The following is a 72,089-nucleotide window of genomic DNA, read 5'->3' as shown; positions in this document are numbered from 1 at the left end:
TTTTTTTCCTTGTAAATTTTTATTTCAAAAACAAAAAACAAAAAAAAAATTTGGCATCATTCTAGCATGATATGTTTGAAACCTTCTTTGCACTTGCCATTTGTTTCATAATTTTCCATTTAAAGGATTTGCATGACCCAAAGAATTGTATCAAGCATAAATTAGACTTATATAACCATATAATGTGAGCTTTTGAGCCTTGTGCTTCATTTCATGAGTGTTATACACATACTCTTATTTTCTTGTCATCAAAGTTGTTGTTTGATCTCATTATTCATTGATTTGGTTGAACACTTAAAAGTCATTCATTCTTATGCAATTTGATTTCATGACATTTAAGAAGTGATATTAAGGCCCTCTTTGGATCGTTTGTGCCTTTCAAGCTAACCTTATGCATGCTTAAGCATGATTTTCCATTGTTAACCATTTTGAGCCTACAAGTAAACCTTTTCTTTGATTTTACCAATTATATTTCCTCGCCTTAGCCCGAAAAACAAATATTTACCTTTCTGAGGAACTCATGAGCTCTAATTCAGATGTGTTTTTCATGCTAAGTTTGGGAAGGGATATTACATAAATAAAAAAAATAAAAAAAAAGAAGAGAACTTCACTCAATTGTTGAAAGAAAAAAAAAAAAGTTGTGATTAAGTGGTGGTTGATTAAAAATTCATTTTTGGGCCTTCAAAATAAATTGGCGTTTGGAAAGGAGTATGAGTCAATGTAAATGAAGGTATAAGGAGTTTTGATCATGTAAAAGAAAAAAAATCTAATCGTGATGATTCGAAGTCTTTTGTAAACAATTATTTTATGCTCTTACATTGCGAGTTCCTTGGACTTTGTATTATCCATACATTTCATTTCTCACTCACCTTACACCCTTGGCCCCATTACAACCTATAATAAAGACCTAAATTGATCTTAAATGTCATATGGTTGAATTGCATGCATTTTCTTACTTTTAAGTGTTTGGCATCCTTCTTGAGATCATATTAATGCAAGTTCTTCATCTTCCTATTTTGAGTTAACTCCTTTACGGTTTAACTCTAATCTCATGTTTATAACTAAGTGATGCATTGTAGCCCTCTTCTGAGTGATTCATTTGTGAGAGGACAATTTTGGTGAGATTTGAAGTTGCATTTGTGTTTGGTATGATTTTTGAAATTGTGTGGAAACTAAGAGTGGAGAATTTGTTGCATTTGGCTATCACACTATACACTTTGAGCATGTTGTGCTTTGAACTTTGCCGCCTTGTAAATAATGTCTAAAATTGAGTTTTAACTTTTGAGTCATGTGCATGAGTCATTTCTCTTCAGAAAATGTTCGGAAAGATTGTTTTGAGTTTGATTTTTCTTTCTTTTATTTTTGTTTTTGTTTTTGTAATTATTTTTGTTTTGGTTTTTGTTTTTGTTTTTGCTTAAGGACTAACAAATCTAATAAGTTTTCTAACTACTTTGTTTTGTAGAGTTAGTAAAACGTTTGTGGGTATCGTATCTGTTAAACCCCCAGGAGACACAACTCCTCCTACTAGGGATGCCTAGAGGTTTAAAGGCTTGTTGCATACGCTCAATGCAATCGAGTTACCTACGGAAGTGGTTTAGTTAACTTCTTGTTTTGTTTTTATCTTTGTTTTCCTTTTGTTTTGCTCGAGGACTAGCAAAATCTAGGTTTGGGGGTATTTGATCGGTTCATAATTGTATATCATTTTGTACCCTTCTAGCTTATGATTTGGTTATGTTTGTGAGTTAAACTTGTGCTTTTAATCCTTTTTGTATTTATCTTTCAGTTAATTGACATTTAGGTAACAATGATGACTTTGGATAGGAAATGATGCAATCCATGCATGTTAAGGCTTGATTTGGGTGAATGGAAGAAGGGCTTAAAGACAAACACATTTTGGCTACAACTCCTTTCCAGCCCAATTTCGTAGGTCAGCTTCTTGGCCTTGGATCAGCATGCTATGGGGCTTGGATGAGGTGAAGATCTTCATGAAACTTGTAATAGGTGTCTAGTACAACATATCCAAATTTCAGCCCGATTGGACATTTGTGGAGTGCTCAGCCCGCCCAACACTCAACCTTGCTCAGCAGGATTTGCAGCTGCCAGCTTGGAGCCTTGTCTCCTCCTTTTAGCCATGTGCCTCACCCTAGCTATAACTGACTTTGCACCCAACATAATGAGTGAAGTTGGGAGGCATTCCAGCTATGAAAATCTAAAGGAGCAAGTTGGTACATGCTGGAGCTATTATAGAGAAAGCATGTGCATGCATGTGAAGCAAAGAGAAAGGAGAGAGATGAAGAATGAGGAATGATGAGAGGCATTTTGCTTCAGCCTTTGAACATGGGAATTGAATTGGCAGATCACTTTGGAGCTGGAGATCAGATTTTGAGCTACTAAAGAGAAGCATGTGCATGCATGTGAAGCAAAAGAAAGAAAAGAAATGAAATGAAGTCAATTCCAGTCCCTGTTTCGGCAGCCAACTTTCAGTGGCCAAAACGTACATTTCTACTGCTCCGATGGGAATATTTTCTTCATAGAAGTTGTTCCAATGGGTGTCTAGTATAACATATCCAAATTTCAACCCCATTGGATACGGTTTGAAACCTGTGGCCTTCCTACACCAAGTCTGGTTCAGAAAACTCATTTTTTCAGCAACCAAAAGGCAATCACATGGGTTGGCAGCAAAAGAAGACCACATGGGTTGGCAGCAAAAGCAGCCACAGCTGATCACCTTTGAACCCATGTGAAGAAAGCTTGAGGTGCAGCAAATGATGAAGGATGGTGTGGGAATTCATCATGATGTTCCTCCTTTTTAGCACTATAAATAGAGAAGCCTTCAAGCTTCAAAACATACCCCAAGGGGGGGAGCTCTCAAACACTTCTCTAGAGCTCCCTTCCCTTCTCTCCCTCAAATTCTCTTAGTTTCCTTTCAAGTTGTCAATTGTTGTAACAAAATTAGTTTCCAAGTTTCAATTATGGTTTTTGTTCTTATTCATTATGCTTATAAGTTAATATGCTAGTTTGAATGATTGATCACCATTTAGGCTTGCATGTTAGCTATCTTGGTTTGAATTAAGAGTAGACACCATGCTTTAATTCGAATTGAACTATGAATAGGAAGAGTATGTATGGACATTCGACAACAGGGATTAGATACATGCTTGGTTGTTTAAATTGTTCTTCTATGCTTAATGGGTTCCTAATGCTTAGTTTTAGGTTAGACAACAAATGATCAAATTAGGGAATTAGGAACACAAGGTTATGACCAAACACCATGGCTTAATCATACTTTAGCTAGAATCAATCCATTAATCTAAATTGAACTTGGGAACTTATCTACTTGAGTTATTTTCTTTTCTTTCTTTCTTGTTTTATTTATTTTCTTTCCTGTTCTTCTGTTTTGTGTAGGAAAACTGAATTGGATTATTCAATCACCAATCCCTGTGGAATCGACCTCGCATTTACATATGTTATACTACCGAACGGCTCGTGCACTTGCGAGTATCACAAGTTGAAGATGCAGCTGAATCCATTTTGGTGCAGCTGAATCGAAGCAACAGATTTCACTCAAAACTCACCAAATGACTCCTCCCACCATATTATGATGTTGCCCAAGTTTTGGGCTCGATCCGACATCAATAGGTGTTCCAAATTGGACAATTCAAGTTCAACGGCAGTTCGTTCCAAATTGGAGTGGTTGGTGTATTCCAAACTTTTAAAGATTGGATTTCAATCAAAACTCACCAAATGACTCCTCCCACCATATTATGATGTTGCCCAAGTTTTGGGCTCGATCCGAAATCTATAGGTGTTCCAAATTGGACAATTCAAGTTAAACGGCAGTTCGTTCCTAATTGGAGTGGTTGGTGTATTCCACACTTCTAGCGATTGGATTTCACTCGAAACTCACCAAATGACTCCTCAAACCATATTATGATGTTGCCCAAGTTTTGGGCTCGATCCGAAATCAATAGGTGTTCCAAATTGGACAATTCAAGTTCAACGGTAGTTCGTTCCTAATTGGAGTGGTTGGTGTATTCCATACTTCTACCGATTGGATTTCACTCAAAACTCCCCAAATGACTCTTCCCACCATATTATGTTGTTGCCCAAGTTTTGGGCTCGATCCGAAATCAATAGGTGTGAGAAAGTGGACAATTCAAGTTCAACGGCGGTTCGTTCCTAATTGGAGTGGTTGGTGTATTCCATACTTGTAGCGATTGGATTTCACTCAAAACTCACCAAATGAGTCCTCCCACCATATTATGATGTTGCCCGTGTTTTGGGCTCAATCCGAAATCAATAGGTGTGAGAAATTGGTCAATTCAATTTCAATGACAGTTCGTTCCTAATTGGAGTGGTTGGTGTATTCCATACGTCTAGCGATTGGATTTCACTCAAAACTAACCAAATTACTCCTCCCACCATATTATGATGTTGCCCAAGTTTTGGGCTCGATCCGACATCAATAGGTGTTCCAAATTGGACAATTCAAGTTCAACGGCAGTTCGTTCCTAATTGGAGTGGTTGGTGTATTCCATACTTCTAGCGATTGGATTTCACTGAAAACATACCAATGACACCTCAAACAATATTATGATGTTGCCCAAGTTTTGGGCTCGATCCGAAATCAATAGGTGTTCCAAATTGCACAATTCAAGTTCAACGGCAGTTCGTTCCTAATTAGAGTGGTTGGTGTATTCCACACTTCTAGCGATTGGATTTCACTCAAAACTCACCAAATGACTCTTCCCACCATATTATGATGTTGCCCAAGTTTGGGGCTCGATCCGAAATCAATAGGTGTTCCAAATTGGAGAATTCAAGTTCAACGGCAGTTCCTTCCTAACTGGAGTGCTTGGTGTATTCCATACTTCGAGCGATTGGATTTCCCTCAAAACTCACCAAATGACTCCTCCCACTATATTATGATGTTGCCCATGTTTTGGGCTCGATCCGAAATCAATAGGTGTGAGAAATTGGTCAATTCAATTTCAACAACAGTTCGTTCCTAATTGGAGTGGTTGGTGTATTCCATACGTCTAGCGATTGGATTTAACTCAAAACTCACTAAATGACTCCTCCCACCATATAATGATGTTGCCCAAGTTTTGGGCTCGATCCGAAATCAATAGGTGTTCCAAATTGGACAATTCAAGTTCAACGGCAGTTCGTTCCTAACTGGAGTGGTTGGTGTATTCCATACTTCTAGCGATTGGATTTCACTCAAAACTCACCAATTGACTCCTCCCACCATATTATGATGTTTCCCAAGTTTTGGGCTCGATCCGAAATGAATAGGTGTGAGAAATTGGACAATTCAAGTTCAACGGCAGTTCGTTCCTAATGGGAGTGGTTGGTGTATTCCATACTTCTAGCAATTGGATTTCACTCAAACCTCACCAAATGACTCCTCCCACCATATTTTGTTGTTGCCCAGGTTTTGGGCTCGATCCGAAATCAATAGGTGTGAGAAATTGGACAATTCAAGTTCAACGACAGTTCGTTCCTAATTGGAGTGGTTGGTGTATTCCACACTTCTAGCGATTGGATTTCACTCAAAACTCTCGAAATGACTCCTCCCACCATATTATGATGTTGCCCAAGTTTGGGGTTCGATCCGAAATCAATAGGTGTGAGAAATTGGACAATTCAAGTTCAACGGCAGTTCGTTCCTAATTGGAGTGGTTGGTGTATTCCATACTTCTAGCGATTGGATTTCACTCAAAACTCACCAAATGACTCCTCCCACCATATTATGATGTTACCCAAGTTTGGGGTTCGATCCGAAATCAATAGGTGTGAGAAATTGGACAATTCAAGTTCAACGGCAGTTCGTTCCTAATTGGAGTGGTTGGTGTATTCCATACTTCTAGCGATTGGATTTCACTCAAAACTCACCAAATGACTCCTCCCACCATATTATGATGTTGCCCAAGTTTTGGGCTCGATCCGAAATCAATTGGTGTGAGAAATTGGACAATTCAAGTTCAACGGCAGTTCGTTCCTAATTGGAGTGGTTGGTGTATTCCATACTTCTAGCGATTGGATTTCACTCAAAAATAACGAAATGACTCTTCCCACCATATTATGATGTTGCCTAAGTTTTGGGCTCGATCCGAAATCAATAGGTGTTCCAAATTGGACAATTCAAGTTCAACGGCAGTTCGTTCCTAGTTGGAGTGGTTGGTGTATTGCACACTTCTAGCAATTGGATTTCATTCAAAACTCACCAAATGACTCCTCCCACCATATTATGAAGTTGCCCAAGTTTTGGGCTCGATCCGAAATCTATAGGTGTTCCAAATTGGACAATTCAAGTTCAACGGCAGTTCGTTCCTAATTGGAGTGGTTTGTGTATTCCATACTTCTAGCAATTGGATTTCACTCAAAACTCACCAAATGACTCCTCCCACCATATTATGATGTTGCCCAAGTTTTGGGCTCGATCCGAAATCAATAGGTGTTCCAAATTGGACAATTCAAGTTCAACGGCAGTTCGTTCCTAGTTGGAGTGGTTGGTGTATTCCATACTTCTAGCAATTGGATTTCACTCAAAACTCACCAAATGACTCCTCCCACCATATTATGATGTTGCCCAAGTTTTGGGCTCGATCCGAAATCAATAGGTGTTCCAAACTGGACAATTCAAGTTCAACGGCAGTTCGTTCCTAATTGGAGTGGTTGGTGTATTCCATACTTCTAGCGATTGGATTTCACTCAAAACTCACCAAATGACTCCTCCCACCATATTTTGTTGTTGCCCAAGTTTTGGGCTCGATCCGAAATCAATAGGTGTTCCAAATCGGACAATTCAAGTTCAACGGCTGTTCGTTCCAAATTGGAGTGGTTGGTGTATTCCACACCTCTAGCGATTGGATTTCACTCAAAACTCACCAAATGACTCCTCCCACCATATTTTGTTGTTGCCCAAGTTTTGGGCTCAATCCGAAATCAATAGGTGTGAAAAATTGGACAATTCAAGTTCAACGGTAGTTCGTTCCTAATTGGAGTGGTTGGTGTATTCCATACTTCTACCGTTTGGATTTCACTCAAAACTCACCAAATGACTTCTCCCACCGTATTATGATGTTGCCCAAGTTTTGGGCTCAATCCGAAATCAATAGGTGTGAGAAATTGGACAATTCAAGTTCAACGGAAGTTCGTTAGTAATTGGAGTGGTCGGTGTATTCCATACTTCTAGGGATTGGATTTCACTCAAAACTAACCGAACGACTCCTCCCACCATATTATGATGTTGCCCAAGTTTTGGGCTCGATCCGAAATCAATAGGTGTTCCAAATTGGACAATTCAAGTTCAACGGCAGTTCGTTCCTAATTGGAGTGGTTGGTGTATTCCATACTTCTAGCAATTGGATTTCATTCAAAACTCACCAAATGACTCCTCCGACCATATTATGATGTTGGCCAAGTTTTGGGCTCGATCCGAAATCAATAGGTGTTCCAAATTGGACAATTCAAGTTCAACGGCAGTTATTTCCTAACTGGAGTGGTTGGTGTATTCCATACTTCTAGCGTTTGGATTTCCCTCAAAACTCACCAAATGACTTCTCCCACCATATTATGATGTTGCCCAAGTTTTGGGCTCAATCCGAAATCAATAGGTGTTCCAAATTGGACAATTCAAGTTCAACGGCAGTTCGTTCTTAATTGGAGTGGTTGGTGTATTCCATACTTCTAGCGATTGGATTTCACTCAAAACTCACCGAATGACTCCTCCCACCATATTATGATGTTGCCCAAGTTTTGGGCTCGATCCGAAATCAATAGGTGTGAGAAATTGGACAATTCAAGTTCAACGGCAGTTCGTTCCTAATTGATGTGGTTGGTGTATTCCATACTTCTAGCGATTGGATTTCACTCAAAACTCACCAAATGACTTCTCCCACCATATTATGATGTTGCTGTTGTGTCGATACAGCTGCACCAAAATGGATTCAGCTGCATCCTCAACTTGTGATACTCGCAAGTGCACGAGCCGTTTGGTAGTATAGCATATGTAAGTGCGAGGTCGATCCCACGAGGATTGGTGATTGAATGATCCAATTCATTTTCCCTACACAAAATAGAAATGAAAAAGAAAGGAAATAAATAAAACAAGGAAGAAAGAAAATAACTAACTCAAGTAGATAAGTTCCCAAGTTCAATTAGATTAACGGATTGATTCTAGCTAATGTATGATTAAGCCATGGTGTGTGGTCATAACCTTGTGTTCCTAATTCCCTAATTTGATCATTTGTTGTCTAACCTAAAATTAAGCATTAGGAACCCATTAAGCATAGAAGAACAATTTAAACAACCAAGCATGTATCTAATCCCTGTTGTCGAATGTCCATACATACTCTTCCTATTCATAGTTCAATTCGAATTAAAGTATGGTGTCTACTCTTAATTCAAACCAAGATAGCTAACATGCAAGCCTAAATGGTGATCAATCATTCAAACTAGCATATTAACTTATAAGCATAATGAATAAGAACAAAAATCATAATTGAAACTTGGAAACTAATAAAACTTGAAACTAAAGAAAAGAATTTACATAACAATGAAAATTAAGTAGAACTTGGAAAACTTAAGGAGAATTTCAGCACAAATATTTCATTACTACAATTGAAAACTAGAAAATGAAACTAAGAGAATTTGAGGGAGAGAAGGGAAGGGAGCTCTAGAGAAGTGTTTGAGAGCTCCCCCCCTTGGGGTGTGTTTACAAGCTTAGAGAACTTCCCTATTTATAGGCATAGGGGAAGTGAAAATCTGAATTCAATATGGCTAATGCATACAACACTTGTTTTATAAAATCTGAAATGGTTGATGCACTTGTATTAGAAAATCTAAATTGGGTGATGCACTTGTATTAGAAAATCTTGAATTGGTTGATGCACTTCACCAATAGATCCCACCAGCAGCCCTAGCTCATCTTCATGTCACCATGACCAAGCTTCCAACCAGAAATGATAGCTCATACCTAGCTCACCATGACCAAGCATCCAACCAGCACATGCTGAGGTCAGCATGACCAGCAACTTCAAGGGCTTACAACTTGGGCTTCTCTTAATCAAATTAGGACTTTAAGCACTCGAAATTGAAGTTCAGAATGTCTTCTTTCCAGCCATATGTTATTTGGGCCAATCCAAGGTCGGAGGAAGAAGTTAAGGCCGAAACAAATTGCTAACTCATTTTCCGCGCTGATAAGATCCATCCTGAGCATGGTTCTGTGTTTGCTAGGTAACAGACTCCAGATTTATCCAATGGGGCTGAATTTTGGATATGTTATAGGACACACCAATTGGAACAACTTTCATGAAGAATGTGGCCTCATTAGAGCTATGTAGGTTGTTGAAACAAAGCTTGCAATATGACCTACGGAACTGGACTGGCAGGGGGCTGTAGCCAAAATGAGTTTGTCTTTAAGCTCTTCATCCATTCATCCAAATTAGGCCTTAACATGCTTGAATTGCATGAATTATGCTCTCTAAAGCCATCATTATTACCTAAAGCTCAATGAACTGAAAGATAAACACAAAAAGGATTAAAAGCACAAGTTTAACTCAAAAACATAACCAAATCATAAGCTAGAAGGGTACAAAATGATATACAATTATGAACCGATCAAATACCCCCAAACCTAGATTTTGCTAGTCCTCAAGCAAAACAAAAGGAAAACGAAGAAAAATAAAACAAAATAAGAAGTTAACTAGACCACTTTCGTAGGTAACTCGATTGCATTGAGCGTATGCAATAAGCCTTTAAACCTCTAGGCATCCCTAGTAGGAGGAGTTGTGTCTCCTGAGGGTTTAACAGATACGATACCCACAAACGTTTTACTGACTCTACAAAACAAAGTGGTTAGAAAACTTAATAGATTTGTTAGTCCTTAAGAAAAACAAAAAACAAAAACAAAACAAAAACAAAAACGTTAACCTTCCAACCGAACAGAAATTTTAAACTTCATAGACATGGCTCAACAAGGAACAAAACAAGCACTAAGGAAGTTCCAAACATTATTCAAGTGCTACCACAATCTCACAAAAAATCATGCTCAAGGTGTGTGTGTGAAATAGCCATGAAGATACAACTCATGCTTCTCAAACAACGATATGAATTCCTGCAAGAATGAACACAAGTTTGCCAAGCTAAACCAAAATCAATAGGACTTTACTCATGGATGTAATGTAATGGTTAGAAAAGGAATGGATATTGAAATACAAAGTCTAAGGAACAAAGTAGAGCATGTCATATAAACAAGACCATTGACATTTGAAATGTAAGGCACATAAATTGAAAAGCTCACAACACCAGATTTTGCAATTGAATCACTTCACAATTTGATTTTGACATTTACACACTTTGTATAATATTTGGCCCAATTTTGCGGCTCTTTACCCTAGATCACCTTGATTTCTCCTTATATCACCCTAGGGTCGTGACTACATTGGCCACACTTCTTTTCTCTTTTTCTTTTGATTTTTATAGCTCATTTATTGCCTTGAATACATTACAATCTCAAATACAATCATACCCTACATGTCCCCTAGATGATAGGATGTTTAATGGATGATAAGGTGATAGAAAGAAATGGCTAAGTGTTTGGGCACAAAAGGGTTTACAATGGAATATGTATTGTATGGGTTGATGGAGGAAAAAGAAAGAGGCTTAACAAAGATGGCCTAAATCATATCTTAGTTATAACTTAACATTCCAGTGAATCACACAAGCAAAAAAAATGCATACAATTGGGTAAGACATGCAAGAGGTGTATAGTCATGGCTTAGGTGCATAGAAAGCTCAAGAATAATTATGTGAGACTTAGCTAGCAAAAGAATAAGATTCAGACCTAACATAATGCTTATCAAATTCCTGAGAGCCATATTAGAAGTTAGACTCAAGATTTATCATTGGTGTGGGAAGGAAAACTGAAAATGACTCAAAGAAAAGAAACATAAAAGAAAAACGTGAGGTTTCAAATTGCTGTTCTGCTCAATTTCAACATATAATCTGTTTTGACATGTAACTTTCAAACCACTTGGTCAAATTTAACGTTCTTTACGTCGTTGGATTCAGCATGAAAAAATGAAGAACACAACGTGGACCAAACTTTCAAAACAGTAGCAGAAAAAAAAAATTGTAGCAATGAAGAAGCCTACGTTTTCAGACACAAACACAAAAGCTAAAAACTTTCCAGCACCCCCAAACTTAAATAAAGCATTGTCCTCAATGTTAAAGCAAAGTAAAGATGATTGAGAACATGTAAATGATAAGGGGAAAAGTTAAGAAGAAGGTTTAGAAAGAAAAAAAAAATGAATATATAAGCAACTCACGGATGACCAGTTAAGGGCCTCAGAAAACACAGCCAGGGGATCCGGGAAGGTTGGAGGGGTCACAATGGTCCCGCTTAAAACCCAAACTTCTTAGACACCGAAGGTGTCGCCTAAAAAACTCCTAGACACTGTATTGACGGAAGTGCTCACTGGAGTTAACATAAGTCAGCTTATATGAAAAATCTTTTTAAATTTAAAATTTTTTTTTTAAATTTAAAAAAAAAAAAAACAGAAATTTAAAATAATAACAAGTAAAGAGAAAGGATTGAAATGCTCCCCCTTGAAGCGATTAGGTCGAGCGTGATGCATTTGGAGGTCGCGACTTCTCCCACTACTCCACACTTCCTATCTTTGAAGTTGCCATCTCTCTCCATTTTTATTGAGCTATTTACATTGCTAAAACAAACACACACAAAAACTTGAAACGGAATTAAAGGATTACGAAATATAAAAATAAAAATAAAATAAAAACTAAAAATGAAAAGGAAAAATCAACACAAGTCCAATTCCATGCTTCAAAGCAACAAGCACCAATGGGTTGTGTAAGCTGGGACTTAAACCCAGTTCTCTTGCTTGTTGGGCAATTGTCCTTTTCTGTTGGACTACAAACACAACTTGTCCATTAACGTCATTAACTTTAAAACTTGAAATTGTCCAGTTACGAAAAAAATAAGGTAGGAAAGCCAAATAGAATCAAACAATGTTACCGATCCCCGGCAACGGCGCCAAAAACTTGTTGCGTCGATACAGCTGCACCAAAATGGATTCAGCTACATCCTCAACTTGTGATACTCGCAAGTGCACGAGCCGTTTGGTAGTATAGCATATGTAAGTGCGAGGTCGATCCCACGAGGATTGGTGATTGAATGATCCAATTCATTTTCCCTACACAAAATAGAAATGAAAAAGAAAGGAAATAAATAAAACAAGGAAGAAAGAAAATAACTAACTCAAGTAGATAAGTTCCCAAGTTCAATTAGATTAACGGATTGATTCTAGCTAATGTATGATTAAGCCATGGTGTGTGGTCATAACCTTGTGTTCCTAATTCCCTAATTTGATCATTTGTTGTCTAACCTAAAATTAAGCATTAGGAACCCATTAAGCATAGAAGAACAATTTAAACAACCAAGCATGTATCTAATCCCTGTTGTCGAATGTCCATACATACTCTTCCTATTCATAGTTCAATTCGAATTAAAGTATGGTGTCTACTCTTAATTCAAACCAAGATAGCTAACATGCAAGCCTAAATGGTGATCAATCATTCAAACTAGCATATTAACTTATAAGCATAATGAATAAGAACAAAAATCATAATTGAAACTTGGAAACTAATAAAACTTGAAACTAAAGAAAAGAATTTACATAACAATGAAAATTAAGTAGAACTTGGAAAACTTAAGGAGAATTTCAGCACAAATATTTCATTACTACAATTGAAAACTAGAAAATGAAACTAAGAGAATTTGAGGGAGAGAAGGGAAGGGAGCTCTAGAGAAGTGTTTGAGAGCTCCCCCCCTTGGGGTGTGTTTACAAGCTTAGAGAACTTCCCTATTTATAGGCATAGGGGAAGTGAAAATCTGAATTCAATATGGCTAATGCATACAACACTTGTTTTATAAAATCTGAAATGGTTGATGCACTTGTATTAGAAAATCTAAATTGGGTGATGCACTTGTATTAGAAAATCTTGAATTGGTTGATGCACTTCACCAATAGATCCCACCAGCAGCCCTAGCTCATCTTCATGTCACCATGACCAAGCTTCCAACCAGAAATGATAGCTCATAGCTAGCTCACCATGACCAAGCATCCAACCAGCACATGCTGAGGTCAGCATGACCAGCAACTTCAAGGGCTTACAACTTGGGCTTCTCTTAATCAAATTAGGACTTTAAGCACTCGAAATTGAAGTTCAGAATGTCTTCTTTCCAGCCATATGTTATTTGGGCCAATCCAAGGTCGGAGGAAGAAGTTAAGGCCGAAACAAATTGCTAACTCATTTTCCGCGCTGATAAGATCCATCCTGAGCATGGTTCTGTGTTTGCTAGGTAACGGACTCCAGATTTATCCAATGGGGCCGAATTTTGGATATGTTATAGGACACACCAATTGGAACAACTTTAATGAAGAATGTGGCCTCATTCGAGCTATGTAGGTTGTTGAAACAAAGCTTGCAATATGACCTACGGAACTGGACTGGCAGGGGGCTGTAGCCAAAATGAGTTTGTCTTTAAGCTCTTCATCCATTCATCCAAATTAGGCCTTAACATGCTTGAATTGCATGAATTATGCTCTCTAAAGCCATCATTATTACCTAAAGCTCAATGAACTGAAAGATAAACACAAAAAGGATTAAAAGCACAAGTTTAACTCAAAAACATAACCAAATCATAAGCTAGAAGGGTACAAAATGATATACAATTATGAACCGATCAGTTGCCCAAGTTTAGGTCTCGATCCGAAATCAATAGGTGTTCCAAATTGGAAAATTCAAGTTCAACGGCAGTTCGTTCCTAATTGGAGTGGTTGGTGTATTCCATACTTCTAGCGATTGGATTTCACTCAAAACTAACCAAATGACTCCTCCCACCATATTATGATGTTCCCTCAACACTCACTAAATGACTCCTCGCACCATATTATGACGTTGCCCATGTTTTGGGCTCGATCCGAAATCAATAGGTGTGAGAAATTGGTCCATTCAATTTCAACGATAGTTCGTTCCAAATTGGAGTGGTTGGTGTATTCCGTACGTCTAGTGATTGGATTTCACTCAAAACTCATCAAATGACTCCTCCCACCATATTATGATGTTGCCCAAGTTTTGGGCTCGATCCGAAATCAATAGGTGTTCCAAATTGGACAATTCAAGTTCAACGGCAGTTCGTTCTTAATTGGAGTGGTTGGTGTATTCCATACTTCTAGCGATTGGATTTCACTCAAAACTCACCGAATGACTCCTCCCACCATATTATGATGTTGCCCAAGTTTTGGGCTCGATCCGAAATCAATAGGTGTGAGAAATTGGACAATTCAAGTTCAACGGCAGTTCGTTCCTAATTGATGTGGTTGGTGTATTCCATACTTCTAGCGATTGGATTTCACTCAAAACTCACCAAATGACTTCTCCCACCATATTATGATGTTGCCCAAGTTTAGGTCTCGATCCGAAATCAATAGGTGTTCCAAATTGGAAAATTCAAGTTCAACGGCAGTTCGTTCCTAATTGGAGTGGTTGGTGTATTCCATACTTCTAGCGATTGGATTTCACTCAAAACTAACCAAATGACTCCTCCCACCATATTATGTTGTTGCCCAAGTTTTGGGCTCGATCCGAAATCAATAGGTGTTCCAAATTGGACAATTCAAGTTCAACGGCAGTTCCTTCCTAACTGGAGTGGTTGGTGTATTCCACACTTCTAGCGATTGGATTTCACTCAAAACTCACCAAATGACTCCTCCCACCATATTATGATGTTGCCCAAGTTTTGGGCTCGATCTGTAATCAATATGTGTGGGAAATTGGACAATTCAAGTTCAACGGCAGTTCGTTCCTAATTGGAGTGGTTGGTGTATTCCATACATCTAGCGATTGGATTTCCCTCAACACTCACCAAATGACTCCTCCCACCATATTAACATGTTGCCCAAGTTTTGGGCTCAATCCGAAATCAATAGTTGTAAGAAATTGAACAATTCAAGTTCGAAGGAAGTTCGTTCCAAATTGGAGGGTTTGGGGTAATTCATAGTTCTAGCGATTGGATTTCACTCAAAACACACCAAATATCTCCTCCCACCATATTATGATGTTGCCCGACTTTTGGGTTCGATCCGAAATCAATAGGTGTAAGAAATTGGACAATCCAAGTTCAACGGCAGTTTGTTCCTAATTTGAGTGGTTGGTTTACTCCATACTTCTAGAGATTGGATTTCACTCAAATCATACCAAATGACTCCTACCACCATATTATGATGTTGCCCAAGTTTTGCGCTCGATCCGAAATCAATAGGTGTTCCAAATTGGACAATTCAAGTTCAACGGCAGTTCGTTCCTAATTGCAGTGGTTGGTGTATTCCATACTTCTAGCGATTGGATTTCACTGAAAACTCACCAAATGACTCCTCCCACCATATTATGATGTTGCCCAAGTTTGGGGCTCGATCCGAAATTAATAGGTGTTCCAAATTGGACAATTCAAGTTCAACAGCAGTTCGTTCCTAATTGGAGTGGTTGGTGTATTCCATACTTCTAGCGATTGGATTTCACTCAAAACTCACCAAATGACTCCTCCCACCATATTATGATGTTGCCCAAGTTTTGGGCTCGATCCGTAATCAATAGGTGTGAGAAATTGGACAATTCAAGTTCAATGGCAGTTCGTTCCTAATTGGAGTGGTTGGTGTATTCCATACATCTAGCAATTGGATTTCACTCAAAACTCACCAAATGACTCCTCCTACCATATTATCATGTTGCCCAAGTTTGGGGCTCGATCCGAAATCAATAGGTGTGAGAAATTGGACAATTCAAGTACAACGGCAGTTCGTTCCTAATTGGAGTGGTTGGTGCATTCCATACTTCTAGCGATAGGATTTCACTCAAAACTCACCAAATCACTCCTCCCACCATATTATTAAATTGCCCTAGTTTGGGGCTCGATCCGAAATCAATAGGTGTTAGAAATTGGACAATTCAAGTTCAACGGCAGTTCATTCCTAATTGGAGTGGTTGGTGTATTCTGTACTTCTATCAATTGGATTTCACTCAAAACTCACTCAATGACTCCTCCCACCATATTATGATGTTGCCCAAGTTTTGGGCCCGATCCGTAATCAATAGGTATGAGAAATTGGACAATTCAAGTTCAACGGCAGTTCGTTCCTAATTGGAGTGGTTGGTGTATTCTATACTTCTAGCGATTGGATTTTATTCAAAACTCACCAAATGACTCCTCCCCCCCTATTATCATGTTGCCCAAGTTTTGGGCTCGATTCGAAATGAATAGGTGACAGAAATTGGACAATTCAAGTTCAACGGCAGTTCGTTCCTAATTGGAATGGTTGGTGTATTCCATACTTATAGCGATTGGATTTCACTCAAAACTCACCAAATGACTCCTCCCACCATATTTTGTTGTTGCCCAAGTTTTGGGCTCGATCCGAAATCAATAGGTGTGAGAAATTGGACAATTCAAGTTCAACGGCAGTTCGTCCCTAATTGGAGTGGTTGGTGTATTCTGTACTTCTAGCTAGGAGTGGTTGGTGTATTCTGTACTTCTAGCGATTGGATATCACTAAAAAATCACCAAATGACATCTCCCACCACATTATGATGTTGCCCAAGCTTTGGCCTCGATCCGAAATCAATAGGTGCCAGAAATTGGACAATTCTAGTTCAACGACAGTTCGTTCCTAGTTGGAGTGGTTGGTGCATTCCCTATTTCTAGCGATTGGATTTCACTCAAAACTCACCAAATGACTCCTCCCACCATATTATGATGTTGCCCAAGTTTTGGGCTCGATCCGAAATCAATAGGTGTGAGAAATTGGACAATTCAAGTTCAACGGCAGTTCGTTCCTAATTGGAGTTGTTGATGTATTCGATACTTCTAGCGATTGCATTTCACTCAAAACTCACCGAATGACTCCTCCCACCATATTATCATGTTGCCGAAGTTTTGGGCTCGATCCGAAATCAATACGTGTGAGAAATTGGACAATTCAAGTTCAACGGCAGTTCGTTCCAAATTGGAGTGTATTCTATACTTCTAGCGATTGGATTTCAGTCAAAACTCACCAAATGACTCCTATCACCATATTATCATGTTGCCCAAGTTTTGGGCTCGATCCAAAATCAATAGGTGTGAGAAATTGGACAATTCAAGTTCAACGGCAGTTCGTTCCTAATTGGAGTGGTTGGTGTATTCCATACTTCTAGCGATTGGATTTCACTCAAAACTCACCAAATGACTCCTAACACCATATTATCATGTTGACTAAGTTTTGGGCTCGATCCGAAATCAATAGGTGTTCCGAATTGGACAGTTCCAGTTCAACGGCAGTTCGTTCCTAATTGGAGTGGTTGGTGTATTCCATACTTCTAGCAATTGGATTTCGCTCAAAACTCACCAAATGACTCCTCCCACCAGATTATCATGTTGCCCAAGTTTTGGGCTCAATCCGAAATCAATAGGTGACAGAAATTGGACAATTCAAGTTCAACGGCAGTTCATTCCTAATTGGAGTGGTTGGTGTATTCCATACTTCTAGCGATTGGATTTCACTCAAAACTCACCAAATGACTCCTCCCACCATATTATGATGTTGCCCAAGTTTTGGGCTCAATCCGAAATCAATAGGAGAAAGAAATTGGACAATTCAAGTTCAACGGCAGTTCGTTCCAAATTGGAGTGGTTGTTGTATTCCATACTTCTAGCGATTGGATTTCACTCAAAACTCACCAAATGACTCCTCCCACCATATTATCGTGTTGCATAAAGTTTGGGCTCGATCCGAAATCAATAGGTGTGAGAAATTGGACAATTCAAGTTCAACGGCAGTTCGTTCTAAATTGGAGTGTATTCTATACATCTAGCGAATGGATTTCACTCAAAACTCACCAAATGACTCCTGACACCATATTATCATGTCGCCCAAGTTTTGGGCTCGATCCGAAATCAATAGGTGTGAGAAATTGGACAATTCAAGTTCAACGGCAGTTCGTTCCTAATTGGAGTGGTTGGTGTATTCCATACTTCTAGCGAGTGGATTTCACTCAAAAATCACCAAATGACTCCTCCCCCCATATTATGATGTTGCCCAAGTTTTGGGCTCGATCCGTAACCAATAGGTGTGAGAAATTGGACAATTCAAGTTCAACGGCAGTTCGTTCCTAATTGGAGTGGTTGGTGTATTCCATACTTCTAGCGATTGGATTTCACTCAAAACTCACCAAATGACTCCTGACACCATATTATGATGTTGCCCAAGTTTTGGGCTCGATCCGAAATCAATAGGTGTGAGAAATTGGACAATTCAAGTTCAACGGCAGTTCGTTCCTTATTGGAGTGGTTGGTGTATTCGGTGCTTCTAGCGATTGGATTTCACTCAAAACTCACCAAATGACTCCTCCCAACATATTATGATGTTGCCCAAGTTTTGGACTCGATCCGTAACCAATAGGTGTGAGAAATTGGACAATTCAAGTTCAACGGCAGTTCGTTCCTAATTGGAGTGGTTGGTGTATTCCATACTTCTAGCGATTGGATTTCACTCAAAACTCTCCAAATGACTCCGCCCACCATATTATGATGTTGCCCAAGTTTGGGGCTCTATCCGAAACCAATAGGTGAAAGAAATTGGACAATTCAAGTTCAACGACAGTTCGTTCCTAATTGGAGTGGTTGGTGTATTCCATACTTCTAGCGATTGGATTTCTCTCAAAACTCACCAAATGATTCCTGGCACCATATTATGATGTTGCCCAAGTTTGGGGCTCGATCCAAAATCAATAGGTGTGAGAAATTGGAATATTCAAGTTCAACGGCAGTTCGTTCCTAATTGGAGTGGTAGGTGTATTCCATACTTCTAGCGATTGGATTTCACTCAAAACTCACCAAATGACTCCTGACACCATATTATGATGTTGCCCAAGTTTGGGGATCGATCCGAAATCAATAGTTGTGAGAAATTGGACAACTCAAGTTCAACGGCAGTTCGTTCCTAATTCGAGTGGTTGGTGTATTCCATACTTCTAGCGATTGGATTTCTCTCAAAACTCACCAAATGACTCCTCCCACCATATTATGATGTTGCCCAAGTTTGGGTCTCGATCCGAAGTCAATAGATGTGAGAAATTGGACAATTCAAGTTCAACGGCAGTTCGTTCCTAATTCGAGTGGTTGGTGTATTCCATACTTCTAGCCATTGGATTTCACTCAAAACTCACCAAATGACTCCTCCCACCATATTATGATGTTGCCCAAGTTTGGGGATCGATCCGATATCAATAGGTGTGAGAATTTGGACAATTCAAGTTCAACGGCGGTTCGTTCCTAATTGGAGTGGTTGGTGTATTCCGTACTTCTAGGGATTGGATTTCACTCAAAACTCACAGAATGACTCCTCCCACAATGTTATGATGTTGCCCAACTTTTGGGTTCGATCCGAAATCAATAGTTGTGAGAAATTGGACAATTCAAGTTCAACGGCAGTTCGTTCCTAATTGGAGTGGTTGGTGTATTCCATACTTCTAGCGATTGGATTTCACTCAAAACTCACCAAATGACTCCTCACACCATATTATGATGTTGCCCAAGTTTGGGGCCCGATCCAAAATCAATAGGTATGAGAAATTGGACAATTCAAGTTGAACGGCAGTTCGTTCCTAATTGGATTGGTTGGTGTATTCCATACTTCTAGCGCTTTGATTTCACTCAAAACTCACCAAATGACTCCTCCCACCATATTATGATGTTGCCCAAGTTTGGGGCTCGATCCGAAATCAATAGGTGTGAGAAATTGGACAATTCATGTTCAACGGCAGTTCGTTCCTAATTGGAGTGGTTGGTGTATTCCACACTTCTAGCGATTGGATTTCACTCAAAACTCACCAAATGACTCCTCCCACCATATTATGATGTTGCCCAAGTTTTGGGCTCGATCAAAAATCAATAGTTGTGAGAAATTGGACAATTCAAGTTCAACGGCGGTTCGTTACTAATTGGAGTGGTTGGTGTCTTCCATACTTCTAGCGATTGGATTTCACTCAAAACTAACCAAATGACTCCTGACACCATATTATGATGATGCCCAAGGTTGGGGCTCGATCCGAAATCAATAGGTGTGAGAAATTGGACAATTCAAGTTCAACGGCAGTTCGTTCCTAAATGGAGTGGTTGGTGTATTCCATACTTCTAGCCATTGGATTTCACTCAACAACACTCACCAAATGACTCCTCCCACCATATTATGATGTTGCCCAAGTTTTGGGCTCGATCCGAAATCAATAGGTGCGAGAAATTGGACAATTCAAATTCAACGGCAGTTCGTTCCTAATTGGAGTGGTTGGTGTATTCCATACTTCTAGCCATTGGATTTCACTCAACACTCACCAAATGACTCCTCCCACCATATTATGACTTTGCCCAAGTTTTGGGCTTGATCCGATATCAATAGGTGTGAGAAATTGGGCAATTCAAGTTGAACGGCAGTTCGTTCCTAATTGGAGTGGTTGGTGTATTCCATACCTCTAGCGATTTGATTTCTCTCAAAACTCACCAAATGACTCCTCCCACCATATTATGATGTTACCCAAGTTTGGAGCTCGATCCGAAATCAATTGGTGTGAGAAATTGGACAATTCAAGTTCAACGACAGTTCGTTCCTAATTGGAGTGGTTGGTGTATTCCATACTTCTAGTGATTGGATTTCACTTAAAACTCACCAAATGACTCCTGACACCATATTATGATGATGCCCAAGGTTGGGGCTCTATCCGAAATCAATAGGTGTGAGAAATTGGACAATTCAACTTCAACGGCAGTTCGTTCCTAAATGGAGTGGTTGGTGTATTCCATACTTCTAGCGAGTGGATTTCACTCAAAACTCACCAAATGACTCCTCCCACCATATTATGATGTTGCCCAAGTTTTGGGCTCTATCCGAAACCAATAGGTGAAAGAAATTGGACAATTCAAGTTCAATGGCAGTTCGTTCCTAATTGGAGTGGTTGGTGTATTCCATACTTCTAGCGATTGGATTTCACTCAAAACAAACCAAATGATTCCTGGCACCATATTATGATGTTGCCCAAGTTTGGGGCTCGATCCAAAATCAATAGGTGTGAGAAATTGGAATATTCAAGTTCAACGGCAGTTCGTTCCTAATTGGAGTGGTAGGTGTATTCCATACTTCTAGCGATTGGATTTCACTCAAAACTCACCAAATGACTCCTGACACCATATTATGATGTTGCCCAAGTTTGGGGATCGATCCGAAATCAATAGTTGTGAGAAATTGGACAACTCAAGTTCAACGGCAGTTCGTTCCTAATTCGAGTAGTTGGTGTATTCCATACTTCTAGCGATTGGATTTCTCTCAAAACTCACCAAATGACTCCTCCCACCATATTATGATGTTGCCCAAGTTTGGGTCTCGATCCGAAGTCAATAGATGTGAGAAATTGGACAATTCAAGTTCAACGGCAGTTCGTTCCTAATTCGAGTGGTTGGTGTATTCCATACTTCTAGCCATTGGATTTCACTCAAAACTCACCAAATGACTCCTCCCACCATATTATGATGTTGCCCAAGTTTGGGGATCGATCCGATATCAATAGGTGTGAGAATTTGGACAATTCAAGTTCAACGGCGGTTCGTTCCTAATTGGAGTGGTTGGTGTATTCCGTACTTCTAGCGATTGGATTTCACTCAAAACTCACAGAATGACTCCTCCCACAATGTTATGATGTTGCCCAACTTTTGGGTTCGATCCGAAATCAATAGTTGTGAGAAATTGGACAATTCAAGTTCAACGGCAGTTCGTTCCTAATTGGAGTGGTTGGTGTATTCCATACTTCTAGCGATTGGATTTCACTCAAAACTCACCAAATGACTCCTCACACCATATTATGATGTTGCCCAAGTTTGGGGCCCGATCCAAAATCAATAGGTATGAGAAATTGGACAATTCAAGTTCAACGGCAGTTCGTTCCTAATTGGATTGGTTGGTGTATTCCATACTTCTAGCGATTGGATTTCACTCAAAACTCACCAAATGACTCCTCCTTCCATATTATGATGTTGCCCAAGTTTTGGGCTCGATCCGAAATCAATAGGTGTGAGAAATTGGACAATTCAAGTTCAACGACAGTTCGTTCCTAATTGGAGTGGTTGGTGTATTCCATACTTCTAGCGATTGGATTTGACGCAAAAGTCCCCAAATGTCTTCTCCCACCATATTATGATGTTTCCAAAGTTTGGGGCTCGATCCGATATCAATAGGTGTGAGAAATTGGACAATTCAAGTTCAACGGCAGTTCGTTCCTAATTGGAGTGGTTGGTGTATTCCATACTTCTAGCGCTTGGATTTGACGCAAAAGTCCCCAAATGACTCCGCCCACCATATTATGATGTTGCCAAAATTTGGGGCTCGATCCGATATCAATAGGTGTGAGAAAGTGGACAATTCAAGTTCAACGGCAGTTCGTTCCTAATTGGAGTGGTTCATTTATTGCATACTTCTAGCGATTGGATTTCACTCAAAACTCACCAAATGACTCCTCCCACCATATTATGATGTTGCCCAAGTTTGGGTCTCGATCCGAAATCAATAGGTGTGAGAAATTGGACAATTCAAGTTCAGCGGCAGTTCATTCCTAATTGGTGTGGTTGGTGTATTCCGTACTTCCAGCGATTGGATTTCACTCAAAACTCACCAAATGACTCCTCCCACCATATTATGATGTTGCCCAGGTTTTGGGCTCGATCCGAAATCAATAGGTGTGAGAAATTGGACAATTCAAGTTCAACGGCAGTTTGTTCCTAATTGGAGTGGTTGGTGTATTCCATACTTCTAGCGATTGGATTTTACTCAAAACTCACCAAATGACTTCTCTCACCATATTATGATGTTGCCCAAGTTTGGGGCTCGATCCGAAATCAGTAGGTGTGAGAAATTGGACAATACAAGTTCAACGGCAGTTCGTTCCAAATTTGAGTGGTTGGTGTATTCCATAATTCTAGCGATTGGATTTCACTCAAAACTCACAAAATGACTCCTCCCACCATATTATGATTGATCGGTTCATAGTTGAATATCATTTTGTACCCTTCTAGCTTATGATTTGGTTATGTTATTGAGTTAAACTTGTGCTTTTAATCCATTTTCTGTTTTGATAAGTCCATAATTTCATACACTTGCTTGCCTTCTTTACTTAGTGATTTTACTTAGTTTCTCTTTATTTTGAGTCGCTTACCTCTGTTTGTGTGTTTTGTAGGTTAAGATAGCAAGAGATTACATTTGATGCAATCCATGCATGTTATGGGCTGATTGGCAAAGAGCAAGAGCTTAAAGACAAAACCAAAGTTGGGCCACACTCCTTGTCAGTCCAATTTCGTAAGTCACCTTGCAGGTCTCATTTCAGCAATCTGCACAACTCGGATGAGAAGACATTCTGCATAGAAGTTGTTCAATTGGGTGTCTAGTATAACATATCCAAAAGTCAGCCCAATTGAACATATGTGGAGTCCTTAGCCCGTCCAACACTGAACCATGCTCAGGAGGATTTGCAGCTGCCAGCTTTGAGCCTTGTCTCCTCCTTTAAGCCATGTTCCTCACCCATGCTGCAACTGACTTTGGATCCAACATAATGAGTGAAGTGGGGAGACATTCCAGCTATGAAATTCTAAAGGAGCAAGTTGGTACATGTTAAGCTCATAATTTCATACATATACATGCCCAAATTTACTTACTTCTTTTGCTTAGTTTCCTAGATTTCTATGTTATTTGCCTCTCTTTGTGTGTTTTGTAGGCAAAAAGAGCAAGAGAGCATAATTCATGCAATTCAAGCATGTTAAGGCCTAATTTGGATGAATCGATGAAGAGCTTAAAGACAAACTCATTTTGGCTACAGCCCCCTGCCAGTCCAGTTTCGTAGGTCATATTGCAAGCTTTGTTTCAGCAACCTACATAGCTCGGATGAGGCCGTATTCTTCATGAAAGTTGTTCCAATGGGTGTGTACTATAACATATCCAAAATTCAGCCCCATTGGATAAATATGGAGTCTGTTACCTAGCAAACACAGAGCCATGTTTTGGCCTTAACTTCTTCATCCGAGCTTGGATTGGGCCAATACTTGTGTGGTTGGATCAGACACATTCTGAACTTCAATTTGGAGTGCTTAAAGTCGTCATTTGCTTAAGAGAAGCCCAATTTGTAAGCCCTTGAAGTTGCTGGTCATGCTGACCTCAGGATGAGCTATTGTTTCTGGTTGGAAGCTTGGTCATGGTGACATGAAGATGAGCTAGGGCTGCTGGTGGGATTTATTGGTGAAGTGCATCAACCAATTCTGATTTTCTAATACAAGTGCATCAACCAATTCAAATTTTCTAATACAAGTGCATCAACCAATTCAAGATTTTATAATACAAGTGTTGTATGCATTAGCCATATTGAATTCATATTTTCACTTCCCCTAGGCCTATAAATAGGGATGTTCTCTAAGCTTGTAAACACACCCCAAGGGGGGGAGCTCTCAAACACTTCTCTAGAGCTCCCTTCCCTTCTCTCCCTCAAATTCTCTTAATTTTGCTTTCTAGTTCTCAATTCTAGCTTTCCTTTTGCTTCTTAGTTGTAATTTATTTTTCTTTGTTATGTAAATTCTTTTCTTAAGTTTTCAAGTTGAATTAGTTTCCAAGTTTTAATTATGGTTTTTGTTCTTATTCATTATGCTTATAAGTTAATATGCTAGTTTGAATGATTGATCACCATTTAGGCTTGCATGTTAGCTATCTTGGTTTGAATTAAGAGTATACACCATGCTTTAATTCGAATTGAACTATGAATAGGAAGAGTATGTATGGACATTCGACAACAGGGATTAGATACATACTTGGTTGTTTAAAATGTTCTTCTATGCTTAATGGGTTCCTAATGCTTAATTTTAGGTTAGACAACAAATGATCAAATTAGGGAATTAGGAACACAAGGTTATGACCACACACCATGGCTTAATCATACTTTAGCTAGAATCAATCCATTAATCTAAATTGAACTTGGGAACTTATTTGCTTGAGTTACTTATTTCTTTCTTCCTTGTTTTATGTTCTTTGTTTTTGTTTCTATTTTGTGTAGGGAAACTAAATTGGATCATTCAATCACCAATCCCTGTGGAATCGACCTCGCACTTACATATGCTATACTACCAACGGTTTGTGCACTTGCGAGTATCACAAGTTGAGGATGCAGCTTAATCCATTTTGGTGCAGCTGAAATCTACACAACAGTACATGCTGGAGTTATTATAGAGAAAGCATGTGCATGCATGTGAAGCAAAGAGAAAGGAGAGAGAGAAGAATGAGGAATGATGAGAGGCATTTTGCTTCAGCCTTTGAACATGGGAATTGAATTGGCAGATCACTTTGGAGCTGGAGATCAGGTTTTAATTGAAAGAGAAATCATGTGCATGCATGTGAAGCAAAAAGAAAGCAAAGAAAGCAAAAAGAAACCAAATTTGAGCTCCATTGGATACGTTTTGAAACCTCTGGCCTTCCTACACCAAGCCTGGTTCAGAAAACTCGTTTTTCAGCAACCAAAAGGCAACCACATGGGTTGGCAGCAAAGGCAGCCACAACTGATCACCTTTGAACCCATTTGAAGATGCTTGAGGTGCAGCAGCAAAAGATGAAGGATGGTGTGGGAATCCATCATGATGTTCCTCCCTCTTAGCCCTATAAATAGAGAAGTGTTGAGCCTATTCCTAACAACTAAAATGAGTTATTAAAAATAGAAACTTCAATTCTCGCAAGTGCACGAACCATTTATAGTATAGCTTATGAAATACGAGGTCGATCCCACGGAGAATGGTAACTTGGTTGCAAGTTAAACTACTTAGAATGATGGAAAAACTGAAAACAAAGAAACAAACTAACTAACAATTGGCAAGGTCTAGGACAGAATCCTAGCACCACACACGCACTCGAATGGGGGGTTTTTGTTGTTTAAATGAAAACAAGAGAATGAAATGGAAGTGCTGGAAGTAAACAATGGCAGCAATGAACAAGTTGTGAAACAATGATTGAGAAGTGTTAGAGCCTTGGAATCTACCACTAGTCTTCCTATCCAAGTTATGAATGCATAGAAATTGACTCAAGCTTCATTAACAATAGATTATCGCATACAAGCCTATGGTATCTAGGTGCAGGATGCATGATTCTCCTAAGGCATGTAATTGTGCATGGTATCTACACAACACGTGATGTCTAATATGCAACCTAAGCATGGTATCTACTTAGAATAAAGCATATAAGAGTCATTAAGTTCCTTGAGAATATGATAATCACACAAGTCCTAGAACATGGTATCTGTCCTAGTCAACCTATGGTTATTAACCCCTTGAATGATTCTTAGGCCATTCATGTGTTGCTTGTGAAAGGAGAGTAGAATTGGTGAATCTAAACCCCTTCCCAACCTGTGCTAGATGCATAAAATCCTAGTTAGCTACTCCAAGAAAACATACATCAAGCACATAATAAGCTGGAGATTAACAACTTGATAATGAAAGCAAGGAAATCAATTAACTATGAAATCATCCATAACATTGAATATTCATGACTAGGGCTTCATCCTAAGCCCTAACAAAATGGATTAGTTAAACATAATTATGAATACAGAAGATAAGAAATACATAGGTAGAATAAAGAGAATAGAAGAACTAGCTGGTGGCAGCAAGGTAGTTTCCAGGACAGCTCCCAGCTCTCCCTCCTTTGCAGCTAGCTCTCTCTCTCTCTCTTTGTGGTGAATCTGAATGTGTGTATGGAAGTAATGGATGAAGTGAATTGTATCTGGGATGTGGAATGGAAGTGGTATTTAAAGGGAGAAGGAAAGGGGAATTCTGAATTGAATATGACTAATGCATACAACACTTGTATTTAGATAATCAGAATTGGTTGCTGCACTAATAAATCCCACCAGCAGCCATAGGTCATCTTCATGTCAGCATGATCAAGCATCCATCCAGAAACCAATAGTTCATGCCTAGCTCACCATGACCAAGCATCCATCAGCTCATCCTCATGTCAGCATGATGTGTATTTTGATGGGCTCACGGATTGGGTTTGGCTGAATCCAAATATGACTTTAAGATATCCATTTTGAAGTTCAGAATGTCTCTGATCCAACCACACAAGTATTGGCCCAATCCAAGCTCGGATGAAGAAGATAAGTCCGAAATGAACTTCTAACTCAATATCCAGTTTTTGCACGTTTTGCACCATTTTGCTTCAAAAGCAATCTCTTGCTGCCTTCAACCTATAGAACACACAAACATAGGTAAGTGACTTGAAATAAAGAGAAACTAAACAAAATTACTAAGTAACGAAGGCATGCAAATGTGTGAAATTATGAACTTATCAAATACCCCCAAACTTAGACTTTGCTAGTCCTCGAGCAAACAAAATAAAACTACAACTTAGAAAACAGAAAATAAGCAGCTAGCCTTCCAAACAATATCCTCAAAGAATCATCAAAGTATATGGTTCCAAAGAAACACAACAATCACAATCTAAGTTCCACACATGATTCAAGAGTGTGCAAAGCTTACAATGACATCCTTAAGTGTAGTGTGTGAATGCCAAATCAGAACAACACCTGCAACTCAAATAAGTACATGCACACACACTTAAAGCACAATCAAGAATTTCGAGCCCCATAAGCTCATTATGAAATCAGCTCTCCACAGTAATACCACACATTACCAAGGATCAAAAGGACTTTACAAGGGTTGTAATGAGGCTTAGGGTAGTGGTTGAATGAAAGAGGAGACATGGAGATATAACAACATTTTGAGCACAACTAAAGCATAGGTAAAAGCATGAGAGATTACTGAACTTTGTAACAAGCAAGGAACACATACATGAGCAGATTTTCAACATAATTTCAGCACCTTCAAATGTGTTATTTGGCCTAATTTTGTGGCTCTTTACCCTAGATCACCATGATCTTTCCTTATAACACCCTAGGGCCGTGACTACATTGGTCACACTTCATTACCTCTTTTGATTAGTTAACAATACCCCAAAACTTATTTCTTTTCAACACTTGGGTTACAGCACTAATGACTCACTTTTGCTCCAAAAACCTTGCAATCTTTATGACTCTCCTTTAAAGATAGCTTTAATTGCTCAAAGAATAGGTAAAGATAAGAAACAGAGATTTATTATGGTAGAAATGGTTTACACAAAGAAAGGCTTAACGTAGGCTCAAATGGATTGACTAGGGATGAATACATGTAGAGGGATGGTTAGAAAGGCTCAAACGATTTAAACATGGCCTAAATCACTTCCTAAGCATTGTATGGCAACAGAATGTCTCAAGAGATATTCAAATAAGTTCTAGAGCATGAAACCAAGATCATGAAATAAGCAGAATTGCATAACATCTCCAAGTAGCAAGAAATTGGACTAACTTGGCAAAGTGCTCAATAAGTGCAAGGATGGCATGCAAGACAAAGTTCACTCAGAATCACACATAGGCCTTAAACAATGACTATCAATTTCTGAAAAAAACATATTAGTATTAAATCCAAGTCTTATCATAGGTGTTTGGAAGGATAACGAAACAACACACAAAATCCTGCGTTATTAGACACTAGACACACTTAAAAATTTTAAAATTTGACAATAAAACAACATAACTGAATCCTTCCCCCCAAACTTAAATGAAACATTGTCCTCAATGTTTAGAGTATAAGAACAAGCAATGCCTCATAAATGAAAGGAAAGAAGATAAGGAAAAGACATAACCAAATGTTAGAGTTCAGAAAACAACTCCCCTTTGAAGCGATTAGGACGCAAGCAAGCTCCTTGCACGTTCTATCTTCTCCTCATCACCTTGGGTTGCCTCCCAAGAAGCGCTAAGTTTTATGTCTTCAGCCGGACGTCCAAACTTTGGTGAGCTTCAAGAGAGTGGTGGAGGCTCCTTGAGTGCTTGAGACTCAATATTGGCATCAAAGTTGGCATCAAAGTAAGGTTTCAACCGATGTCCGTTCACCTTGAAGGTGCTGCCATCCTTAATATTTTGAATCTCCACTGCGCCATGATCAAACACATTAGTAATAACAAAAGGGCCAATCCACCGAGAACGAAGCTTACCTGGGAAGAGCTTAAGGCGTGAATTGAATAAGAGAACCTTCTGCCCTTCCTCAAACGTCTTCCTAAGAATCTTCTTGTCATGATACTGCTTTGTTTTCTCCTTATAAAGCTTAGCGTTCTCATACGCCTCATGTCGCAACTCCTCCAACTCATTGAGTTGAAGCCTCCTCTTTTCACCAGCAGCTTTCATGTCAAAATTGAATGCCTTGATCGCCCAATAAGCCCTGTGCTCAAGCTCCACTGGTAAGTGACAAGGTTTACCAAAAACAAGTCTATATGGAGACATACCTATGGGGGTCTTATAAGCTGTCCTATAAGCCCACAATGCATCCTCCAAACGCATGTACCAATCCTTCCTTGTGGTGTTCACTGTCTTCTCAAGTATGTGCTTAATCTCCCTATTGCTTATCTCAACCTGCCCACTAGTTTGAGGATGGTAGGGTGTTGCCACCTTATGCTTGATTCCATACTTCTTCAAGAGTGCTGCAAAAGCTTGGTTAACAAAATGGGAGCCACCATCACTAATGATTGCTCTTGGTGTGCCAAACCTTGTAAAAATATTTCCTCTGAGAAAACTGATCACAATCTTAGCATCATTAGTTCTAGTGGCAATGGCTTCCACCCATTTGGAAACATAATCGACAGCAACTAATATATATTCAAATCCATAAGAAGTAGGAAAAGGGCCCATGAAATCAATTCCCCAAACATCAAATATATCAATGACTAAGATATTAGTGAGAGGCATCTGATTTCTAGCATGCAAATTACCCATCCGTTGGCATCTATCACATGAAGCACAAAATGTATAAGCATCCTTAAAAAGGGTAGGCCAAAAGAAACCTGATTGTAGCACTTTGTTGGCAGTCTTCTTTGCTCCAAAATGGCCTCCGCATGCATGGGAGTGACAAAACTCTAGAATGCTCTTAAAATCACCTTCAGGCACACACCTTCGAATTACTTGGTCCGGACAATGCTTGAATAGGTATGGATCATCCCAAAAGTAGTATCTTGCTTGTTTCCTAAGCTTGTCACGTTGGAATGTAGATAACCCTGTAGGGAGTTCGTTAGTGCATAAGTAGTTAACAATATCAGCAAACCAAGGCAATGGATTAAGAGAATTCAAAGCACAAATAGAGAAGAGTTGCTCATCAGGGAAGCTTTCACGCAATGGCAGTGAATCCTCCTCTTCATTAGATACATGCACCAATCTACTCAAGTGATCAGCCACCACATTCTCACTTCCTTTCTTATCTTTTATCTCCAAGTCAAACTCTTGCAACAAGAGGATCCATCTAATGAGGCGTGGCTTGGCATCCTTTTTAGCTAACAAGTATTTCAATGCTGCATGATCAGTGTAAACAATGACCTTGTTAGTAATCAAATAAGATCTGAACTTCTCTAAAGCAAATATGACAGCTAATAACTCCTTCTCTGTGGTGGAATAGTTGAGTTGGGCATCGTTGAGGGTTCTACTAGCATAGTAGATGGCATGTGGCTTCTTATCAACTCGCTGCCCCAAAACAGCTCCAACAGCATAATCTGAGGCGTCACACATCAGTTCAAAAGGCAAGCTCCAATCCGGTGGCATAATGATTGGGGCAGTTGTGAGCATCATTTTCAAAGCATTGAAAGCATTCTCACAGTTTTGATCAAACACAAAATCCATGTCCTTGGCAAGGAGATTGCACAAAGGCCTTGCAATCTTAGAAAAATCTTTAATGAAACGCCTATAGAAACCTGCATGGCCAAGGAAAGAACGTACTTCTTTGACAGAAGTAGGTGAGGGCATAGAAGCAATCAAATCAATCTTAGCTTTATCTACCTCAATTCCATTACTAGAGATGACATGACCAAGAACTATGCCTTGGTTAACCATAAAATGACATTTTTCCCAATTAAGCACAAGGTTATTTTGTTCACATCTAGCCAACACCTTAGATAAGTTATGCAAACATTGATCAAAAGAATCACCAAAGACAGAGAAGTCATCCATGAATACCTCAATAAACCTTTCTACCATGTCGGAGAAAATGCTCATCATGCACCTTTGGAAAGTGGCTGGGGCGTTGCAAAGACCAAAGGGCATCCTCCTATAAGCAAAAGTACCAAAGGGACATGTGAAGGTTGTCTTCTCTTGATCTTCTGGGGCTATGGCGATTTGGTTGTAACCTGAATATCCATCAAGGAAGCAATAGTGGCTATGGCCAGCCAATCTCTCAAGCATTTGATCAATAAATGGAAGAGGGAAGTGATCCTTGCTTGTTGCTGTGTTGAGCTTCCTATAATCAATGCAAACTCTCCAGCCCGTGGTCATCCGTGTTGGTACAAGCTCGTTTGCTTCATTCTTCACCACTGTGATACCTGATTTCTTGGGGACAACTTGTATTGGGCTCACCCATTTACTGTCAGAAATAGGGTAAATAATACCAACATCTAAAAGCTTCATTACTTCTTTCCTTACCACCTCCTTCATGTTTGGATTGAGACGTCTTTGGGCATCCCTCTTAGGCACTGCATTGTCCTCCAATAGTATCCTATGCATGCACGATGTTGGGCTTATGCCTTTGATATCTGCAATGCTCCATCCAATCGCAGTTTTGTGCTCTTTTAGAACCCTCAAAAGCTTCTTCTCATCATTTGGTTCGAGGTGTGAGGCAATGATAACAGGTAGAGTCTCACTCTCACCTAAATAAGCATATTTAAGGTGTGTTGGCAATTGCTTTAATTCCAACTCCGGTGCCTGCACAATAGAAGGTAAAACCTTATTAGTAGGTGCGGGTAAAGATTCAAATTGGTTTGCATACCTCTTTCCCACTTCTATGTAGCTATCCATGCTGCAAACAAGCTCAAGAAGTAAAGGAGAGATCACAGCCTCTAATCTGTCCACTTCTTCTTTCCTTATGCTTTGTGTGATGCATGCTTCAATAGGCTCCAAATAACTCATTGGCAGTGCTTCTTTCACCATATTATCAATTGCATCAAGCTGGAAAACTTCATGCTCATCACTTGGAAACTTGGAGGCTTCAAACACTTTGAATGCTATTGTCTCATCAAACACGTTCATAGTCAATGTACCCTTCTTCACATCAATAATTGCACCGGCAGTTGCCATGAATGGACGACCAAGAATGAGTGGTAACTGATTGTCTTGAATTGGTGCTTCTTCCATTTCCAACACCAAGAAATCAGCTGGCAAAATCAGCTCTTCTACTTTCACCAAAACATCTTCTAGAATGCCCCTAGGGTACCTGATAGTTCTATCTGCCAATTGAATGCTCACAGATGTGGCTTGCAACTCACCAAGGTTAAGTTTCTCATAAACATGATATGGCATAAGGTTAATGGATGCACCAAGATCAAGCAAAGCTTTTTGAAACTTAAAATCACCAACTATACAAGGTATAGAAAATGAACCTGGATCCTTTAGCTTTGGAGGTAGCTTTCTTTGTAAGACTGCACTAACCTCTTCACTTAATGCAACCTGTTCATGCTCTTTGAATCTCCTCTTGTTAGTGCATAGATCCTTCAAAAATTTTGCATATTTTGGAATCTGAGCAATGGCATTGAGCAATGGGATGTTGATTTGCACTTTCTTGAATATTTCCATTATCTCATCCAAGCCTTGATCTTTCTTTGACTTTGATAACCTGCTGGGAAAGGGTGCAATAGGCCTAAAAGCATTAGATGAAATTGGAACTTGATTAGCATTAGATGATACCTTAGGGCCTGTGCTCTTTCCAAGAGAATTGAGGGGCTGTTTGGTGGAACCTGTGGGCTGCCCTTGTGGTGGCTGAATGATCTCCACGTTTTCTCCATCTTCTTGCTCTTCATTGGCATCTCCAACCTTATTATCAACTTGTTTACCACTTCTCAAGATGTGCACTGCTTTAACTTGCTCATGATGCCTTGGATTCACCTCCGTTTGGCTTGGAAAAGTTCCGGATGCTCTATTGCTCATGGAGGATGCAATCTGCCCAACTTGCACTTCTAGTTTGTTCACTGCATTTTGAAGATTCTGATTGGTTTGCATCTGTTGCCCCATGAACTTCTTGAACATGTCTTGCAATTCTCCCATTTGATCACCCCTTTGCTCTTGTACTTGTTGGGGAGCTTGCTGGAATTGCCTTTGTTGTATTTGAAATCCTGGGGGAGGTCCTTGAGATTGTTGCACATTTGAATTATTGCTCCACCTGAAATTAGGATGATTTCTCCACCCCGGATTGTATGTGTTTGAGTAAGGATCATTCTGAGGATTCCTTCCTTGAAGGGCATTTGCTTGCTCTAGCATGTGCTTTGCAAAAGATTGGTCTTGAACTTCCTCTTTGCTTCCTAGAGGGCCAGTCACTGCCTGTTGAAGCAAAGAACACATAACATCAAGTTTTGCATTAATCTCATTATTAGTACTTACCTCAGAGACCACAGCTTTCATAGGAGCTCCTCTTCCTTTATTGTAGCTCCATTGTTGAGAGTTGGTACTCAAAGATTCAAAGAGAGTAAAAGCCTCATCTGCTGTTTTGTTCATCAGTCCTTCTCCACTTGTTGCATCTACCATCATCCTTTCGGAATCAAGCAAACCTTCATAGAAAGATTGCATTTGCATCCAACTCTCTATATTGTGGTGTGGGCAAGAACTCATCATCTCCTTGTACCTCTCCCAGCATTCATGAAAAGCTTCTCCTTCTCTTTGTGTGAAACCAAGAATTTCCTTTCTAATCTTGTTAGTCTTTTGAGCTGGAAAGAATTTCTGCAAAAACTTATTAGAAAGCTCATCCCAAGTACGAATTGAAGCATTAGGCAAAGAGTATAACCATGACTTAGCCTTATCTTTTAAACTGAATGGGAATAGCCTCATCTTAATCTGCTCATCATCAAGTCCTTGAATTTTGATTGTAGCACATATTTCAAAGAATTGCTTAACATGCATGTAAGGATCCTCAGTGGTATTACCATAATAAGTTGGAAGAAGATGAATCATACCACTTCTAAGCTCAAACCTGTCAATTGTGAGTTGAGGATAGACGATGCACGAAGGTTGATCAGTGACTTTGGGGATGGAAAATTCACGCAGGGGTTTCCTAGGTTGGACAACAAGCGCACCACCTCCTTCATCATTATTGTTGTTGTTTGGAATCTCTGCCATCTTGCTTGAACCTTCAGATTCGTAGCTCTCAGATTCAGCACTTAAAGAACTATAATTCCTCCTCAAACCAACACGTACAGCAAAAGTTCCTGGTGAAATTGGCTCAGAATCAGATTCGGACATATATGCACACACAAGAAACCAATTAGTGCCTTCAAATGGAAACTAAAAAGAAAAACAGAATACAGAAATAAAAACCAACGAAAACAAAAACAAAAACACTCAAAGTAATCTAACTATAGCACCATCGTTACCGGTTCCCCGGCAACGGCGCCAAAAACTTGTTGAGCCTATTCCTAACAACTAAAATGAGTTATTAAAAATAGAAACTTCAATTCTCGCAAGTGCACGAACCATTTATAGTATAGCTTATGAAATACGAGGTCGATCCCACGGAGAATGGTAACTTGGTTGCAAGTTAAACTACTTAGAATGATGGAAAAACTGAAAACAAAGAAACAAACTAACTAACAATTGGCAAGGTCTAGGACAGAATCCTAGCACCACACACGCACTCGAATGGGGGGTTTTTGTTGTTTAAATGAAAACAAGAGAATGAAATGGAAGTGCTGGAAGTAAACAATGGCAGCAATGAACAAGTTGTGAAACAATGATTGAGAAGTGTTAGAGCCTTGGAATCTACCACTAGTCTTCCTATCCAAGTTATGAATGCATAGAAATTGACTCAAGCTTCATTAACAATAGATTATCGCATACAAGCCTATGGTATCTAGGTGCAGGATGCATGATTCTCCTAAGGCATGTAATTGTGCATGGTATCTACACAACACGTGATCTCTAATATGCAACCTAAGCATGGTATCTACTTAGAATAAAGCATATAAGAGTCATTAAGTTCCTTGAGAATATGATAATCACACAAGTCCTAGAACATGGTATCTGTCCTAGTCAACCTATGGTTATTAACCCCTTGAATGATTCTTAGGCCATTCATGTGTTGCTTGTGAAAGGAGAGTAGAATTGGTGAATCTAAACCCCTTCCCAACCTGTGCTAGATGCATAAAATCCTAGTTAGCTACTCCAAGAAAACATACATCAAGCACATAATAAGCTGGAGATTAACAACTTGATAATGAAAGCAAGGAAATCAATTAACTATGAAATCATCCATAACATTGAATATTCATGACTAGGGCTTCATCCTAAGCCCTAACAAAATGGATTAGTTAAACATAATTATGAATACAGAAGATAAGAAATACATAGGTAGAATAAAGAGAATAGAAGAACTAGCTGGTGGCAGCAAGGTAGTTTCCAGGACAGCTCCCAGCTCTCCCTCCTTTGCAGCTAGCTCTCTCTCTCTCTTTGTGGTGAATCTGAATGTGTGTATGGAAGTAATGGATGAAGTGAATTGTATCTGGGATGTGGAATGGAAGTGGTATTTAAAGGGAGAAGGAAAGGGGAATTCTGAATTGAATATGACTAATGCATACAACACTTGTATTTAGATAATCAGAATTGGTTGCTGCACTAATAAATCCCACCAGCAGCCATAGGTCATCTTCATGTCAGCATGATCAAGCATCCATCCAGAAACCAATAGCTCATGCCTAGCTCACCATGACCAAGCATCCATCAGCTCATCCTCATGTCAGCATGATGTGTATTTTGATGGGCTCACGGATTGGGTTTGGCTGAATCCAAATATGACTTTAAGATATCCATTTTGAAGTTCAGAATGTCTCTGATCCAACCACACAAGTATTGGCCCAATCCAAGCTCGGATGAAGAAGATAAGTCCGAAATGAACTTCTAACTCAATATCCAGTTTTTGCACGTTTTGCACCATTTTGCTTCAAAAGCAATCTCTTGCTGCCTTCAACCTATAGAACACACAAACATAGGTAAGTGACTTGAAATAAAGAGAAACTAAACAAAATTACTAAGTAACGAAGGCATGCAAATGTGTGAAATTATGAACTTATCAAGAAGCCTTCAAGCTTCAAAACACACCCCAAGGGGGGGAGCTCTCAAACACTTCTCTAGAGCTCCCTTTCCTTCTCTCCCTCAAATTCTCTTAGTTTCCTTTCAAGTTGTCAATTGTTGTAACAAAATGAGTTTACTAAATTTTCCTTCAAGTTTTCTTAGTTCCACTTTACTTTTATTTGTAATGTACATTCTTTCTTAAGTATTCAAGTTTAATTAGTTTCCAGGTTTCAATTATGGTTTTTGTTCTTATTCATTATGCTTATAAGTTAATATGCTAGTTTGAATGGTTGATCACCATTTAGGCTTGCATGTTAGCTATCTTGGTTTGAATTAAGAGTAGACACCATGCTTTAATTCGAATTGAACTATGAATAGGAAGAGTATGTATGGACATTCGACAACAGGGATTAGATACATGCTTGGTTGTTTAAATTGTTCTTCTATGCTTAATGGGTTCCCAATGCTTAATTTTAGGTTAGACAACAAATGATCAAATTAGGGAATTAGGAACACAAGGTTTTGACCAAACACCATGGCTTAATCATACTTTAGCTAGAATCAATCCGTTAATCTAATTTAACTTGGGAACTTATTTGCTTGAGTTATTTCTTTTTTTTCTTGTTTTATTTATTTTCTTTTTCATTTCTGTTTTGTGTAGGGGAAATGAATTGGATCATTCAATCACCAATCCTCGTGGGATCGACCTCGCACTTACATATGCTATATTACCAAACGGCTCGTGCACTTGCGAGTATCACAAGATGGGGATGCAGCTGAATCCATTTTGGTGCAGCTGAATCGACGCAACAATGATGTTGCCCAAGTTTTGGGCTCGTTCCGAAATCAATAGGTGTGAGAAATTGGACAATTCAAGTTCAACGGCAGTGCGTTCCTAATTGGAGTGGTTGGTGTATTCCATACTTCTAGCGATTGGATTTCACTCAAAACTCACCAAATGACTCCTCCCACCATATTATCATGTTGCCCAAGTTTTGGGCTCGATCCGAAATCAATAGGTGTGAGAAATTGGACAATTCAAGTTCAACGGCAGTTCGTTCCTAATTGGAGTGGTTGGTGTATTCCATACTTCTAGCGATTGGATTTCACTCAAAACTCACCAAATGACTCTTCCCACCATATTATGATGTTGCCCAAGTTTTGGGCTCGATCCGAAATCAATAGGTGTAAGAAATTGGACAATTCAAGTTCAACGGCAGTTCGTTCCTAATTGGAGTGGTTGGTGTATTCCATATTTCTGGAGATTGGATTTCTCTCAAAACTCACCAAATGACTCCTCCCACCTTATTATGACGTTGCACAAGTTTGCGGTTCGATCCGAAATTAATAGGTGTTCCAAATTGGACAATTCAAGTTCAACGGCAGTTCGTTCCTAATTGGAGTGGTTGGGGTATTCCATACTTCTAGCGATTAGATTTCACTCAAAACTCACCAAATGACTCCTCCCACCATATTATCATGTTGCCCAAGTTTTGGGTTCGATCCGAAATCAATAGGTGTGAGAAATTGGACAATTCAAGTTCAACGGCAGTTCGTTCCTAATTGGAGTGGTTGGTGTATTCCATATTTCTAGCGACTGGATTTCACTCAAAACTCACCAAATGACTCCCCCCACCATATTATGATGTTGCCCAAGTTTTGGGCTCGATCCGAAATCAATAGGTGTAAGAAATTGGACAATTCAAGTTCAACGGCAGTTTGTTCCTAATTGGAGTGGTTGGTGTATTCCATATTTCTAGCGATTGGATTTCACTCAAAACTCCCCAAATGACTCCTCCCACCATATTATGATGTTGCACAAGTTTGGGGTTCGATCCGAAATCAATAGGTGTTCCAAATTGGACAATTCAAGTTCAACGGCAGTTCGTTCCTAATTGGAGTGGTTGGTGTATTCCATACTTCTAGCGATTGGATTTCACTCAAAACTCACCAAATGACTCCTCCCACCATATTATGATGTTGCCCAAGTTTTGAGCTCGATCCGAAATCAATAGGTGTAAGAAATTGGACAATTCAAGTTCAACGGCAGTTCGTTCCTAATTGGAGTGGTTGGTGTATTCCATATTTCTGGAGATTGGATTTCTCTCAAAACTCACCAAATGACTCCTCCCACCTTATTATGATGTTGCACAAGTTTGCGGTTCGATCCGAAATTAATAGGTGTTCCAAATTGGACAATTCAAGTTCAACGGCAGTTCGTTCCTAATTGGAGTGGTTGGGGTATTCCATACTTCTAGCGATTGGATTTCACTCAAAACTCACCAAATGACTCCTCCCACCATATTATCATGTTGCCCAAGTTTTGGGTTGTTCCGAAATCAATAGGTGTGAGAAATTGGACAATTCAAGTACAACGGCAATTCGTTCCTAATTGGAGTGGTTGGTGTATTCTGTACTTCTAGCGATTGGATTTCCCTCAAAACTCACCAAATGACTACTCCCACCATGTTATTATGTGGCCCAAGTTTTGGGCTCGATCCGAAATCAATAGGTGTGAGAAATTGCACAATTCAAGTTCAACGGCAGTTCGTTCCTAATTTGAGTGGTTGGTGTATTCCATACTTCTAGCGATTGGATTTCACTCAAAACTCACCAAATGACTCCTCCCACCATATTATGATGTTGCACAAGTTTGGGGTTCGATCCGAAATCAATAGGTGTGAGAAATTGGACAAGTCAAGTTCAACGGCAGTTCGATCCTAATTGGAGTGGTTGGTGTATTCCATACTTCTAGCGGTTGGATTTCACTCAAAACTCACCAAATGACTCCTCCCACCATGTTATTATTTTGCCCAAGTTTTGGGCTCGATCCGAAATCAATAGGTGTGAGAAATTGGACAATTCAAGTTCAACGGCAGTTCGTTCCTAATTGGAGTGGTTGGTGTATTCCATACTTCTAGCGATTGGATTTCATTCAAAAGTCACCAAATGACTCCTCCCACCATATTATGATGTTTCCCAAGTATTGGGCTCGATCCGAAATCAATAGCTGTAAGAAGTTGGACAAATCAAGTTCAATGGCAATTCGTTCCTAATTGGAGTGGTTGGTGTATTCCATACTTCTAGCGATTGGATTTCACTCAAAACTCACCAAATGACTCCTCCCACCATATTATGATGTTCCCTCAACACTCACCAAATGACTCCTCGCACCATATTATGACGTTGCCCATGTTTTGGGCTCGATCCGAAATCAATAGGTGTGAGAAATTGGTCCATTCAATTTCAACGATAGTTCGTTCCAAATTGGAGTGGTTGGTGTATTCCGTACGTCTAGTGATTGGATTTCACTCAAAACTCATCAAATGACTCCTCCCACCATATTATGATGTTGCCCAAGTTTTGGGCTCGATCCGAAATCAATAGGTGTTCCAAATTGGACAATTCAAGTTCAACGGCAGTTCGTTCCTAATTGGAGTGGTTGGTGTATTCCATACTTCTAGCGATTGGATTTCACTCAAAACTCACCAAATGACTCCTCCCACCATATTATGATGTTGCCCAAGTTTTGGGCTCGATCCGAAATCAATAGGTGTAAGAAATTGGACAATTCAAGTTCAACGGCAGTTCGTTCCTAATTGGAGTGGTTGGTGTATTCCATATTTCTGGAGATTGGATTTCTCTCAAAACTCACCAAATGACTCCTCCTACCTTATTATGATGTTGCACAAGTTTGCGGTTCGATCCGAAATTAATAGGTGTTCCAAATTGGACAATTCAAGTTCAACGGCAGTTCGTTCCTAATTGGAGTGGTTGGTGTATTCCTTACTTCTAGCGATTGGATTTCACTCAAAACTCAGCAAATGACTCCTCCCACCATATTATCGTGTTGCCCGAATTTTGGGCTCGATCCGAAATCAATAGGTGTGAGAAATTGCATAATTCAAGTTCAACGGCAGTTCGTAAATAATTGGAGGGGCTGGTGTATTCCATACTTCTAGCGATTGGACTTCACTCAAAACTCACCACATGACTCCTCCCACCATGTTATGTTGTTGCCCAAGTTTTGGGTTCGACCCGAAATCAATAGGTTTGAGAAATTGGAGAATTCAAGTTCAACGGTTGTTCGTTCCTAATTGGAGTGGTCGGTGTATTCCATACTTCTAGTGATTGGATTTCTCTCAAAACTCACCAAATGACTCCTCCCACCATATTATCATGTTGCCCAAGTTTTGGGCTCGATCCGAAATCAATTGGTGTGAGAAATTGGACAATTCAAGTTCAAAGGCAGATCGTTCCTAATTGGAGTGGTTGGTGTGTTCCATACTTCTAGCGATTGGATTTCACTCAAAACTCACCAAATGTCTCCTCCCGCCATATTATCATATTGCCCAAGTTTTGGGCTCGATCCGAAATCAATAGGTGTGAGAAATTGGACAATTGAAGTTCAACGGCAGTTCGTTCCTAATTGGAGTGGTTGGTAGATTCCATACTTCTAGCGATTGGATTTCACTCAAAACTCACCAAATGACTCCTCCCACCATATTATGATGTAGCCCAGGTTTGGGGTTCGATCCGAAATCAGTAGGTGTTCCAAGTTGGACAATTCAAGTTCAACGGCAGTTCGTTCCTAATTGGAGTGGTTGGTGTATTCCATACTTCTAGCGATTGGATTTCACTCAAAACTCACCAAATGACTCCTCCCACTATATTATTTTGTTGCACAAGTTTGGGGTTCGATCCGAAATCAATAGGTGTGAGAAATTGGACAATTCAAGTTCAACGGCAGTTCGTTCCTAATTGGAGTGGTTGGTGTATTCCTTACTTCTAGCGATTGGATTTCACTCAAAACTCACCAAATGACTCCTCCCACCATATTATCATGTTGCCCGAATTTTGGGCTCGATCCGAAATCAATAGGTGTGAGAAATTGCATAATTCAAGTTCAACGACAGTTCGTTCCTAATTGGAGTGGCTGGTGTATTCCATACTTCTAGCGATTGGACTTCACTCAAAACTCACCACATGACTCCTCCCACCATGTTATGATGTTGCCCAAGTTTTGGGTTCGACCCGAAATCAATAGGTTTGAGAAATTGGAGAATTCAAGTTCAACGGTTGTTCGTTCCTAATTGGAGTTGTTGGTGTATGCAATACTTCTAGCGATTGGATTTCACTCAAAACTCACCGAATGACTCCTCCCACCATATTATGATGTTGCCCAAGTTTGGGGCTCGATCCGAAATCAATAGGTGTGAGAAATTGGACAATTCAAGTTCAACGGCCCTTCGTTCATAATTGGAGTGGTTAGTGTATTCCATTCTTCTAGAGATTGGATTTCACTCAAAACTCACCAAATGACTCCTCCCACCATATTATGATGTTGCCCAAGTTTTGGGCTCGATCCAAAATCAATAGGTGTGAGAAATTGGACAATTCAAGTTCAACGGCAGTTCGTTCCTAATTGGAGTGGGTGGTGTATTCCATACTTCTAGTGATTGGATTTCACACAAAACTCACCAAATGACTCCTCCCACCATATTATGATGTTGCCCAAGTTTGGGGCTGGATCCGAAATCAATAGGTGTTCCAAATTGGACAATTCAAGTTCAACGGCAGTTCGTTCCTAATTGGAGTGGTTGGTGTATTCCTTACTTCTAGCGATTGGATTTCACTCAAAACTCACCAAATGACTCCTCCCACCACATTATGATGTCTCCTCATCCGAGTTGTACAGATTGTTAAAATGAGACCTGCAAGGTGACTTACGAAACTGGACTGACAAGAAGTGTGGCCCAACTTTGGTTTTGTCTTTAGGCTCTTGCTCTTTGCCAATCAGCCCTTAACATGCATGGATTGCATCAAATGTGATCTCTTGCTATCTTAACCTACAAAACACACAAACAGAGGTAAGTGACTCAAAATAAAGAGAAACAAAGCAAAATCACTAAGTAAAGAAGGCAAGCAAGTGTATGAAATTATGGACTTATCAAAACAGAAAATGGATTAAAAGCACAAGTTTAATTCAATAACATAACCAAATCATAAGCTAGAAGGGTACAAAATGATATACAATTATGAACCGATCAATTCCATACTTCTAGCGATTGTATTACACTCAAAACTCACCAAATGACTCCTCCCACCATATTATGATGTTGCCCAAGTTTGGGGTTCGATCCGAAATCAATAGGTGTGAGAAATTGGACAATTCAAGTTCAACGGCCGTTCGTTCCTAATTGGAGTGGTTGGCGTATTCCATACTTTTAGCGATTGGATTTCACTCAAAACTCACCAAATGACTCCGCCCACCATATTATGATGTTGCCCAAGTTTTGGGCTCGATCCGAAATCAATAGGTGTGAGAAATTGGACAATTCAAGTTCAACGGCAGTTCGTTCCTAATTGGAGTGGTTGGTGTATTCCATACTTCTAGCGATTGGATTTCACTCAAAACTCACCAAATGACTCCTCCCACCATATTATGATGTTGCACAAGTTTGGGGTTCGATCCGAAATCAATAGGTGTTCCAAATTGGACAATTCAAGTTCAACGGCAGTTCGTTCCTAATTGGAGTGTTCGGTGTATTCCATACTTCTAGCGATTGGATTTCACTCAAAACTTACCAAATGACTCCTCCCACCATGTTATTATGTTGCACAAGTTTGGGGTTCGATCCGAAATCAATAGGTGTGAGAAATTGGACAATTCAAGTTCACCGGCAGTTCGTTCATAATTGGAGTGGTTGGTGTATTCCATACTTCTAGTGATTGGATTTCACTCAAAACTCACCAAATGACTCCTCCCACCATATTACGTTGTTGCCCAAGTTTTGGGCTCGATCCGAAATCAATAGGTGTGAGAAATTGGACAATTCAAGTTCAACAGCAGTTCGTTCCTAATTGGAGTGGTTGGTGTATTCCATACTTCTAGCGATTGGATTTCACTCAAAACTCACCAAATGACTCCTCCCACCATATTATCATGTTGCCCAAGTTTTGGGCTCAATCCGAAATCAATACGTGTGAGAAATTGGACAATTCAAGTTCAACGGCAGTTCGTTCCTAATTGGAGTGGTAGGTGTATTCCATAATTCTAGCGATTGGATTTCACTCAAAACTCACCAAAGGACTACTCCCACCATATTATGATGTTGCCCAAGTTTTGGGCTCGATCCGAAATCATTAGGTGCTCCAAATTGGACAATTCAAGTTCAACGGCAGTTCGTTCCTAATTGGAGTGGTTCTTGTATTCCATACTTCTAGCGATTGGATTTCACTCAAAACTCACCAAATGACTCCTCCCACCATATTATGATGTTGCCCAAGTTTTGGGCTCGATCCGAAATCAATAGGTGTAAGAAATTGAACAATTCAAGTTCAACGGCAGTTCGTTCCTAATTGGAGTGGTAGGTGTATTCCATACTTCTAGCGATTGGATTTCACTCAAAACAAACCAAAATGACTCGTCCCACCGTATTATGATGTTGCCCAAGTTTTGGGCTCGATCCGAAATCAATAGGTGTGAGAAATTGGACAATTCAAGTTCAACGGCAGTTCGTTCCTAATTGGAGTGGTTGGTGTATTCCATACTTCTAGCGATTGGATTTCACTCAAAACTCACCAAATGACTCCTCCCACCATATTATGATGTTGCACAAGTTTGGGGTTCGATCCGAAATCAATAGGTGTTCCAAATTGGACAATTCAAGTTCAGCGGCAGTTCGTTCCTAATTGGAGTGTTCGGTGTATTCCATACTTCTAGCGATTGGATTTCACTCAAAACTTACCAAATGACTCCTCCCACCATGTTATTATGTTGCACAAGTTTGGGGTTCGATCCGAAATCAATAGGTGTGAGAAATTGGACAATTCAAGTTCACCGGCAGTTCGTTCATAATTGGAGTGGTTGGTGTATTCCATACTTCTAGCGATTGGATTTCACTCAAAACTCACCAAATGACTCCTCCCACCATATTATGATGTTGCACAAGTTTGGGGTTCGATCCGAAATCAATAGGTGTTCCAAATTGGACAATTCAAGTTCAGCGGCAGTTCGTTCCTAATTGGAGTGTTCGGTGTATTCCATACTTCTAGCGATTGGATTTCACTCAAAACTCACCAAATGACTCCTCCCACCATGTTATGATGTTGCACAAGTTTGGGGTTCGATCCGAAATCAATAGGTGTGAGAAATTGGACAATTCAAGTTCAACGACAGTTCGTTCCTAATTGGAGTGGTAGGTGTATTCCATACTTCTAGCGATTGGATTTCACTCAAAACTCCCCAAATGACTCCTCCCACCATATTATGATGTTGCCCAAGTTTTGGGCTCGATCCGAAATCAATAGGTGCTCCAAATTGGACAATTCAAGTTCAACGACAGTTCGTTACTAATTGGAGTGGTTGTTGTATTCCATACTTCTAGCGATTTGATTTCACTCAAAACTCACCAAATGACTCCTCCCACCATATTATGACGTTGCCCAAGTTTGGTGCTCGATCTGAAATCCATAGGTGTGAGAAATTGGACAATTCAAGTTCAACGGCAGTTCGTTCCTAATTGGAGTGGTTGGTGTATTCCATACTTCTAGCGATTGGATTTCACTCAAAACAAACCAAATGACTCGTCCCACCGTATTATGATGTTGCCCAAGTTTGGGGCTCGATCCGAAATCAATAGGTGTGAGAAATTGGACAATTCAAGTTCAACGGCAGTTCGTTCCTAATTGGAGTGGTTGGTGTATGCAATACTTCTAGCGATTGGATTTCACTCAAAACTCACCAAATGACTCCTCCCCCCAGATTATGATGTTGCCCAAGTTTTGGGCTCAATCCGAAATCAATAGGTGTAAGAAATTGGACAATTCAAGTTCAACGGCCGTACGTTCCTAGTTGGAGTGGTTGGTGTATTCCATACTTCTAGCGATTGGATTTCACTCAAAACTCACCAAATGACTCCTCCCACCATATTTTGATGTTGCCCAAGTTTGGGGTTCGATCCGAAATCAACAGGTGTGAGAAATTGGACAATTCAAGTTCAACGGCAGTTCGTTCCTAATTGGAGTGGTTGGTGTATTCCATACTTCTAGCGATTGGATTTCACTCAAAACTCACTAAATGACTCCTCCCACCATATTATCATGTTGCCCAAGTTTTGGGCTTGATCAGAAATCAATCGGTGTGAGAAATTGGACAATTCAAGTTCAACGGCAGTTCGTTCATAATTGGAGTGGTTGGTGTATTCTATACTTCTAGCGATTGGATTTCCCTCAAAACTCACCAAATGTCTACTCCCACCATATTATGACGTTGCCCAAGTTTTGGGCTCTATCCGAAATCAATAGGTGTTCCAAATTGGACAATTCAAGGTCAACGACAATTCATTCCTAATTGGAGTGGTTGGTGTATTCCATACTTCTAGTAATTGGATTTCTCTGAAAACTCCCCAATTGACTCCTCCCACCATATTATCATATTGCCCAAGTTTTGGGCTCGATCCGAAATCAATAGGTGTTCCAAATTGGACAATTCAAGTTCAACGACAGTTCGTTCCTAATTGGAGTGGTTGGTGTATTCCATACTTCTAGCAATTGGATTTCACTCAAAACTCACCAATTGACTCCTCCCACCATTTTATGATGTTGCCCAAGTTTTGGGCTCGATCCGAAATCAATAGGTGTGAGAAATTGGACAATTCAAGTTCAACGGCAGTTCGTTCCTAATTGGAGTGGTTGGTGTATTCCATACTTCTAGCGATTGGATTTCCCTCAAAACTCACCAAATGACTCCTCCCACCATATTATGATGTTGCCCAAGTTTGGTGCTCGATCTGAAATCCATAGGTGTGAGAAATTGGACAATTCAAGTTCAACGTCTGTTCGTTCCTAATTGGAGTGGTTGGTGTATTCCATTCTTCTTGCGATTGGATTTCACTCAAAACTCACCAAATGACTCCTCCCACCATATTATGATGTTGCCCAAGTTTGGTGCTCGATCTGAAATCCATAGGTGTGAGAAATTGGACAATTCAAGTTCAACGGCAGTTCGTTCCTAATTTGAGTGGTTGGTGTATTCCATACTTCTACCAATTGGATTTCTCTCAAAACTCACCAAATGACTTCTCCCACCATATTATGATGTTGCCAAAGTTTTGGGCTCGATCCGAAATCAATAGGTGTGAGAAATTGGACAACTCAAGTTGAACGACAGTTCGTTCCTAATTGGAGTGGTTGGTGTATGCCATACTTTTAGCGATTGGATTTCACTCAAAACTCGCCAAATGACTCCTCCCACCATATTATGATGTTGCCCAAGTTTTGGGCTCAATCCGAAATCAATAGGTGTAAGAAATTGAACAATTCAAGTTCAACGGCAGTACGTTCCTAATTGGAGTGGTTGGTGTATTCCATACTTCTAGCGATTGGATTTCACTCAAAACTCACCAAATGACTCCTCCCACCATATTTTGATGTTGCCCAAGTTTGGGGTTCGATCCGAAATCAACAGGTATGAGAAATTGGACAATTCAAGTTCAACGGCAGTTTGTTCCCAGTTGGAGTGGTTGGTGTATTCCATACTTCTAGCGATTGGATTTCACTCAAAATTCACTAAATGACTCCTCCCACCATATTATCTTGTTGCCCAAGTTTTGGGCTCGATCCGAAATCAATAGGTGTGAGAAATTGGACAATTCAAGTTCAACGGCAGTTCGTTCATAATTGGAGTGGTTGGTGTATTCTATACTTCTAGCGATTGGATTTCCCTCAAAACTCCCCAAATGACTCCTCCCACCATAGTATGGCGTTGCCCAAGTTTTGGGCTCGATCCGAAATCAATAGGCGTTCCAAATTGGACAATTCAAGTTCAGCGGCAGTTCGTTCCTAATTGGAGTGGTTGGTGTATGCAATACTTCTAGCGATTGGATTTCACTCAAAACTCACCAAATGACTCCTCCCCCCATATTATGATGTTGCCCAAATTTGGGGCTCGATCCGAAGTCAATAGGTGTGAGAAATTGGACAATTCAAGTACAACGGCCGTTCGTTCCTATTTGGAGTGGTTGGTGTATTCTACACTTCTAGTGATTGGATTTCACTCAAAACTTACCAAATGACTCCTCCCACCAAATTATGATGTTGCCCAAGTTTTGGGCTCGATCCGAAATCAATAGGTGTGAGAAATTGGACAATTCAAGTTCAACGGCAGTTCGTTCCTAATTGGAGTGGTTGGTGTATTCCATACTTCTAGCGATTGGATTTCACTAAAAACTCACAAAATGACTCCTCCCACCATATTATGTTGTTGCCCAAGTTTGGGGCTCGATCCGAAACCAATAGGTGTGAGAAATTGGACAATTCAGGTTCAACGGCAGTTCGTTCCTAATTGGAGTGGTTGGTGTATTCCATACGTCTAGCGATTGGATTTCACTCAAAACTCACCAAATGACTCCTCCCACCATATTATGATGTTGCCCAAGTTTGGGGCTCGATCCGAAATCAATAGGTGTGAGAAATTGGACAATTCAAGTTCACCGGCAGTTCGTTCATAATTGGAGTGGTTGGTGTATTCCATAATTCTGGCGATTTGATTTCACTCAAAACTCACCAAATGACTCCTCCCACCATATTATGATGTTGCCCAAGTTTGGGGCTCGATCCGAATTCAATAGGTGTGAGAAATTGGACAATTCAAGTACAACGGCCGTTCGTTCCTATTTGGAGTGGTTGGTGTATTCTGTACTTCTAGTGATTGGATTTCACTCAAAACTCACCAAATGACTCCTCCCACCATATTATCATGTTGCCCATGTTTTGGGCTCAATCCGAAATCAATAGGTGTGAGAAATTGGACAATTCAAGTTCGACGGCAGTTCGTTCCTAATTGGAGTGGTAGGTGTATACTTCTAGCGATTGGATTTCACTCAAAACTCACCAAATGACTCCTCCCACCATATTATGAGGTTGCCCAAGCTTTGGGCTCGATCCGAAATCAATAGGTGCTCCAAATTGGACAATTCAAGTTCAACGGCAGTTCGTTCCTAATTGGAGTGGTTGTTGTATTCCATACTTCTAGCGATTGGATTTCACTCAAAACTCACCAAATGACTCCTCCCACCATATTTTGATGTTGCCCAAGTTTTGGGCTCGATCCGAAATCAATAGGTGTAATAAATTGGACAATTCAAGTTCAACGGCAGTTCGTTCCTAATTGGAGTGGTTGGTGTATTCCATACTTCTAGCGATTGGATTTCGCTCAAAACAAACCAAATGACTCGTCCCACCATATTATGATGTTGCCCAAGTTTTGGGCTCGATCCGAAATCAATAGGTGTGAGAAATTGGACAATTCAAGTTCAACGGCAGTTCGTTCCTAATTGGAGTGGCTGGTGTATTCCATACTTCTAGCGATTGGACTTCACTCAAAACTCACCAAATGACTCCTCCCACCATGTTATGATGTTGCCCAAGTTTTGGGTTCGATCCGAAATCAATAGGTGTGAGAAATTGGACAATTCAAGTTCAACGGTTGTTCGTTCCTAATTGGAGTTGTTGGTGTATGCAATACTTCTAGCGATTGGATTTCACTCAAAACTCACCAAATGACTCCTCCCACCATATTATGATGTTGCCCAAGTTTGGGGCTCGATCCGAAATCAATAGGTGTGAGAAATTGAACAATTCAAGTTCAACGGCCGTTCGTTCCTAATTGGAGTGGTTGTTGTATTCCATACTTCTAGCGATTGGATTTCACTCAAAACTCACCAAATGACTCCTCCCACCATATTATGATGTTGCCCAAGTTTGGGGCTCGATCCGAAATCAATAGGTGTGAGAAATTGGACAATTCATGTACAACGGCCGTTCGTTCCTAATTGAAGTGGTTGGTGTATTCTATACTTCTAACGATTGGATTTCACTCAAAACTCACCAAATGACAACTCCCACCATATTATGATGTTGCCCAAGTTTTGGGCTCGATCAAAGATCAATAGGTGTAAGAAAATGGACAATTCAAGTTCAACGGCAGTTCGTTCCAAATTGGAGTGGTTGGTGTATTCCATACTTCTAGTGATTTGATTTCACTCAAAACTCACCAAATGACAACTCCCACCATATTATGATGTTGCCCAAGTTTTGGGCTCGATCCGAAATCAATAGGTGTGAGAAATTGGACAATTGAAGTTCAACGGCAGTTCGTTCCTAATTGGAGTGGTTGGTGTATTCCATACGTCTAGCGATTGGATTTCACTCAAAACTCACCAAATGACTCCTCCCACCATATTATGATGTTGCCCAAGTTTGGGGCTCGATCCGAAATCAATAGGTGTGAGAAATTGGACAATTCAAGTTCAACGGCAGTTCGTTCCTAATTGGAGTGGTTGGTGTATTCCATACTTCCAGCGATTGGATATCACTCAAAACTCACCAAATAACTCCTCCCACCATATTACGATGTTGCCCAAGTTTTGGGCTCGATCCGAAATCAATTGGTGTGAGAAATTGGACACTTCAAGTTCAACGGCAGTTCGTTCCTAATTGGGGTGGTTGGTGTATTCCATACTTCTAGCGATTGGATTTTATTCGAAACTCATCTAATGACTCCTCCCACCATATTATGATGTTGCCCAAGTTTGGGGCTCGATCCAAAATCAACAGGTCCGAGAAATTGGACACTTCAAGTTCAACGGCAGTTCGTTCCTAATTGGAGAGGTTGGTGTATTCCATACTTCTAGCGATTGGATTTCCCCCAAAACTCACCAAATGACCCCTCCCACCATATTATCATGTTGCCCAAGTTTTGGGATCGATCCGAAATCAATAGGTGTGAGAAATTGGACAATTCAAGTTCAACGGCAGTTCGTTCCTAATCGGAGTGGTTGGTGTATTCCATACTTCTAGCGATTGGATTTCACTCAAAACTCTCCAAATGACTCCTCCCACCATATTATTATGTTGCCCAAGTTTGGGGCTCGATCCGAAATCATTAGGTGTGAGAAATTGGACAATTCAAGTTGAACGGCAGATCGTTCCTAATTGGAGTGGTTGGTGTATTCCATACTTCAAGCGATTGGATTTCACTCAAAACTCCCCAAATGACTCCTCCCACCATATTATGAAGTTGCCCAAGTTTTGGGCCCGATCCGAAATCAATAGGTGTGAGATATTGGACAATTTAAGTTCAACGGCAGTTTTTTCCAAATTGGACTGGTTGGTGTATTCCGTACTTCTAGCGATTGGATTTCACTCAAAACTCACAAAATGATCCCTCTCCCCATATTATAATGTTGCCCAAGTTTTGGGCTCGATCCGAAATCAATAGGTGTGAGAAATTGGACAATTCAAGTTCAACGACAGTTCGTTCCAAATTCGGGTGGTTGGTGCATTCCATACTTCTAGCGATTGGATTTCACTCAAAACTCACCAAATGACTCCTCCCACCATATTATGATGTGGCCCAAGTTTTGGGCTCGATCCGATATCAATAGGTGTGAGAAATTGGACAATTCAAGTTCAACGGTACTTCGTTCCTAATTGGAGTGGTTGGTGTATTCCATACTTCTAGCAATTGGATTTCACTCACAACTCACAAAATGACCCCTCCCACCATATTACGATGTTGCCCAAGTTTTGGGCTCGATCCGAAATCAATAGGTGTGAGAAATTGGACAATTCAAGTTCAACGACTGTTCGTTCCTAATTGGTGTGGTTGGTGTATTCCATACTTCTAGCGATTGGATTTCACTCAAAACTCACCAAATGACTCCTCCCACCATATTATGAAGTTGCCCAAGTTTTGGGCCCGATCCGAAATCAGTAGGTGTGAGAAATTGGACAATTCAAGTTCAACGGCAGTTCGTTCCTAATTGGAATGGTTGGAGGATTCCATACTTCTGGCGACTGGATTTTACTCAAAACTCACCAAATGACTACTCCCACCATATTATGCTGTTGCCCAAGTTTTGGGCATGATCCGAAATCAATAGGTGATAGAAATTGGACAATTCAAGTTTAACGGCAGTTCGTTCCTAATTGGAGTGGTTGGTGTATTCCATACTTCTAGTGATTGGATTTCACCCAAAACTCACCAAATGACCCCTCCCACCATATTATCATGTTGGCCAAGTTTTGGGCTCGATCTGAAATCAATAGGTGTGAGAAATTGGACAATTCAAGTTCAACGGCAGCTCGTTCCTAATTGGAGTGGTTGGTGTATTCCATACTTCTAGCGATTGGATTTCACTCAAAACTCACCAAATGACTCCTCCCACCATATTATGAAGTTTCCCAAGTTTTGGGCCCGATCCGAAATCAGTAGGTGTGAGAAATTGGACAATTCAAGTTCAACGGCAGTTCGTTCCTAATTGGAATGGTTGGAGGATTCCATACTTCTAGCGACTGGATTTTACTCAAAACTCACCAAATGACTACTCCCACCATATTATGCTGTTGCCCAAGTTTTGGGCATGATCCGAAATCAATAGGTGATAGAAATTGGACAATTCAAGTTCAACGGCAGTTCGTTCCTAATTGGAGTGGTTGGTGTATTCTGTTGCGTCGATTCAGCTGCACCAAAATGGATTCAGCTGCATCCTCAACTTGTGATACTCGCAAGTGCAGGAGCCGTTTGGTAGTATAGCATATGTATGTGCGAGATCGATCCCACGAGGATTGGTGATTGAATGATCCAATTCGTTTCCCTTACACAAAACAGAAATGAAAAAGAAAATAAATAAAACAAGAAAAAAAAGAAATAACTCAAGCAAATAAGTTCCCAAGTTAAATTAGATTAACGGATTGATTCTAGCTAAAGTATGATTAAGCCATGGTGTTTGGTCAAAACCTTGTGTTCCTAATTCCCTAATTTGATCATTTGTTGTCTAACCTAAAATTAAGCATTTGGAACCCATTAAGCATAGAAGAACATTTTAAACAACCAAGTATGTATCTAATCCCTGTTGTCGATTGTCCATACATACTCTTCCTATCCATAGTTCAATTTGAATTAAAGCATGGTGTTTACTCTTAATTCAAACCAAGATAGCTAACATGCAAGCCTAAATGGTGATCAATCATTCAAACTAGCATATTAACTTATAAGCATAATGAATAAGAACAAAAACCATAATTTAAACTTGGAAACTAATTAAACTTGAATACTTAAGAAAGAATGTACATTACAAATAAAAGTAAAGTGGAACTAAGAAAACTTGAAGGAAAATTTAGTAAACTCATTTTGTTACAACAATTGACAACTTGAAAGGAAACTAAGAGAATTTGAGGGAGAGAAGGGAAGGGAGCTCTAGAGAAGTGTTTGAGAGCTCCCCCCCTTGGGGTGTGTTTTGAAGCTTGAAGGCTATCTCTATTTATAGGGCTAAGAGGGAGGAACATCATGATGGATTCCCACACCATCCTTCATCTTTTGCTGCTGCACCTCAAGCATCTTCACATGGGTTCAAAGGTGATCAGTTGTGGCTGCCTTTGCTGCCAACCCATGTGGTTGCCTTTTGCTGCCAACCCATGTGGTTGCCTTTTGGTTGCTGAAAAACGAGTTTTCTGAACCAGGCTTGGTGTAGGAAGGCCAGAGGTTTCAAAACGTATCCAATGGATCTCAAATTTGGATATGTTATACTAGACACCCATTGGAACAACTTCTATGAAGAATGTATTCCCATCGGAGCAGTAGAAGTGTGCGTTTTGGTACTTGCAAGTTGGATGCCGAACAGAGACTGGAATTGACTTCATTTCATTTCTTTGCTTCACATGCATGCACATGCTTTCTCTATAATAACTCCAGCATGTACCAACTTGCTCCTTTATAATTTCATAGCTGGAATGCCTCCCCACTTCACTAATTAAGTTGGATCCAAAGTCAGTTGCAGCATGGGTGAGGCACATGGCTTAAAGGAGGAGACAAGGCTCAAAGCTGGCAGCTGCAAATCCTCCTGAGCATGGTTCAGTGTTGGACGCGCTAAGGACTCCACATATGTTCAATTGGGCTGAATTTTGGTTATGTTATACTAGACACCCAATTGAACAACGTCTATGAAGAATGTCTCCTCATCCGAGCTCTGCAGATTGCTGAAATGAGACCTGCAAGGTGACTTAAGAAACTGGACTGACAAGAAGTGTGGCCCAACTTTGGTTTTGTCTTTAAGCTCTTGCTCTTATCCCAATCAGCCCTTAACATGCATGGATTGCATCAAATGTGATCTCTTGCTATCTTAACCTACAAAACACACAAACAGAGGTAAGTAACTCAAAATAAAGAGAAACTAAGCAAAATCACTAAGTAAAGAAGGCAAGCAAGTGTATGAAATTATGGACTTATCAAAACAGAAAATGGATTAAAAGCACAAGTTTAACTCAATAACATAACCAAATCATAAGCTAGAAGGGTACAAAATGATATACAATTATGAACCGATCACATTCCATACTTCTAGCGATTGGATTTCACCCAAAACTCACCAAATGACCCCTCCCACCATATTATCATGTTGGCCAAGTTTTGGGCTCGATCTGAAATCAATAGGTGCGAGAAATTGGACAATTCAAGTTCAACGGCAGCTCGTTCCTAATTGGAGTGGTTGGTGTATTCCATACTTCTAGCGATTGGATTTCACTCAAAACTCACAAAATGATCCCTCCCACCATATTACGATATTGCCCAAGTTTTTGGCTCGATCCGATATCAATAGGTGTGAGAAATTGGACAATTCAAGTTCAACGACAGTTCGTTCCTAATTGGGGTGGTTGGTGTATTCCATACTTCTAGCGATTGGATTTCACTCAAAACTCACCAAATGACACCTCCCACCATATTATGATGTTGCCCAAGTTTTGGGCTCGATCCGATATCAATAGGTGTGAGAAATTGGACAATTCAAGTTCAACGGCAGTTCGTTCCTAATTGGAGTGGTTGGTGTATTCCATACTTCTAGCGATTGGATTTCTCTCAAAACTCACGAAATGACCCCTCCCCCACCATATTACGATGTTGCCCAAGTTTTGGGTTCGATCCGTGATCGGTTCATAATTGTATATCATTTTGTACCCTTCTAGCTTATGATTTGGTTATGTTTTTGAGTTAAACTTGTGCTTTTAATCCTTTTTGTGTTTATCTTTCAGTTAATTGACATTTAGGTAACAATGATGACTTTGGATAGGAAATGATGCAATCCATGCATGTTATGGGCTGATTGGCATATGAGGAATATGAGCTTAAAGATAAACTAATTTTGGCTACAGCCCATTTCCAGCCCAGTTTCGTAGGTCAACTTCTTGGCCTTGGATCAGAATGTTGTGGGGCTCGGATGAGGTGAAGATCTTCATGAAAGTTGTTCCATTGGGTGTGTACTATAACATATCCAAATTTCAGCCCAATTGAACATGTCTGGAGTCCTTAGCCCGTCCAACACTGAACCCTGCTCAGGAGGATTTGCAACTGCCAGCTTTGAGCCTTGTCTCCTCCTTTAAGCCATGTGCCTCACCCATGCTGCAACTGACTTTGGATCCAACATAATGAGTGAAGTGGGGAGACATTCCAGCTATGAAATTCTAAAGGATCAAGTTGGTACATGATGGAGCTATTAAAGAGAAAGCATGTGCATGCATGTAAAACATAAATGAAATGAAGTCAATTCCAGTCTCTGCTCGGCAGCCAAAATTCAAGGCCCAAAACGCACACTTCTACTGCTCCGATGGGAATACTTTCTTCATAGAAGTTGTTCCAATGGGTGTCTACTATAACATATCCAAATTTGAGCCCCATTGGATAAGTTTTGAAACCTCTGGCTTTTCTACACCAAGTCTGGTTCAGAAGACTCGTTTTTGTTCAACAACCAAAAGAAGACCACATGGGTTGGCAGCAAAAGGCAGCCACAATTGATCACCTTTGATCCCATGTGAAGAAAGCTTGAGGTACAGCAAAAGAAGTATGGGATGAGATTGATTCCAACCACACTAACATAGACAAGATGGGGTGGGAGTTATGGGTTGTACTAAAGAAGGAATGGTGGTGTTGAATTTCATCATGATGTTCCTCCCTCTTAGCCCTATAAATAGAGAAGTCTTCAAGCTTCATAAATCACACCCCAAGGGGGGGAGCTCTCAAACACTTCTCTAGAGCTCCCTTCCCTTCTCTCCCTCAAATTCTCTTAGTTTCTCTTTCTAAGTTTTCAATTGTTGTAATGAAATATTTGTGCTGAAATTCTCCTTAAGTTTTTCAAGTTCTACTTTACTTTTATTTGTAATGTACATTCTTTCTTAAGTATTCAAGTTTAATTAGTTTCCAAGTTTCAATTATGATTTTTGTTCTTATTCATTATGCTTATAAGTTAATATGCTAGTTTGAATGATTGATCACCATTTAGGCTTGCATGTTAGCTATCTTGGTTTGAATTAAGAGTAGACACCATGCTTTAATTCGAATTGAACTATGAATAAGAAGAGTATGTATGGACATTCGACAACAGGGATTAGATACATGCTTGGTTGTTTAAATTGTTCTTCTATGCTTAATGGGTTCCTAATGCTTAGTTTTAGGTTAGACAACAAATGATCAAATTAGGGAATTAGGAACACAAGGTTATGACCACACACCATGGCTTAATCATACTTTAGCTAGAATCAATCCATTAATCTAATTGAACTTGGGAACTTATTTGCTTGAGTTATTTCCTTTTTCTTGTTTTATTTATTTTCTTTTTCATTTCTGTTTTGTGTAGGAGAAATGAATTGGATCATTCAATCACCAATCCTCGTGGGATCGACCTCGCACTTACATATGCTATACTACCAAACGGCTCGTGCACTTGCGAGTATCACAAGTTGAGGATGCGGCTGAATCTATTTTGGTGCAGCTGAATCGAAGCAACAATCCGAAATAAATAGGTGTGAGAAATTAGACAATTCAAGTTCAACGACAGTTCGTTCCTCATTGGAGTGGTTGGTGTATTCCATACTTCTAGCGATTGGATTTCACTCAAAACTCACCAAATGACTCCTCCCACCATATTATGAAGTTTCCCAAGTTTTGGGCCCGATCCGAAATCAATAGATGTGAGAAATTCGACAATTCAAGTTCAACGGCAGTTCGTTCCTAATTGGAATGGTTGGTGCATTCCATACTTCTAGCGACTGGATTTCACTCAAAACTCACCAAATGACTACTCCCACCATATTATGATGTTGCCCAAGTTTTGGGCACGATCCGAAATCAATAGGTGAAAGAAATTGGACAATTCAAGTTCAACGGCAGTTCGTTCCTAATTGGAGTGGTTGGTGTATTCCATACTTCTAGCGATTGGATTTCACTCAAAGCTAACCAAATGACTCCTCCCACCATATTATGAAGTTTCCCAAGTTTTGGGCCCAATCCGAAATCAATAGGTGTGAGATATTGGACAATTCAAGTTCAACGGCAGTTCGTTCCTAATTGGAATGGTTGGTGCATTCCATACTTCTAGCGACTGGATTTCACTCAAAACTCACCAAATGACTACTCTCACCATATTATGATGTTGCCCAGGTTTTGGGCACAATCCGAAATCAATAGGTGAAAGAAATTGGACAATTCAAGTTCAACAGCAGTTCGTTCCTAATTGGATTGGTTGGTGTATTCCATACTTGTAGCGATTGGATTTCACCGAAAACTCACCGAATGACCCCTACCACCATATTATTATGTTGCCCAGGTTTTGGGCTCGATCCGAAATCAATAGGTGTGAGAAATTGAACAATTCAAGTTCAACGGCAGTTCGTTCCAAATTGGAGTGGTTGGTGTATTCCATACTTCTAGCGATTGGATTTCACTCAAAACTCACCAAATGACTCCCCCCACCATATTATCAAGTTGCCCAAGTTTTGGGCCTGATCCGAAATCAATAGGTGTGAGAAATTGGACAATTCAAGTTCAACGGCAGTTCGTTCCTAATTGGAGTGGTTGGTGTATTCCATACTTCTAGCAATTGGGTTTCACCCAAAACTCACCAAATGACTCCTCCCACCATATTATGAAGTTGCCCAAGTTTTGGGGCCGATCCGAAATCAATAGGTGTGAGAAATTGGACAATTCAAGTTCAACGGCAGTTCGTTCCTAATTGGAATGGTTGGTGCTTTCAATACTTCTAGCGACTGGATTTCCCTCAAAACTCACCAAATGACTACTCCCACCATATTTTGATGTTGCCCAAGTTTTGGGCACAATCCGAAATCAATAGGTGAAAGAAATTGGACAATTCAAGTGCAACGGCAGTTCGTTCCTAATTGAAGTGGTCGGTGTATTCCACACTTCTAGCGATTGGATTTCACCCAAAACTCACCAAATGACTCCTCCCACCATATTATTAAGTTGCCCAAGTTTTGGGCCCGATCCGAAATGAATAGGTGTTCGAAATTGGACAATTCAAGTTCAACGGCAGTTCGTTCCTAATTGGAGTTGTTGGTGTATTCCATACTTCTAGCGATTGGATTTCACTCAAAACTCACCAAATGACTCCTCCCACCATATTATTAAGTTGCCAAAGTTTTGGGCCCGATCCGAAATGAATAGGTGTTCGAAATTGGACAATTCAAGTTCAACGGCAGTTCGTTCCTAATTGGAGTGGTTGGTGTATTCCATACTTCTAGCGATTGGATTTCACCCAAAACTCACCAAATGACCCCTCCCACCATATTATCATGTTGGCCAAGTTTTGGGCTCGATCTGAAGTCAATAGGTGTGAGAAATTGGACAATTCAAGTTCAACGGCAGCTCGTTCCTAATTGGAGTGGTTGGTGTATTCCATACCTCTAGTGATTTGATTTCACTCAAAACTCACCAAATGACAACTCCCACCATATTATGATGTTGCCCAAGTTTTGGGCTCGATCCGAAATCAATAGGTGTGAGAAATTGGACAATTGAAGTTCAACGGCAGTTCCTTCCTAATTGGAGTGGTTGGGGTATTCCATACTTCTAGCGATTGGATTTTAAGCAAAACTCTCCAAATAACTCCACCCACCATATTACGATGTTGCCCAAGTTTTGGGATCGATCCGAAATCAATAGGTGTGAGAAATTGGACAATTCAAGTTCAACGGCACTTCGTTCCTTATTGGAGTGGTTGGTGTATTGCATACTTCTAGCGATTGGATTTCACTCAAAACTCACCAAATGACTCCTCCCACCATATTATGATGTTGCACAAGTTTGGGGTTCGATCCGAAATCAATAGGTGTGAGAAATTGGACAATTCAAGTTCAACGGCAGTTCGTTCCTAACCGGACTGGTTGGTGCATTCCGTACTTCTAGCAATTGGATTTCACTCAAAACACACCAAATGACTCCTCCCACCATATTATGATGTTTCCCAAGTTTGGGGCTCGATCCGAAATCAATAGGTGTGAGAAATTGGACAATTCAGGTTCAACGGCAGTTCGTTCCAAATTGGAGTGGTTGGTGTATTCCATACGTCTAGCGATTGGATTTTACTCAAAACTCTCCAAATGACTCCTCCCACCATATTATGATGTTGCCCAAGTTTTGGGCTCGATCCGAAATCAATAGGTGTTTGAAATTGGACAATACAAGTTCAACGGAAGTTCGTTCCTAATTGGAGTGGTTGGTGTATTCCATACTTCTAGCGATTGGATTTCACTCAAAACTCACCAAATGACTCCTCCCACCATATTATGATGTTGCCCAACTTTGGGGATCGATCTGAAATCAATAGGTGTGAAAGTGGACAATTCAAGTTCAACGGCAGTTCGTTCCAAATTGGAGTGGTCGGTGTATTCCATACTTCTAGCGATTGGATTTCAATCAAAACTCACCAAATGACTCCTCCCACCATATTATGATGTTGCCCAAGTTTTGGGCTCGATCCGAAATCGATAGGTGAAAGAAATTTGACAATTCAAGTTCAACGGCAGTTCCTTCCAAATTGGAGTGGTTGGTGTATTCCATACTTCTAGCTATTGGATTTCACTCAAAACTCACCAAATGACTCCTCCCACCATATTATGATGTTGCCCAAGTTTTGGGCTCGATCCGAAATTAATAGGTGTGAGAAATTGGACAATTGAAGTTCAACGGCAGTTCGTTCCTAATTGAAGTGGTTGGGGTATTCCATACTTCTAGCGATTGGATTTCACTCAAAACTCACCTATGACTCCTCCCGCCATATTATGAAGTTGCCCAAGTTTTGGGCCCGATCCGAAATCAATTGGTGTGAGAAATTGGACAATTCAAATTCAACGGCAGTTCGTTCCAAATTGGAGTGGTTGGTGTATTCCGTACTTCTAGCGATTGGATTTCACTCAAACCTCACAAAATGATCCCTACCACCATATTACGATATTGCCCAAGTTTTTGGCTGGATCCGAAATCAATAGGTGTGAGAAATTGGACAATTCAAGTTCAACGACAGTCCGTTCCTAATTGGGGTGGTTGGTGTATTCCATACTTCTAGCGATTGGATTTCACTCAAAACTCACGAAATGACTCCTCCCACCATATTATGTTGTTGCCCAAGTTTTGGGCTTGATCCGATATCAATAGGTGTGAGAAATTGGACAATTCAAGTTCAACGGCAGTTCGTTCCTAATTGGAGTGGTTGGTGTATTCCATACTTCTAGCGATTGGATTTCTCTCAAAACTCACGAAATGACGATGTTTCCCAAGTTTTGGGCTCGATCCGAAATAAATAGGTGTGAGAAATTGGACAATTCAAGTTCAACGATAGTTCGTTCCTAATTGGAGTGGTTGGTGTATTCCGTACTTCTAGCGATTGGATTTCACTCAAAACTCACCAAAGGACTCCTCCCACCATATTATGACGTTTCCCAAGTTTTGGGCCCTATTCGAAATCAATAGGTGTGAGAAATTGGACAATTCAAGTTCAACGGCAGTTCGTTCCTAATTGGAATGATCGGTGCATTCCATACTTCTAGCGACTGGATTTCACTCAAAACTCACCAAGTGACTTCTCCCACCATGTTATGATGTTGCCCAAGTTTTGGGCACGATCCGAAATCAATAGGTGAAAGAAATTGGACAATTCAAGTTCAACGGCAGTTCGTTCCTAATTGGAGTGGTTCGGGTATTCCATACTTCTAGCGATTGGATTTCACCCAAAACTCACCAAGTAACCCCTCCCACCATATTATTATGTTGCCCAGGTTTTGGGCACGATCCGAAATCAATAGGTGTGAGAAATTGGACAATTCAAGTTCAACGGCAGTTCGTTCCTAATTGGAGTGGTTGGTGTATTCCAAACTTCTAGCGATTGGATTTCACTCAAAACTCACCAAATGACTCCTCCCACCATATTATTAAGTTGCCCAAGTTTTGGGCCCGATCCGAAATCAATAGGTGTGAGAAATTGGACAATTCAAGTTCAACGGCAGTTCGTTCCTAATTGGAGTGGTTGGTGTATTCCATACTTCTAGCGATTGGATTTCACCCAAAACGCACCAAATGACTCCTCCCACCATATTATGTTGTTGCCCAAGTTTTTGGCTCGATCCGAAATCAATAGGTGTGAGAAATTGGAGAATTCAAGTTCAACGGCAGTTCGTTCCGAATTGGAGTGGTTCGTGTATTCCATACTTCTAGCGATTGGATTTCACTCAAAACTCACCAAATGACTCCACCCACCATATTATGATGTTGCCCAAGTTTTGGGCTCGATCCGAAGTCAATAGGTGTGAGAAATTGGACAATTAAAGTTCAACGGAAGTTCGTTCCGAATTGGAGTGGTTGGTGTATTCCATACTTCTAGCGGTTGGATTTCACTCCAAACTCACCAAAGGACTCCTCCCACCATATTATGATGTTGCCCAAGTTTTGGGCTCGATCCGAAATCAATAGGTGTGAATAATTGGACAATTCAAGTTCAACGGCAGTTCGTTCCTAATTGGAGTGGTCGCTGTATTCCATACTTCTTGCGATTGGATTTCACTCAAAACTCTCCGAACTACTCCTCCCACCATATTATGATGTTGCCCAAGTTTGGGGCTCGATCCGAAATCAAAAGGTGTGAGAAACTAGACAATTCAAGTTCAACGGCAGTTCGTTCCTAATTGGAGTGGTTGGTGTATTCCACACTTCTAGCGTTTGGATTTCACTCAAAACTCACCAAATTACTCCTCCCACCATATTATGATGTTGTCCAAGTTTTGGGCTCGATCCGAAATCAATAGGTGTGAGAAATTGGACAATTCAAGTTCAATGGCAGTTCGTTCCTAATTGGAGTGGTTGGTGTATTCCATACTTCTAGCGATTGGATTTCACTCAAAACTCTCCGAACTACTCCTCCCACCATATTATGATGTTGCCCATGTTTGGGGCTCGATCCGAAATCAAAAGGTGTGAGAAACTAGACAATTCAAGTTCAACGGCAGTTTGTTCCTAACTGGAGTGGTTGGTGTATTCCATACTTCTAGCGATTGGATTTCACTTAAAACTCACCAAATGACTCCTCCCACCATATTATGATGTTGCCCAAGTTTTGGGCTCGATCCGAAATAAATGGTTGTGAGAAATTGGACAATTCAAGTTCAACGACAGTTCGTTCCTAATTAGAGTGGTTGGTTTATTCCATGCTTCTAGCGATTGGATTTCACTCAAAACTCACCAAATGACTCCTCCCACCATATTATGATGTTGCCCAAGTTTTGGGCTCGATCCGAAATCAATAGGTGTGAGAAATTGGACAATTCAAGTTCAACGGCAGTTCGTCCCTAATTGGAGTGGTTGGTGTATTCTACACTTCTAGCGATTGGATTTCACTCAAAACTCACCAAATTACTCCTCCCACCATATTATGATGTTGCCCAAGTTTTGGGCTCGATCCGAAATCAATAGGTGTGAATAATTGGACAATTCAAGTTCAACGGCAGTTCGTTCATAATTGGAGTGGTTGCTGTATTCCATACTTCTAGCGATTGGATTTCACTCCAAACTCACCAAATGACTCCTCTCACCAGATTATGATGTTGCCCAAGTTTGGGGCTTGATCTGAAATCAATAGGTGTGAGAAATTGGACAATTCAAGTTCAACGGCAGTTCGTTCCTAATTGGAGCGGTTGGTGTATTCCATACTTCTAGCGATTGGATTTCACTCAAAACTAACCAAATGACTCCTCCCACCATATTATGATGTTGCCCAAGTTTTGGACTCGATCCGAAATCAATAGGTGTGAATAATTGGACAATTCAAGTTCAACGGCAGTTCGTTCCAAATTGGGGAGGTTGGTGTATTCCATACTTCTAGCGATTGGATTTAACTCAAAACTCACCAAATGACTCCTCCCCCCATTTATGATGTTGCCCAAGTTTTGGACTCGATCCGAAATCAATGGTTGTGAGAAATTGGACAATTCAAGTTCAACGACAGTTCGTTCCAAATTGGAGTGGTTGGTGTATTCCATACTTCTAGCGATTGGATTTCACTCAAAACTCACCAAATGACTCCTCCCACCGTATTATGTTGTTGCCAAAGTTTTGGGCTCGATCCGAAATCAATAGGTATTCCAAATTGGACAATTCAAGTTCCACGGCAGTTCGTTCCAAATTGGAGTGGCTGGTGTATTCCATACTTCTAGCGATTGGATTTCACTCAAAACTCACCAAATGACTCCTCCCACCATATTATGATGTTGCCCAAGTTTTCGGCTCGATCCGAAATCAATAGGTGTGAGAAATTGGACAATTCAAGTTCAACGGCGGTTCGTTCCTAATTCGAGTGGTTGGTGTATTCCACACTTCTAGCGATTGGATTTCACTCAAAACTCACCAAAGGACTCCTCCCACCATATTATGATGTTGCCCAAGTTTTGGGCTCGATCCGAAATCAACAGGTGTGAATAATTGGACAATTCAAGTTCAACGGCAGTTCGTTCATAATTGGAGTGGTTGCTGTATTCCATACATCTCGCGATTGGATTTCACTCAAAACTCACCAAATGACTCCTCCCACCATATTATGATGTTGCCCAAGTTTTGGGCTCGATCCGAAATCAATAGGTGTGAGAAATTGGACAATTCAAGTTCAACGGCAGTTCGTTCCTAATTGGAGTGGTCGGTGTATTCCATACTTCTAGGTATTCGATTTCACTCAAAACTCACCAAATGACTCCTTCCACCATATTATGATGTTGCCCAAGTTTGGGGCTCGATCCGAAATCAATAGGTGTTCCAAATTGGACAATTCAAGTTCAACGGCAGTTCGTTCTTAATTGGAGTGGTTGGTGTATTCCATACTTCTAGCGATTGGATTTCACTCAAAACTCTCCACATGACTCCTCCCACCATATTATGATGTTGCCCAAGTTTGGGGCTTGATCCGAAATCAATAGGTGTGAGAAATTGGACAATTCAAGTTCAACGGCAGTTCGTTCCTAATTGGAGCGGTTGGTGTATTCCATACTTCTAGCGATTGGATTTCACTCAAAACTAACCAAATGACTCCTCCCACCATATTATGATGTTGCCCAAGTTTTGGACTCGATCCGAAATCAATAGGTGTGAATAATTGGACAATTCAAGTTCAGCGGCAGTTCGTTCCAAATTGGGGAGGTTGGTGTATTCCATACTTCTAGCGATTGGATTGAACTCAAAACTCACCAAATGACTCCTCCCCCCATTTATGATGTTGCCCAAGTTTTGGGCTCGATCCGAAGTCAATAGGTGTGAGAAATTGGACAATTAAAGTTCAACGGAAGTTCGTTCCGAATTGGAGTGGTTGGTGTATTCCATACTTCTAGCGGTTGGATTTCACTCCAAACTCACCAAAGGACTCCGCCCACCATATTATGATGTTGCCCAAGTTTTGGGCTCGATCCGAAATCAATAGGTGTGAGAAATTGGACAATTCAAGTTCAACGGCAGTTCGTTCCTAATTGGAGTGGTCGGTGTATTCCATACTTCTTGCGATTGGATTTCACTCAAAACTCACCAAATGACTCCTTCCACCATATTATGATGTTGCCCAAGTTTTGGCCTCGATCCGAAATCAATAGGTGTGAGAAATTGGACAATTAAATTTCAACGGCAGTTCGTTCCAAATTGGGGTGGTTGGTGTATTCCATACTTCTAGCGATTGGATTTTACTCAAAACTCACCAAATGACTTGTCCCCCCATATTATGATGTTGCCCAAGTTTTGGGCTCGATCCGAAATCAATGGTTGTGAGAAATTGGACAATTCAAGTTCAACGACAGTTCGTTCCTAATTGGGGTGGTAGGTGTATTCCATACTTCTAGCGATTGGATTTCACTCAAAACTCACCAAATGACTCCTCCCACCATATTATGATGTTGCCCAAGTTTTAGGCTCGATCCGAAATCGATAGGTATTCCAAATTGGACAATTCAAGTTCAACGGCAGTTCGTTCCTAATTGAAGTGGTTGGTGTATTCCATACTTCTAGCGATTGGATTTCACTCAACACTCACCAAATGACTCCTCCCACCATATTATGATGTTGCCCAAGTTTTGGGCTCGATCCGAAATCAATAGGTGTGAGAAATTGGACAATTCAAGTTCAACGGCAGTTCGTTCCTAATTGGAGTGGTTGGTGTATTCCATACTTCTAGCGATTGGATTTCACTCAAAACTCACCAAATGACTCCTCTCACCAGATTATGATGTTGCCCAAGTTTGGGGCTTGATCCGAAATCAATAGGTGTGAGAAATTGGACAATTCAAGTTCAACGGCAGTTCGTTCCTAATTGGAGCGGTTGGTGTATTCCATACTTCTAGCGATTGGATTTCACTCAAAACTAACCAAATGACTCCTCCCACCATATTATGATGTTGCCCAAGTTTTGGACTCGATCCGAAATCAATAGGTGTGAATAATTGGACAATTCAAGTTCAGCGGCAGTTCGTTCCAAATTGGGGAGGTTGGTGTATTCCATACTTCTAGCGATTGGATTGAACTCAAAACTCACCAAATGACTCCTCCCCCCATTTATGATGTTGCCCAAGTTTTGGACTCGATCCGAAATCAATGGTTGTGAGAAATTGGACAATTCAAGTTCAACGACAGTTCGTTCCAAATTGGAGTGGTTGGTGTATTCCATACTTCTAGCGATTGGATTTCACTCAAAACTCACCAAATGACTCCTCCCACCGTATTATGTTGTTGCCCAAGTTTTGGGCTCGATCCGAAATCAATAGGTATTCCAAATTGGACAATTCAAGTTCCACGGCAGTTCGTTCCTAATTGGAGTGGTCGGTGTATTCCATACTTCTAGCGATTGGATTTCACTCAAAACTCACCAATTGACTCCTCCCACCATATTATGATGTTGCCCAGATTTTGGGCTCGATCCGAAATCTATAGGTGTGAGAAATTGGACAATTCAAGTTCAACGGCAGTTCGTTCCTAAGTGGAGTGGTTGGCGGATTCCATACTTCTAGCGATTGGATTTCACTCAAAACTAACCAAATGACTCCTCCCACCATATTATGATGTTGCCCAAGTTTGGGGCTCGATCCGAAATCAATAGGTGTGAGAAATGGGACAATTCAAGTTCAACGGCAGTTCATTCCTAATTGGAGTGGCTGGTGTATTCCATACTTTTAGCGATTGGATTTCACTCAAAACTCACCAAATGACTCCTCCCACCATATTATGGTGTTGCCCAAGTTTTGGGCTTGATCCGAAATCAATAGGTATTCCAAATTGGACAATTCAAGTTCAACGGCAGTTCGTTCCTAATTGGAGTGGTTGGTGTATTCCATGCTTCTAGTGATTGGATTTCTCTCAAAACTCACCAAATGACTCCTCCCACCATATTATGATGTTGCCCAAGTTTTGGGCTCGATCCGAAATCAATATGTCTTCCAAATTTGACAATTAGAGTTCAACGACAGTTCGTTCCTAATTGGAGTGGTTGGTGTATTCCATACTTCCAGTGATTGGATTTCACTCAAAACTAACCAAATGAGTCCTCCCACCATATTATGATGTTGCCCAAGTTTTGGGCTCGATCCGAAATCAGTAGGTGTTCCAAATTGGACAATTCAAGTTCAACGGCAGTTCGTTCCTAATTGGAGTTGTTGGTATAGTCCATACTTCTAGCGATTGGATTTCCCTCAAAACTCAAAAAATGACTCCTCCCACCATATTATGTTGTTGCCCAAGTTTTGGGCTCGATCCGAAATCAATAGGTATTCCAAATTGGACAATTCAAGTTCAACGGCAATTCGTTCCTAATTGGAGTGGTTGCTGTATTCCATACTTCTAGCGATTGGATTTCACTCAAAACTCACCAAATGACTCCTCCCACCATATTATGATGTTGCCCAAGTTTTGGGCTCGATCCGAAATCAATAGGTCTTCAATTTTGGCAATTAGCGTTCAACGGCAGTTCGTTAATAATTGTAGTGGTCTGTGTATTCCATACTTCTAGCGATTGGATTTCACTCAAAACTAACCAAATGACTCCTCCCACCATATTACGATGTTGCCCAAGTTTTGGGCTCGATCCGAAATCAATAGGTGTGAGAAATTGGACAATTCAAGTTCAACGGCAGTTCGTTCCAAATTGGAGTGGTTGGTGTATTCCATACTTCTAGAGATTGGATTTCACTCAAAACTCACCAATTGACTCCTCCCACCATATTATGATGTTGCCCAAGTTTTGGGCTCGATCCGAAATCAATAGGTGTAAGAAATTGGACAATTCAAGTTCAACGGAAGTTCGTTCCTAATTGGTGTGGTTGGTGTATTCCATACTTCTAGCGATTGGATTTCACTCAAAACTCACCAAATGACTCCTCCCACCATATTATGATGTTGCCCAAGTTTTGGGCTCGATCAGAAATAAATGGTTTGGAAAAATTGGACAATTCAAGTTCAACGACAGTTCGTTCCTAATTAGAGTGGTTCGTTTATTCCATATTTCTAGCGATTGGATTTCACTCAAAACTCACCAAATGACTCCTCCCACCATATTATGATGTTGCCCAAGTTTTGGGCTCGATCCGAAATCAATAGGTGTGAGAAATTGGACAATTCAAGTTCAACGGCAGTTCGTTCCTAATTGGAGTGGTCGGTGTATTCCATACTTCTAGCGATTCGATTTCACTCAAAACTCACCAAATGACTCCTTCCACCATATTATGATGTTGCCCAAGTTTGGGGCTCGATCCGAAATCAATAGGTGTTCCAAATTGGACAATTCAAGTTCAACGGCAGTTCGTTCTTAATTGGAGTGGTTGGTGTATTCCATACTTCTAGCGATTGGATTTCACTTAAAACTCTCCACATGACTCCTCCCACCATATTATGATGTTGCCCAAGTTTTGGGCTCGATCCGAAATCAATAGGTGTGAGAAATTCGACAATTCAAGTTCAACGCCAGTTCGTTCCTAATTGGAGTGGTTGGTGTATTCCATACTTCTAGCGATTGGATTTCACTCAAAACTCACCAATTGACTCCTCCCACCATATTATGATGTTGCCCAAGTTTTGGGCTCGATCCGACATCAATAGGTGTAAGAAATTGGACAATTCAAGTTCAACGGAAGTTCGTTCCTAATTGTTGTGGTTGGTGTATTCCATACTTCTAGCGATTGGATTTCACTCAAAACCCACCAAATGACTCCTCCCACCATATTATGATGGTTCCCAAGTTTGGGGCTCGATCCGAAATCAATAGGTGTGAGAAATTGGTCAATTCAATTTGAACGCAGTTCGTTCCTAATCGGAGTAGTTGTTGTATTCCATACTTCTAGCGATTGGATTTCACTCAAAACCCACCAAATGACTCCTCCCACCATATTATGATGTTGCCCAAGTTTGGGGCTCGATCCGAAATCAATAGGTGTGAGAAATTGGACAATTCAAGTTCAACGGCAGTTCGTTCCTAAATGGAGTGGTTAGTGTATTCCATACTTCTAGCGATTGGATTTCACTCAAAACTCACCAAATGACTCCTCCCACCATATTATGATGTTGCTTAAGTTTTGGGCTCGATCCGAAATCAATTGGTGTTCCAAATTGGACAATTCAAGTTCAACGGCAGTTCGTTCCTAATTGGAGTGGTTGGTGTATTCCATACTTCTAGCGATTGGATTTCACTCAAAACTCACCAAATGACTTCTCCCACCATATTATGATGTTGCCCAAGTTTTGGGCTCGATCCGAAATCAATAGGTATTCCAAATTGGACAATTCAAGTTCAACGGCAGTTCGTTCCTAATTGGAGTGGTTGGTGTATTCCATACTTCTAGCGATTGGATTTCACTCAAAACCCACCAAATGACTCCTCCCACCATATTATGATGGTTCCCAAGTTTGGGGCTCGATCCGAAATCAATAGGTGTGAGAAATTGGTCAATTCAATTTGAACGCAGTTCGTTCCTAATCGGAGTAGTTATTGTATTCCATACTTCTAGCGATTGGATTTCACTCAAAACCCACCAAATGACTCCTCCCACCATATTATGATGTTGCCCAAGTTTGGGGCTCGATCCGAAATCAATACGTGTGAGAAATTGGACAATTCAAGTTCAACGGCAGTTCGTTCCTAAATGGAGTGGTTAGTGTATTCCATACTTCTAGCGATTGGATTTCACTCAAAACTCACCAAATGACTCCTCCCACCATATTATGATGTTGCTTAAGTTTTGGGCTCGATCCGAAATCAATTGGTGTTCCAAATTGGACAATTCAAGTTCAACGGCAGTTCGTTCCTAATTGGAGTGGTTGGTGTATTCCATACTTCTAGCGATTGGATTTCACTCAAAACTCACCAAATGACTTCTCCCACCATATTATGATGTTGCCCAAGTTTTGGGCTCGATCCGAAATCAATAGGTATTCCAAATTGGACAATTCAAGTTCAACGGCAGTTCGTTCCTAATTGGAGTGGTTGGTGTATTCCATACTTCTAGCGATTGGATTTCACTCAAAACTCTCCAATTGACTCCTCCCACCATATTATGTTGTTGCCCAAGTTTTGGGCTCGATCCCAAATTAATAGGTGTGAGAAATTGGACAATTCAAGTTCAACGGCAGTTCGTTCTTAATTGGAGTGGTTGGTGTATTCCATACTTCTAGCGGTTGGATTTCACTCAAAACTAACCAAATGACTCCTCACACCATATTATGATGTTGCCCAAGTTTTGGGCTCGATCCGAAATCAATAGGTGTTCCAAATTGGACAATTCAAGTTCAACGGCAGTTCGTTCCTAATTGGAGTGGTTGGTGTATTCCATACTTCTAGCGATTGGATTTCACTCAAAACTCACCAAATGACTTCTCCCACCATATTATGATGTTGCCCAAGTTTTGGGCTCGATCCGAAATCAATAGGTATTCCAAATTGGACAATTCAAGTTCAACGGCAGTTCGTTCCTAATTGGAGTGGTTGGTGTATTCCATACTTCTAGCGATTGGATTTCACTCAAAACTCTCCAATTGACTCCTCCCACCATATTATGTTGTTGCCCAAGTTTTGGGCTCGATCCGAAATCAAGAGGTGTTCCAAATTGGACAATTCAAGTTGAACGGCAGTTCGTTCCTAATTGGAGTGGTTGGTGTATTCCATACTTCTAGCGATTGGATTTCACTCAAAACTCACCAAATGACTCCTCCCACCATATTATGATGTTGCCCAAGTTTGGGGCTCGGTCCGAAATCAATAGGTATGAGAAATTGGACAATTCAAGTTCAACGGCAGTTCGTTCCTAAATGGAGTGGTTAGTGTATTCCATACTTCTAGCGATTGGATTTCACTCAAAACTCACCAAATGACTCCTCCCACCATATTATGATGTTGCTTAAGTTTTGGGCTCGATCCGAAATCAATTGGTGTTCCAAATTGGACAATTCAAGTTCAACGGCAGTTCGTTCCTAATTGGAGTGGTTGGTGTATTCCATACTTCTAGCGATTGGATTTCACTCAAAACTCACCAAATGACTTCTCCCACCATATTATGATGTTGCCCAAGTTTTGGGCTCGATCCGAAATCAATAGGTATTCCAAATTGGACAATTCAAGTTCAACGGCAGTTCGTTCCTAATTGGAGTGGTTGGTGTATTCCATACTTCTAGCGATTGGATTTCACTCAAAACTCTCCAATTGACTCCTCCCACCATATTATGTTGTTGCCCAAGTTTTGGGCTCGATCCGAAATCAAGAGGTGTTCCAAATTGGACAATTCAAGTTGAACGGCAGTTCGTTCCTAATTGGAGTGGTTGGTGTATTCCATACTTCTAGCGATTGGATTTCACTCAAAACTCACCAAATGACTCCTCCCACCATATTATGATGTTGCCCAAGTTTGGGGCTCGGTCCGAAATCAATAGGTATGAGAAATTGGACAATTCAAGTTCAACGGCAGTTCGTTCCTAAATGGAGTGGTTAGTGTATTCCATACTTCTAGCGATTGGATTTCACTCAAAACTCACCAAATGACTCCTCCCACCATATTATGATGTTGCTTAAGTTTTGGGCTCGATCCGAAATCAATTGGTGTTCCAAATTGGACAATTCAAGTTCAACGGCAGTTCGTTCCTAATTGGAGTGGTTGGTGTATTCCATACTTCTAGCGATTGGATTTCACTCAAAACTCACCAAATGACTTCTCCCACCATATTATGATGTTGCCCAAGTTTTGGGCTCGATCCGAAATCAATAGGTATTCCAAATTGGACAATTCAAGTTCAACGGCAGTTCGTTCCTAATTGGAGTGGTTGGTGTATTCCATACTTCTAGCGATTGGATTTCACTCAAAACTCTCCAATTGACTCCTCCCACCATATTATGTTGTTGCCCAAGTTTTGGGCTCGATCCGAAATTAATAGGTGTGAGAAATTGGACAATTCAAGTTCAACGGCAGTTCGTTCTTAATTGGAGTGGTTGGTGTATTCCATACTTCTAGCGGTTGGATTTCACTCAAAACTAACCAAATGACTCCTCACACCATATTATGATGTTGCCCAAGTTTTGGGCTCGATCCGAAATCAATAGGTGTTCCAAATTGGACAATTCAAGTTCAACGGCAGTTCGTTCCTAATTGGAGTGGTTGGTGTATTCCATACTTCTAGCGATTGGATTTCACTCAAAACTCACCAAATGACTTCTCCCACCATATTATGATGTTGCCCAAGTTTTGGGCTCGATCCGAAATCAAGAGGTGTTCCAAATTGGACAATTCAAGTTGAACGGCAGTTCGTTCCTAATTGGAGTGGTTGGTGTATTCCATACTTCTAGCGATTGGATTTCACTCAAAACTCACCAAATGACTCCTCCCACCATATTATGATGTTGCACAAGTTTGGGGTTCGATCCGAAATCAATAGGTGTGAGAAATTGGACAATTCAAGTTCAACGGCTGTTCGTTCCTAATTGGAGTGGTTAGTGTATTCCATACTTCTAGCGATTGGATTTCACTCAAAACTCGCCAAATGACTCCTCCCACCATATTATGACGCTGCTTAAGTTTTGGGCTCGATCCGAAATCAATAGGTGTTCCAAATTGGACAATTCAAGTTCAACGGCAGTTCGTTCCTAATAGTGGTTGGTGTATTCCATACTTCTAGCGATTGGATTTCGCTCAAGACACACCAAATGACTCCTCCCACCATATTATGATGTTGCCCAAGTTTTGGGCTCGATCCGAAATCAATAGGTGTGAATAATTGGACAATTCGTTCCTAATTGGAGTGGTTGGTGTATTCCATACTTCTAGCGATTGGATTTCACTCAAAACTCTCCGAACTACTCCTCCCACCATATCATGATGTTGCCCAAGTTTGGGGCTCGATCCGAAATCAATAGGTGTGAGAAATTGGACAATTCAAGTTCAACGGCAGTTCG

General features: G+C 40.3%; 1 non-coding gene across 1 annotated transcript; it reads left to right on the top strand.

The window, feature by feature from the left end:
• The first annotated feature begins 33,826 nt into the window (after nucleotides 1-33,826).
• Nucleotides 33,827-33,933, top strand: LOC148295734 (small nucleolar RNA R71). Its single transcript, XR_015834896.1, has one exon. It is a non-coding gene; the product is annotated as a small nucleolar RNA R71 (small nucleolar RNA).
• Nucleotides 33,934-72,089: the final 38,156 nt, after the last annotated feature.

Source organism: Prunus avium, chromosome 3 (assembly GCF_965620075.1).
Source record: "Prunus avium chromosome 3, drPruAviu1.hap1.1, whole genome shotgun sequence".
In the NCBI taxonomy this organism is placed as follows: Eukaryota; Viridiplantae; Streptophyta; class Magnoliopsida; order Rosales; family Rosaceae; genus Prunus; species Prunus avium.
Note: the sequence above shows the minus strand (reverse complement) of the source record. Positions and strands in the feature narration are given on the sequence as shown.